Genomic DNA, 72,089 nt, shown 5'->3' on the forward strand with positions numbered 1-72,089 from the left:
TAAAATTAATTTAAAAACAATAACAATTTAAAATTAAAAAAAAAATAAAAAAAAAACCACCACCACCCTTTTCTTCTTCCCAATCAGTCAGCCACCAAATTCGCCATAGCCGCCCAAGCCACTACTGACCTTTATCCGCCCAGCCAGCCCCTCGCCGGCAAAGAGATCTCCTGCGCCAGCGCCCCACTCAGCCCCCTTTCCTCCTTTTTCCTCTTACCTCGACCTCCGATCCTCTTTTCCCCAGCCTCATCTCCTTTTTGCCGATAACCTCCAACAAATCTCCTAAAACCTCGTACCTCTTCCCCCTACCACTGAAACGATAGTGAAAGGGAGGGGGGGAGTTGTTTTGGTGGCAGGGGAAGAGGTGCGAGGGTTTAGAGTTTAGGGGATAGGTAATAGGTTAATGGTCACCGGCAAGGAAAGTGGAGGGATGGGGTGTCGGTGGAGTCGCCGATGGGAAGGGGTAGGGGAGGAGATGGCTGGCCGGCAAGGGGATATGATGGTTGGGAAAAGGATATTGGTGGTGGAGTTAAGGGGGCAGCAGATATGGTGGATTGGTGGTGGTGGTTTTCCTTTTTTTTTTTTTTTTTTTTTTTTGTTGTTGTTTAAAATTATAATTTAATTTTTTTTTAAAACAAAAAACCTAAGGTTAACCATTTTAATTATAAAAGTTAGCCGTAAAACCCAAAAAATGACATTACACTTAATTTTGCAAAACCATAGTGCCACTTGATAGAATTTTGGAATCCTAGAGGCCACCATGTAGAATTTCCCAAATTAACAAAATTTAAATTAAAATACGAAAAAGAACCCAAATTTTCTTTCTATGATATTCTCTTCTTCTGTGTTTTTCATCTTCACTGCCCATTCTTCCATATCTTCCCCATATCTTCATAATCTCTTTTTTAGAAAATCACTTAACAACACATCCCCTATTCACTTAAAAAAAGCCAAAATTTCATTGACATTCAACTATTCAAGTAATTTCATGCTTAGCAATTAAATGTTTCAAACATGAATAAAAATGTTATTGATTCCTTTAAAATTACCTCTTTAAATTTGCGTAAATGACTAACTTTTTTTTAGAGACTAATAAACTTACAATTATCAGACATTGACAACAAATTTCTTCAAAATGATGATGAATTTCGGGAAAGTAAGTACATAGAGAAGGAAACATTAGACGAAAGAGATGAGACATGAGAGAGGTAGGTAGGTGTGCTTATGATGCGAGTCGAGTTCGAGATTGGGGTATCTTAACTCGACTCGTTAACATATCGAGTCGAGCTTAATCGAGTCCAGTTTTGACCGAGCTTTGAGTCGATTTCGAGTAACTTGTTAATTGATTTGGTCTTATTAGAACCCCCTATATAATGTAACATTTGTTCCTTCTCTTTAATTTTGTAGTATAAGAAATATACATGTGACGATATGATTACGTAAATGTTATATATTTATTAAGTATTAATGCAAAATAAAGTTTTTGAATCAAAATATTTTTATTTTTATCAAATATAATAATGCATAAAAGAATTCGAGTTTCTCACGAGTTTTCGAGTTGAGTAGAGTATTGAACTACTCAACTCGACTCATTAACATTTTGAGTCAATCTCAAGCTCGAGTCAAGCTAACTCGAGTCGAGTTTTGACCGAGTCGAGCTCGAGTAGTCCGCGAGTCGTCTCGTCTCATAAGCACTCCTAGAGGCAGGAGGAGATAGGAGAATTGGGGTTTTCTAGATTTAGTTTGGGTTATTAGTTTTTTTATTATTTTAATTTATTAAACAAATTTCTTTTTTGAATTAATTTATAAATGCTGAAATTAAATTTTAATATCGTTAAAATAAAATTCTTGGTCCCTCTCTAATCATTATGTTAATTACATTCTTTTTTTAAACAAGTTGGTTTCATTTTAACAATTGATATAATAAGTTGGTGTCAATATATGCAAAACCCTCCAAAGTTGGTGTTAATGGCTATAATTTTGTCTTTAATTTAATACTATCTCCGTTCTTGAAAGTTTGACTTTCTTACTATTTATGCAGTCAAAACAAAACTTTTTTGACCACATGTTATGATTTATATAGTAGAATAAATTAGCATGAGGTATCTTATATTTCTAGATTCCCCTTATTAAAAAATTTTCAAATATTAACTTTTTATAATTTTCACTTATACACAGCTAAAGATATTCGTGGTCAAAGATATACATTGGAAACTGCGCAAATACAAATAAAGTGAGTCGAACTTTAAGAAATGGAGAGAGTAGTTAGAACTTGATATTAAAATCCTCTACAATCATTAGTGCTAGATTCTTGCCCCAAATTACAAATATCAAAAATTAAAAATCAATTAAATAACCACCACCAATACAATGTTTTTCATTTTCTCTCTTGATTCATGTCAAAACTATTACTCTAACCGTTCTTTGTGAGTGCACACAATTTGCTAATATTGTGCTAATCTGATCTTGAAGGGTGTTCGTTGAATAAAATCAACACCCGTACTCCGATGAAATCACCTTTTTAGGACAATGATGTCCAACGTCATAGCAATTCGTTCTTTTATTTTTTTTCAATTTCAAGTAAGGTTGTTCATTTTTTATTTGCGCTTGTGTGTGTCTCCTTGCATGTTTAATTTCCAATAAAAACGTAGTAGTTATTAGATTTTGACATTGCAAATATATCTATTTGTGATGAAGTCTTAGGGGGTGTTAGGTTCATCAAATTGAAATGGATTGGTATGGAATATCATACTAGAGAGTAGAGAGGTATGCATGGATTCTAAAACCCATAAGAGCAACTCCAATGGCAAGCTAGTTGTCAAATTAGCTTGCCATGCCACATAATTAAGCTTTTAAGCTAATTGTCATTTTAGTTCCAATAGTTAGCTAACAACTTACTATTTAAATAGACCACACATCCTTAATTTAGGTTGATAAATTTCATTTTATTTATTCTAATTTGTTTTAATTTGCTTGGCAAAACTAATTGCATTTTCTAGCTCCAATGGTTAAGTTAATAGCTAGGGATTATTTAATATTGCAAGCAAGTCCCTAGCTACAACCATTGGAATTGCTCTAATAGTCCAAAGTTATTTGGTTTTATTATTTGAACAGATTCTTTTACTTCATTAATAGAATGGATTGTGAATCTTATGGGCAGAGGTGGGTATGGGGAAGAGCTAAGCTAGATTCCCTTGGGTATGAGATTTCATTACTAAAAACTAGAGGGAATGGATTCTAACTCAATTTCAATCCATTCCAAATCATCCAACCAAACAACCCCTTAGTGATGAAGGAACTTTACCAAGGACAAGACTTGGCTAACTTGGTAAGAGACTTACCTTGAATTTTAGAGGTCTGTGCATGGTTTGAATGTTACGAAGTGTTTTTTAGAGAGCTACAAGGGCGGGGGTGAGAATCGAGCCCACGACGGACTTCCAATCTTTTGAATTCTATCAAGTGATAACACTTGAAACTAAAGTTAGGATCCCTTTACTTTTACACACTATTTCAAGTAATCAGATGACCTATAAAAATTGGATAAAAAACTAAGGATTGAGGTCTGATAGAATCGTTCATCCTTACTTTAAAAAACTCATGAACGATACTTAAGTTTGTTTTATTTTAGACGAGTAACCTTTAATAACTTACTTTTTTGTGAAAGTTATTTCATTACAACAAAAGTAGCTTTGTTTCAAATTAAGATTATTATATATCAATATGATATCCCATCAAAACTAACATTTTTAATGATATTCATAATGAATATTAATAAAATAATAGATAATAATGCAAAATATACATGAAAAAAAACCTAAACTTAAATCGCAATAAGTTCTTATTACAAAAATATACTACGTATTTATAAACTTCAGTTTTAATTATTTTATAATAGAATTTCATAGTAAAAGTTAATTTAATTTTATAAAATTGTATGAAAATTTCTTGTTTGAGCAAGGTATTTTTTTTTAATCTTATATATAATTTGAAAGTCATTTTAACGAGAAGCCTCCAAAATTCCAAAACAATAACTACCTATCCCACCACTTCTTTTTTTTTTATTTATTTTTTTTTTATTTTTTTTTATATTAACTAGAATGTACCCATGCTAATGCATGGGCTATGTGTAGAGAAAAAATTAGTATAAGTGAAAGTTATTGATTTTTTTTTGTAAAGGAAGTTATTTTATAATTATTTAGGGTTGTAGGAGTTATTTTGAAGTTATTTTTTTTATTTTTTTTTAAAAAAAAGGGGAGAGAGAGAGAGAGAGTGCATGAGAATTGAAAGTTGAGGGTTTGGAGTGCTGTGAGGAAGAGTTGCAAAAACGTCTCTTAAATTATATAAAAGATTTTGAAAACACTACTAACTTTTATTTTTATTTATTTTTTATTTTTATACGTAGTATAATGTATGCCATACGGGTATAAAATTCCTTTATCAACAATTCACCATATCAATCAAAATCCCCAACCTTTCAATTATATGCATTTTTTCAGGGACTACCCTCCAAAAAACTTCCACTTCCCTAATCATTAAAAAAATAAAATAAAATGTAAGCACGCTTTTTGCGCGACTAGCCTTACCGAATAAGTGCTTGCAAAAGAACAAAGTAACTCCTAAAACACTTATGAAATAACCCCTATGACACTAACTGAGTAACCCTATATAACACTGAATGGGTAATCTCTATAGCTTTAACAAAGTAAACCCCATAATAGCTGGTCATATCGCGTGCCCACCGATGTATAAGAGTAAGACTCTGTTTTTTGAGCTTGTGAGCATAGTAGAGAATATCAGATTTAGTAGAACAGAGCAGAGCAAGTGTCAGTAGGGCAAAACAAGTGCAAAACAAGTGTCATCAAATTATTAATACTCAGTAAAACAAAGTTAAGCAGAGAGCAGACCATACCACAAGTCCACAATAGAGGACAACAACTCAAAAGAACAAGGTCTAAGTTACAAAATCAAAATCAACTTTCCGTATTTTAAATATTGTTTTCTTATATTATACATTTAATTTCTTTCTAATATAATATATATCCCGTGCATAGGTACACTCTAGTTTTACTAATTTTTTAAGTAAACTTATTTGTCTGTAATTATTTTGTCTAAATCATATCATATAACTAATATATAAAGCTAAACTTTTAGCTAGGTCACGAGATTGCGACACTTAGCGTTCCAACTTTTCGCCAAGTGTCGCGCCACGTTAGATAGATTTAAATAAACTTCATAAGATAAAAAGTTAGTTTAGAATTCTATTTGGATAGAATTTTAGGATAAGATTGTTAATTTAGAGTTTTATTATCGATAAAATACCAATTTTTCAGATGTACAAATAAAATTATAATTTTATTCAAAAAAATTATTAGATTATAATTCTAAAAAATTATCATATAAATTTATTTTTTATATCTTAATATTTTTTGGAGCGAAGGAAGTAGTTCAAAGCGTAAAACTTCCATTTATAATATATATTAATCGGTTAAAACCATATACTTCACAATCTAATAGAATTGAGACCTGTTAATTAGGGTTGGGTCATGAGTCATCTCGGATTGGATCACTTCAGGTTACGAGTCAAGAAATGTTCAACCCTTGCCCAAAGTTTTGGGTTCGGGTCAATCTAACGTGCTTTGAACATTTATTTTATTAGTCATGACATGCCTACTATTCCCTCCATTTTTAAATACTTGCTCCATTTCTCCATGCACGGAGTTTTAGGAGAAATTGGAGAAAGTAATAAAATATGGAAGTAGCGGGTAGGTGGAAGAATAATAAATTGTAAAAAAGCAAAAGTAGTGGAGAGAATTGGAGGAGAGAGAATATGAAATTAATAAAATATGATTTATGTTGGGTCCACTAGGCGAGAGAAATATATTAAATATTGTAAAAGCATTCCAAATAAAGGAAATGGAGCAAGTATTTAAAAATTGCCGAAAAAAAAAAGTGGAGCAAGTATTTAAAAACGGAGGGAGTATATAGCAAATCGTCAGAAAAGCACATCAATTCCTAACTAATTTTGTATCAATGATATATTTTAAAATTTGACATATAGATTATAAATTTGTCTTAAAATTCAATAAATAACCGGACATCGCCTGTGCACAAAACTAGTTTATTTAAGCCGGGTCTAAATTTAAATAAAATAAATTAGTGAAAATTAGATAAAACAAGAACATAGCCTACCTCAGTTTTCAATTGTTTTTCTCCTTGGGAACGTTTCACTATAACGTTGCACACTCTCTCTCCTCCATTGAAGCGCTTACTCTGAATTCTTCATTGAAGTGGCTACTGAACTTTCTTTCCTTCATCGAAGCAGCTTTCTGTGGTAAAGAATTTTTCTTTTCTCTTTAGAATCATCAAACATCACTTTTTCAATTTAGGGTTTATCATTAATTTAATTCAGTATTCAATTTAGGGTTCTTCTAAGGTGGATTATTGAATTTTTGGTTTTAATTACTGAATTTGTGAATGATTATAACGATTGATTGTGTTTGCTAGAATTTTGCTATGTGCAATTCAGGTAAATTTTCTTTAGTGAGAAGAATTTTATGTGAATTTTGGAGTCGAATTTGATAATTGAGTCTTGCTAATGTGTCCAGGCCGTTGTTCATAATAATCCTGAATTGTTTAACTGTAAAAATGGACCTTTTCTCCTTGTCTCAGGGCGGTCACCCCTGCCGCCCACCTAGGATATGCCACTGCACAGAAATTGATTGTTTCTTTTAGCAATTGGCATGAATGAATGCATTGTTAGATGATGTGTTGGGTTTTTGATTTTGTGCGATCGGTTTTAATACCCATGATTTTGTTTTTTCAGAAACGGGTTGATTGAAGAGAACCATGGCATCTTCTGAGCATGCATCTCAAGGGGTTCAGGTAAAAATTTGATTTAAAGCTGTATTACAGAATGAAAAGAAAAAAAAAAAAACCAGTTATGGTAGCTGAGTTTGTGGTTCAATTTTGTTATCTGTGGGGGAAGTTGGTTTAAATTAATGCTGGGTTTTGGTGTTTTAAATTGATTAGTGAAGCTTGTATTTTTGTTTTGGATGACGGAAGGTTGGGGGATGGAGGAACATTATGTTGTGGACATTAGAGAAAAATGGTTTGAAGGGTTTTACAATGGATAAACATTTGGAAGGATTTTTAAATTTTGATAGTATAAGAATTTGAGGGTTTTGAATGTTGATAGTTTTGAAGCATGAAGTATGGTATTTAGCTTCAACGCCTTCAAGGTTGTTTGACGATTAAAGCCTGATACTCAAGCAAGCAGGCTTTGGTTTTGATTTTTCAGAGTATAACTAAAATTACTTTTGACTTCTTAGAGAATTGTCTTGTTTCTTTGTTTTTCTTTGATTGAGGCATTGCTTTGGGTGTTGTTAGGGATTGTATTTAGTTGTATATTGTATCCTGAGTATTAATGGGTTGGATGATACTGACATTATTACTGTTTTTAAGATACTAATATATTTGACGTGAATGGTACTGGCTACTTTTTTTTAATAAATTATAAATTTATTGATAAAGTATTTTGTCCCCTTGATGAGGGATCTAAGAAGTAAAAGCTTTATAATTTCAGATATTAGGAGCTAAGTAGTTTGGGCTTAGTTAGGTCAGATGGATACTTTATAAAATATTAAGGGACTAAGGGGGTTAACATTTTCTTAAACTGGATATGGCATCCCATATGATTTCTAGAGCACTCTAATCTTTTGCTTTCAATGTAGCACCAACCATATGACATGATGCATTACATTATGATCTTAATAAACATAGCATCGAAGTTCTGATTCTACGAAAGCAAGGTCATTTCCTAAATAAAATATTCCCTCCGTTTTTGAAATCTGACCCAGTTTTGTTGATAGGAAAGTTTGGAAAGAGTGAGTAGGTATTAGAAAAAAGGTTAATAATGTAAGGGAAATGGAATAAAAAGGTGGGTGGATGTAAGAAAAAAGTGGATATAGATTAAGAAAGAGTGAAGAATGTGTAAATATTGTGAGGTTAGTGGGATAAGGTGGTGATATGGGGTTGCCTAACATAAAAATAAAGTACAAGTAAGTTGAACCTTTTGAAACACATTCATGTTTGGATATCAGTCATATCACACATATTTAACAATGACCTTGTTTATATTGTTATGCTGTATGCATTGTTGAAAGAGAAAGATGACTTAATCCATGTACTAATTGTTGAGTTTGGGAGTTTTTTTTTTTTTAATTTTCATTTAGTGGAGTGATTTACGGGTTTATATTGTTCTGGATAGATTTTGGAATGAATTATCTTGTGGCTTTTTGTGAGATTTGATTTATTGCAATTTGTAATTCTGCACCTGTGTTTTTTTTTTATTTTTTTGAATGTTCCAATTGTTTATGAGGACTTGATTGAACAGGATGTCATGCTGGAGTTTCGTGCTGGTAAAATGCTATTCGAGGGAAAACGTGTAACCCCAGATTCTCGTAAAGGGCTAGTTAGGATTGCCCGGGTATGCTTCACCTAACAACTTTTTGCCCCATTCTTCTTTTATAGTATGTATTACAGCTTGACGTCTGTGGAAAATGTTTTGCATTGGAGCTTAATTTGGAATTTTTCTTCAAATGTTTAAGTGATTTTGCCACATGATGTTTTATTACTGAAATTTTCCTTAGGGTGAGGAGGGCTTGGTCCATTTTATGTGGCTTGATCGGGTGCAAAATGTGATTGAAGATGTATCCTTTAGCCGTGTTTTACATAAATTATGTTCTTAGCTGTGTTCTGATAATGCCTGTGCTGGCACTGTTGGTTGAGCAAATCAGGTATTTTATTGTCTTTGTTCTTAATTCTGACAACTATATATACCCTGTCCATCCCGTATTCCCGTTGTTAATCATTCTAGAATTGATATTTGTACTTCTTTAGGAATTGATTGGAGAACATTACTTAACTATTTATTGGTGTATTGGGAAAGATGTTTGCTGTTTGAAAATGTGAAACAGACTAGCAAAATGGAATGAGGATTGATACATCTGAATCTTTTTCATGAAATGATTGTGTTCTGGCTTGGATGATTTATGCGGTAAAAATAGCTATGTTACACCGACTCGTATTTGAGTGTCATGTCCGACATTCAGAGGGTCCGACACTTCCTTCCAAAATTTTGGCCGACACTTTGACACGGTCAAAGGAGTGTCTTGACTAATTTTTAGGGTACGGCTAATATAGAAAGTGTCCTAAAATTTTCTTCCGACACTTATAAAAAAAAGGATAATTAAAAATTATTTAGATAAGAAAATAATTAGATAAAACAGAAAAATATACTACATATGTCGATGAAATTCAATTACTTCGTATATGATAAACAATATTAAAAACTTTTTAGTTTTCCACACCTAATAGTAAATAGGGACCACTAATAGTAAAGAGGACCATGTTCCAACTTCCAATACACTTTTTAGTCTTCTTTTGTTTCTTTTCCTTTTTTTTTTTAATTAAAAAAACAAGTTGAAGCTCCACGTTCATTTGCCTTCTCTTTCTATTCTTCTCTCTCCTCCATTAAAACGGATGCATGCTTCAAAGTTCAAACTGAATATCTCTTCTTTCTCCTCTTCAAAATTCAAAGGCTGGCATAGTGGCATGTCTTTTCTTTTATTTTTTGTTTACAAACAATTCTTTCATTCTTCCAATAGTCGGCCACCACAACTCGCCGGCGATTTGTACAATGTACCGGAAAACACATCGTTGAAATCAGAATTTTTGGGCGACCAAAAGCCCTATACTTTGATTGTCTATATGAATCTCAAATAGATTATTGATTTAAACTCTAAATCTAAAATTACAAACAAAATTATTGGAAATCGACACTTTTTCCGACCTCCAAGTCGACACTTTTCCGGAGCCTTGTCAAGGGTCGTGTCACGCGTCGTGTCGTGTCATGTCAACACGCGACACCCAAGGCAAAGCGAAGTGTCGGAGAATCATAGAAAAGTAGCCTTTGCATGTTAGTGATTCGGATGAAGGGGCTATTTATACTCCCTCCGTCCCATATTGATGGTCTCTTATGGGCAATTTTCACTGGAATTAATAAACATAAATAAGAATAGTAAAAGTACATTGAAAAGGTAAATTTACATTAGATATGTAAAAGGGTAGAGAGAAAATAATAAAAGTACATGGGAAAACAAAATTTACATGGGAAAGTTACATTTGCACAAATATTGTTGCAAATTGGAGGGAATTTTGGTAAAAAATTAATATCAATGGTTGGTAAAAGTAAATGGGGTGAACATTTTGGGACTAAAATTTGGCCAAAAAGGACTATCAATAAGGGACGGAGGGAGTAGTATATATGTTTCCTTTGGTCCATATATGCATTTTGTGTCTTTTCAAAGTTGCTGATATATTAATCATATAAAGATGGCATTGTTTAGGCCTCGCATGAAAAGCATGGCCCACACCCTAATGTAATTGTCTAACACAATGGCATGACAAAATCTGCCTTAGGCATGTAGGATCGACCATATCCTCTCTGCCCCATTTGAAAAGTGTAGCATGGCACATCCCGTGAATAGTGGGTTGTGCCTAGTCAACCCCTGGCATGATCCAGTAGGAAGAGAATTCACACTATACAGAATTTGCGCCTTCTTTGTATAAGTGTGATAATTAAGATCATGAAGTTGGACAGTGAAATTGCCGGGTCCACCAAGCTAACATTTTTTGTAAGCTTTTGCTGCTTAAATATGACACTTTTGGCATTGATTGTTATTATCTTGTGGAGTTTTACACTTATTACAATGCTCAGTAGGAATCTTGTACTTGCAAGTCATGCAACCTCACTCTTCTTTTTTTAGACCAGTAGAATCACGCAATCTTGGAAACGTAGGGCCACTTACAGGTTAGTTATGTTGGTGGAAGTGATGAAGAAAAGGGTGATTGACTTCACATGTCTTGCGGAAGTGAGTAAGAGAAAAAGTTAGATTATAAGGCCTAGCACTCCGGCACTCCGGAGTCTTGACTAATTAAGACTAGAAATGGATTTGGTGTTATTATCGATGAGTGACTGTTTGAAGATATAGTTGAGGTTTAGTGAAAAGAGGATAAGATCATAAGGGCAAGTCCATTTGTGGTAGAGATTGGGATCGTAGTGCATATACTCCCCAAAGGAAGCTCTTAAGGGAGTGTTTTGTGATACAAGGTATTATACAGTGAGTGAACTAGAGATTTGAATGGTTATCTGGGGATATGTTGCTATGGCTTTTAAATTGTTCATGGAGGATTTTGTCATGGAGTAAGGAATGAAGGGGAGAAACAATCTTGGACTTTGCCCAACCATACGACTATAAGGGTAGTTATTTTGGTTATAAGGTGATATCGGTGAAAAGTGCAACATAGACTTCTAGTCCTTGATATTCACAATAAATTGTGTCTAAAAAGGATTATACTTTTTAATGGGCTAATATTAAGGTTATGAACTTATGATAGATAACTTGTTAAATCTACTAATTGTGTATTGGAGGAGGACCCTTACTCCATTTGTATTTGCATGAGTGGCAAAAGAGGTATTTGTGGAATTTAAGTGGCAAAACCATCAGTGCACAAGGATAACATGGTGGAATGAAGATATCAAAGTAGCTTTTAAGAACAGGGAATGCTACTTAGGTCTTAAGGAAGATGTAGAGATGAAAAATTTGCTAAAAAATATGTGGAAGCTAAGGTTTAATGATAAGGCAAGAGAAGTTGTTCGAGAGGCTAAGACTAAGGTATATAAGGATGTTTACGGCAAATTAGATTCAAATGATGGAGAAAAGGGGATCTATGACCTTTGTATGGTGAAGTTTGTGAAGGACATAAAAAGATAAGATTAAGGATTGATGTTGGTAATACTTTGATGAGTTGTTATATGGAAGCAAAGTGGGTACTAGATGAGATTAGGAAGTTAACCAGGATATATATAAGAGGTAATAGATATGGTATTCATTGCCCACCGGACACCACGCCAACTAGAAAGACACCACGCCAACTGGATAGAAACTACGCCAAACGGGTGGACACTACGCCAACCGGGTGGAACCTACGCCAACCGGTGGAACCTACGCCAACCGGTGGAACCTACGCCAACAAGATCGAACGTACGCTTACTGAACCTACACCAACTGCTAAGACACTACGCCAACTAGAAAGAACTACGCCAACCGCTAAGACACTACGTCAAGCGCTAAGACACTACGTCAATTGGAAAGACACTACGCCAAGAACCTACGCCACCTGGGTTGACACTACGCTAACTGTATCGAACCTTCGCCAACTGGCATCCAGACCTACGCCAACTGCATTGACCATACGCTAACTTTTGCCCTAGCGCCAACTTGTGTTTTTAAAAAGTCATCACAGATAGTAGTTCATAATTACTTACATTTAAAGGCATTAGTAGTTCATAATTACTTACATACAACTCTAAAAAGTTGTTGAAGACCCTAAAGTTCCTAAAGTTCTAGATAGTAATTCATATCTAGTAACTTATACAGAAAATTGTGGTTTAAAACACCACCATCAATCAGAAAATTGTTCCGTAAAGTAGTTAATTGTTTAGAAAATTGTGGTTTAAAACACCACCACGAACCTTGCAACTAAAGAGCAAAAGACATTGAAGCCACCACCACAACCAGCTCAACATTGAAGCCATGAACCAACCAACAAAAGACAGAGATGAACCAACCTTGCAACAACAAAAAAAAAAAAATGAGATAACCATTACGGATAGCTAAAAGAACCAACAACCTAGAAACAACATAAGACCGAAATTAGGATCACTTCCATTTAAGATTTCGCGTCACCATAGGTGGTTTAAAATTGAATACTCCATAGATGTCGCGTCACCACCCACGCCTTGCATCCTAATTTTGGATCATCAATTTCCACTCAAAATGATATCTTTATAGACCCAACGGTAACCGTAAACACCCCACGTAAGCGGGCGTCGATTATTAGTTGAATGCAGTTATCATATTCTCATACTAAGTAACATTATTATCATTAACACTTGGCTTTTTTAGTTATCATTAATATTTCATATTCTCATACTAAGTAACATTATTATCATTAACACTGGGCTTTTTTATTTATCATTAATATTATCATTCTCTTCCTTCATAGGATGCACTGCATTCAACTAATAATCGACACTCGCTTGCGTGGGGTGTTTACGGTTACCGTTGGGTCTATAAAGATATCATTTTGAGTGGAAATTGATGACCCAAAATTAGGATGCAAGGCGTGGGTGGTGACGCGACATCTATGGAGTATTCAGTTTTAAACCACCTATGGTGACGCGGAATCTTAAATGAAACTGATCCTAATTTCAGTTTTATGTTGTTTCTAGGTTGTTGGTTCTTTTGGCTATCTGTAATTGTCATCTCATTTTGTTTTTTTTTTTTTTTTTTTTTAATTTTGTTGCAAGGTTGGTTTATCTCTGTCTTTTGTTGGTTGGTTCATGGCTTCAATGTTCGGCTGGTTGTGGTGGTGGCTTCAATGTGTTTGCTCTTTTGTTGCACGGCTGATTGGTGGTGGTGTTTTAAACCACAATTTTCTGAACAATTAACTACTTTACGGAACAATTTTCTGATTGATGGTGGTGTTTTAAACCACAATTTTTTGTATATGTTACTAGATATGAATTAGTATCTTGAACTTTAGGAACTTTAGGGTCTTGAACAACTTTTTAGAGTTGTATGTAAGTAATTATGAACCACTAATGCCTTTAAAATGAGTAATTATGAACTACTATCTGTGATGACTTTTTGAAAACACGTGTTGGTGCTAGGCAGAAGTTAGCGTGTGGTCAATGCAGTTGGCGTAGGTCCGATCCGGTTGGCGTAGGTTCGACCCAGTTGGCGTAGGTTTGATACAGTTGGTGTAGTGTTTTAGCAGTTGGCGTAGTGTCTTTCCAATTAGTGTAGTGTCATAGCGGATGGCGTAGTCCTTTCCAGTTGGGGTAGTGTCTTAGCAATTTGTGTAGGTTCTACCCAGTGAGCGTAGGTTCAACCTAGTTGGCGTAGGTTCTATCTTGTTGGCGTAGGTTCGATCCAGTTGGTGTAGGTTTGATTTATGTTACTCAGACTCTTCATTTCACCTCACCTCACTTACCCGTGTTGCACCCTCGACACTCGGACATGGGTATGTATGATACCCGGACACTTCACTTTTAGTTCAAAATCAAGGAAATTTTTTCACAAAATAGCCGAGTCGGACGCTTAGTCACGTACCCGTGTCGGACATGGGTACCCGAGTCCAAGTAACATATGGTTCGATCCAGTTGGCGTAGTGTCTTTCCAATTGGCGTAGTTTCTTTCCGGTTGGCGTGGTGTTTTTTCGGTTGGCGTAGTGTCTTAGAAGGTGTATGACAATAGAGAGGTGTATTGGTGGGCAATGAATACCATATCACCCATTAAATGTTTCAACCTAATTATGGACGATGTATTGGGATGTAAAAACAAATGTTTGACAGGAGGTGTATGACAAGAGAGAGGTGTATTGGTGAGCAATGACGAATAATTAATGACAAATAAGTAAATAGGTGGGGTTTTGGAAACGTTTCAAGGTATCAGGAACGGGGAAACCTGAAAAACCAGAAGTTTCTGTACTTTTTAGGTGACAAGTTTGCAAAGTGTTAGCATTTGGAATTAACAATTGATTCTTGCTTCTTTGTCTCAGGCTCACAGCTGTGAAGAAAGCTTAACATTTCACTTCAATGCTGCTAAGTGGAAGGTTCTTATGGACAATGTATTGAGAGGAGGAAACTTATAGGCAGCTATGTGAAAATAAAGATTTGTCAATAGTTTATCTTTTTGGTCATGCTTCAGCCTTTTATATATAGTATTGCAGTTTGTCCTGTTTAGAATGAAGTAGCCGGCATTGCTAGATCTATCAATAAATCTGGTTTCTTTAGTCCTATCTGAATACATGTAAGGAAAAAAGCTGACTATTTTGTTGGGAACATCCTGGTTATTGAGGTTTTTGTATAGGTGGCTTGCAATTATAGATAGCTGTAGCAAAGTGCTTTGAGTGAACACAGTTTGTTTTTTTTCATTTATGGCAGCGTTTTATCAAATGCTTCTTAGTTTTAGGGTTATTGATGCTCCCTTGATCTAGTAAAATGCTGTATGTCATGTTGTGTATGATCCTTGTATCTCAGTATAAATACGACCTAGCATATATTGTTTGTTGCATTGGATTACTATGGATGGAGTGCTTGCAAACCTGAGTAGATCATTGAATCTTGTCAGTTTATAAATGCTTCATTTATACCAGTGTGGTCCATTCACTTGCTAACTTATTTTACATTATATTTTCTAATTATACCAAATGCTTGTACGTTACCAGTCTGTTTGGTAAAAGGCAACATTTATGAATCTATGTGTAATATTTGTAAGAAAAATCCCATGACAATGCTCTTACCACCACTAAGTAATTACTATTCTGCATATATTTCCGTTACCCCACAATACCATCTCTAGAAATGGTTATGAAAATTCATTAGGAACACACACTCAGAGAAACTTGGGGTTACAGTTGCATTACCATGGATATGTAAGAGGCTTTCCTTGTGAAATACATGCATGTTTACTACAAATACTGTTATTGTATTACTGCTACTGCCCACCAAATGAGCTTCTATGCTTTTTTTTTGGTCTTTTCTTTGTCATTGCTGGGATGCCCCTGTTGTTCCTTAATGCAACATAGGACCAGATTGTTTTTCCAGAGGAGGCAGTTTTTGAGAAGGTATGTTTCCTTTTCTTTAATATTGATTCAACTTTTTGGATTTTCTTTTTTCTTAAAAATATACTACATATGTGTAATTTGGTTCCATGGTTACAGTTTAAAGCCTTATATTCAATATGCAGGTTGAACAAGCAGCTGGAAGGGTCTACATATTGAAGTTTAACACCGATGATAGGAAATTCTTTTTCTGGATGCAAGTGAGTTGTACCATTCTTGCATTTGGTGCATTGATGACCGAGGTAGAATTTTTGGTTTAATTTTTTATTCCTTTCTAACTTTTCTTTGCTGAACTATTTCCAGGAGCCAAAAGCCGAGGATGATCAACAACTATGTCGCTCAGTAAATTATCACCTTAATCAACAATTAGGTACTAAATTACCAATTACTATCACTTCTCAGTTTATAGCTCTGTTTTTTTACTTTAAAAGCCTGGATCCCTCTTGGCCCGGAGAAGAAAAATCACATAATCCTATGATAAAAAAAATTTAAATAATCCATGATAATCACATCACCATTAAAAGAAAAAACAGAACTAAAAAAAAAAATTGTTAGATCACATAACCATTTAAAACGAAAAAAGAAAAGTTAATAAAAAAACAACTCACTGGCAAAATGCTACTGTAACGAAAGAAAAAAACTCAAATAACCCATGATAATTACATAACCTTTAAAAAGAAAAAACAATTTTTTTTTTTAAAAAATAAAATCTTAAATCACATAACGTTGGTGGGTCGCCTCCAACAAATGATGTCCATCGCTCATGGAAGGTGATGGGTCGCTATCACTGGTGGGTCACAGTGGTAGTCAATCGTGCCTTCTTCAATGTTTAGGATTTTGAAGAAATCAGAAATCCAAATCAAAGGTAAGTGAATTTGGGTTTTCTTTTTGAGATGGGCTGGGCTTCATACGGGGACGTCAAATAAACAGATTAAATGTCCCCGAAACGTTCTGAGCATCTTCCTTGCCGCCCCCAAATTCGCTTGCCTTGCCACTTTTCAAAGGGATGCCTCGGGGATGTATCTGGGCCGTACCTGTCCCTAATACGTTCCCGGTACCGGAAACGGCAGGAGCTGGCTGTATCTGTGCATCACAGACTCTATTTTTCTTAAATTATATTCCATTTGCCTCTTTTTTTATGCATGTATTTGCCGTTTTATAAATATTTGGTTGGGTGGATTTGTTGAAATAGAAAAGTGGTGAGACCATGTATTCCTTCCTTTTTCTCATGAGGAATGGGGCATACAGTTAGGAGCATTTCAATATGAAAATTGGTGCATACATTGAAGGCTGGAACAGTAAAGAAAGCATGTGAACCCATTCTGTAGACACTCTCTCTCTTGCTTTATTTGGTAGTATTAGAATTCATTTTTGTTTAGAGTGACAGTGAAAAATCTATGTTAACCATGTTGACAAATTATTGAGCTTCATTTTTTTTCATTTATTCATCACTTATTTATTTTTTTTTTTGTAGAATTTCTTGCTGAAGAGGATTCTGGAGCATCTATTCCCATTCAAACCGAGGATATGGTTGAAGATGATATATCATCTAGGTACATTTTTTCTCTGAGAATTTGATGTACTATAGGCTTAGATTCATAGGGGATTTGTACTTCATGATCAACCATTGCAATTTTGCATTGAGAATGAAATGTGCCTATACCTTGCATAAAAAGTGAGAAAAGGGAGAAGGGAAAATTAACGAAAGAAAAATGATAGTAGATGCGTGCTTTCAAGGGATGTCATCATGTATGTATTAATTTTCATACACAGTTGGAATAAGAATACTTGCAGAACTGGGAAACTTATCAATGTTCGAGATGAAAATTCTTCTTAAAAGCTACATTGTTTTGTTGAAGTTAGTATGGTTTTATTTGGTTGATGTTCTAATTCATGGGAGTCTACTTTTCGAAAATCTAGAAGCTTATATTGTTTATGTTGATGTTAATCTATTCTACCCCTTTTTAAAAAAAAAGCTCATATTGTTTGGTTGACATGAGCATAGGAATTGAAACTTAGGAAAATTCTAATTCTCACATAATGAGGGAAATTGCTTACCTAATCCCACCTATATAAATTGAACTTCCCATGGGAATTCCATCTTCCTATGCTCAACCAAACAATATTGCTCAATTTCTAGGAAGTGAAAATACAAAGAATTGCTAATGCTAGGCAAGTGCGTATTTAACCAAATGACCACAATGTTTGCTGTGTTGTGGCCTTTACTTATTAATTTGGTTGTCTAATTTTAACTTCACTCTGCTTATGTCAGTATTTGGGAGTATTACAATGAAGTGCTTCTCTTTCTATTTCAAATGCCCAAAAAGAAAATAAAAAAAAAATAATAGAAAGTGCTTGCTTTTACGAGATGAGATCATGTATATGTTGAAGTTTACAAACCCAAAAATTCAAACAGTACACATTTTTTGCATTAATTTTTCCTGTCTAGGATAACTTGCATAGTTCTGTTCTAGTAAGTTGCGTCCTGGAAAGTTGCCATTGATTTATTGAGTAATTTTTTTTCGTAAGAGCTACTCTCTTTGATATAACACTTCAAGAATTGTCACACATGGCGAATTAGTAAGAGCTACACTTTCTAAACCTTTCTCTCTGCTTCACTGTAACCAGATCTTTCGGTCGCCAGTTTGAGAACACCCAAGCCTTAATTTCTTCTCTACTAAAGTCTTTGTTTCTCCCGTCTTTAAATTTGCCAACCACCATACGGCCTACGTCCGCATGAGCTTTGAGCTTCTCGTCTGTCGTTGGTCTGGTTATTGGTCCCATTTGTCTTAAATTGGAAAAGGCAAAAGGATTATGTTGATTGGGGGAAAATCCCCAACATCTTCCATGAAGTGGTGAAACAGAGAGTGGGGGTGAAGGTAGTGAAGCAGAGAGAAAGGTTTAGAAAGTAAAGTTTAGAACGTAGGTGTTTTGACTTTTTAGAGAGAGATGCTCTGGAATTCTAAGAGAGAAAGGAGCACAATAAGTGTAATGGTTTTTAATGTTGCCTTTGTATCATAGTGCATTTATATTTTGGATGAGAGGAATTGGCTAAAATAACTTATGTTTTGGATAAGTATAATGTTACTTTGAAGTTTATATGCTTGTAGTATTATGGCCTGTAATGGTTCAACTCTAGTAGTATAGATTTGGTAATTTGGACTCTGCTCATGTCAGCATTTCGAAATATTCTGTGATGTCTACCAATGCTGCTCCCTACATAATCGTTTTCCGGTTTCCATAATGGATTTAAAGTCGAGTTTAAGACTATCATCTCTTTGTATTCTTATAAGTTCATATCTTAAGTACTTGTATTTTTTAAAAGTTGCCAAGGACAATAATTGTTAAATGGATGTAGTTTAAATCTTTATATACTTGTTTGTAAATTGCAGAGCTGGTAATTTGATTGGCTCTAGCATGGGAGGTGAAGTAGTGAGTGATGTGACCTCTGCCCCTGGACCAGTAAAAATGTCTGATTTGCAAAGGATCTTAAGTAATCTACAACCTGCAGGTGTCTTTTTCTGAAAACACTGTTGTTTCGATCATCAAATTTTGGCCTCTTCCTTTGTTCACCCCCTCCCCGTCCCCGTCCCCGTCCCCGTCCCCCTAGTTCCTATGATCTCATTTCTAAACTCTTATCTGTTACCTTGCAGGATCTGTAGATGATATGGAAGATCCTGATGGAGGTAACCACGCATTTCATTTAGATTTATATATCACTTACATATGTAGTTGTGCGAATATTTTGGAAATCAAACATTTTAGCTTGAGTCTTTGCTCCTGGTATATGAAGGACTTATCTATATATTTATAGAGTCCGTTCTCTTATTGTTACTGAGTTGTTTTAAGTGATTTATATATCTTATTTTCTCGGTTTATATCGGCTTCGTGTTAAAGAAGCATGACTTATTTTTCTTTTGGATTATCCTGCTATTTTTAGCATTTTGTAAATAAGGTATTGAAGAAAATATTTGTAACTGTAACATCACTAAGGGTAATGCTCATCTCCGATTCAATAAAATGCTTCAAGTGTTACCCAGTCTGATGCATTATCTGCTTCATGGCTGTATATTGATTGTCATTTAAATGGGAAAATCCATTGATGGTTGTTAGTCTTTACCTCATTTTTTTTTTTTTTTTTTTTTTTTTTTTTTTTTTTTTGGGGAAACAGTTGTTAGTCTTTTGTAGCTTAGGGATGCCTTGTTATGTGGGAATCAATTAGCTTTGTGGTTTTTGTTCATCTTTTGCTGCTTGTCTTGTGTACGTCTGATCTCACTGTTGGATAGTATGTGAATACAAGTGTATATCATTCATCAAATCAGATAAAAAGGAACAGTCTTATAATGGCTGTGTCTTATTGTTGCTGTCTGTCTGTTACAGGCTTTGGTTTAGGGGATCTTTTGAAGCCTGATCTGGTATTACCATTGCTTGAGACTTTACCTATTGAAGAACGCCTGGCTTCATATTTGCCAGAGGTAAATATATTTTGGTACTTTTTTAAGCTTACTATATTTCTACAGGGCAATGTTTTATATCCTTGAGATTACAGGGTCAACAGTCGTGTCATGACTTGTTAGAAGTACTACAGTGTGCTCCTTTCCGCCAACAAGTTGATGCTTTCACCTATGTAAGAACATGTCTTCCTGTTCCTTTGATTGAATTATATCATCAAAAGGGTTGCCCTGTTTTCCTTCCCCCACCCCTCTTGCATGTATTGTTATTCACATTCTTTTTTCTGTAGGTTCTGAAGACAGGCCAAATAGATTTGGCTCAATTTGGCATTGACCCGAGTAAATGTGAGCAACCTGCACCCTCCCTTCCTCTGTTGCCTTTCGTTCTTTTGTTTTTCAATCCTGAGGCTTTCTGCTCAACCACTTGTCCGTAGAAAACCAGAAATTTGTCTGAGTAATATATCAGGATATCTGTCTACTGATTAATAACAGTTTTGAATAGTTCAATGATTTTGAGTGCTGCTGTGTGACAAGCTTTAATTATTTTTTTTTTTTTTTTTGGTGATCACGAGGGGCAAGCCCCAGACAAGCTAATTATTGAAGTTGATTGTATTCTTGTTTTCTTCGTACATGCAGACAAGTTTACTGTTCTTTCTTTCCTGGAGGCATTAGAAGACTCCGTTGCAAAAGGCTTGGAACCTGATGCATTGGGGCAAGGAACTGATCAGATGGACGAAGGGCAATAGTGTATGGCATTTTGAGATTGTTTTTTCTTTACTACATTGATCCTGTGGAGCAATAGTTCCCCTTTTATTCTGCCTGGGTAAGAGAGGGGAGGGGTGTTTGGATTTAGAACCAAGTCTTACTCAAGCAATGCAGATAGTCTCTAGTTATTACTAGGATACTTGTTTACATTTAAATAGGCAAGACATCCCTTCAACTAGTAGTATTTTTTCATTTTCTTTTTGTTTAGGGTTTGGATCCGTGGTTGCAAATGAAATTCTTGGAATGGTGTGGATAATTTGTTAATATTGAATATATTCATTGATTCTTCTTGGGTTAGCTGAGCAGAAAGTTGTTGTCATGTTGGTAGCGCTGGGTAGCACGGTCTGCTGTTGTAGGCTTGTGCAGGCTAATCCAAGGGCCTCAGCCTACGGGACACTGCCAGCCCGCAGCACCGTTTTGACAGTTTTGGGTTTTGCATTAAGAGAATTGAGATTGACCATGCTGTTCTGGTGTTTGCAAAATACTGAATTGTCATGAAGGCTATTTACTTAGATTAAAGGCTACAAAAAAGTAAGATAATTACGCACAAATGTTCTTGGCAACGTTTTTTTTTTTTTTTTTTTTTTTTTTTTTTTTCTTCTTCTTTCAGAACGGTTTAAAATTTTCTTTTTGGTAGAAAAATAAATAATAACTTTTTCCCTTACTTTTTACTCACTTGTAGTTAAAGCCTTTAACTACAAGTGAGTAAAAAGTAAGGGAAAAAGTTATTATTTATTTTACAAAAAGAAAATTTTAAATCAACACTGATGAAATTGATGTGAGCATATCAAAATTTTTATAGATACATTGCTAATTTGCCACAACAAAAAGGTTAGGACTAAAAAGACAATGGAATTATCTGTTAATAAAATTGATGTACATACAAAACTCTATTCCAAAGTCGAATTGTATCCAACTCTTAACATAAATCTGAAAAATGTACTATTCTCCCACTTTTTTCATCACAACTTAGCGTATAGCGTAACACCACCTCGGACGCATCCATTTTTTGTTCATCTTTTCATTTTCTTTGGTGGCCAAGAGGCGGTCCACGGGTAGGGAGGACTAGGTGAATTCTAGCCTTCTAGGGAGTTTACATTGATCAAATGTTATAAATTTTACGATTGGAGAACGAGAGAGAGAAATAAAAAGGATTTTATAGATGCTACAATTTTTCTCCTGATGAAGATGAAACACTTGTTTGGCTTCTGTTGCTAGATGCCGTCGATTGCAATGATGGGTTTTCACTATCCTGCGAATACTGAAACCAAACATATCGTTAGTGCTTGTAGCATGTACGCGTTTAGTGACCAAAAATAAAATGTGACATATTATTAGGGGCAGTGTAAAACTTACATTGTTTATGGTCACGACTTGACTTGGCCTATATGACGAGTTTGAAGGTACTGGAGAAAACATGATGGTGGGCATATTTGCTTCACCAAACTCCCTAAATCTGTTAAGTTCAGGAAGTATTTGAATAAGATCAGGTCTATCCTTCCTTCGTAACTCTGCACATTGAAGTGAAAGTTTAGCAAATTGTAAGGCCTCTTCGTAAGGACAATCATGTATGCACGGATCCAACATATCTCGAAAAGTCCCTCTTTCGATAGCCCTTTGTACGTGATGCGTTAGACCCATAGCTGGCTTAGCCGTGATCAGTTGCAAGTACAAGATGCCTAAGGAGTAAATATCCGATTTAGTCCCTAGCATCCCGGTTTGTTGATACTCTGGATCGATGTAACAGAATGTTCCGGCTGCTTGAGTCATCCGATACTGTGTTACTGTGTCGGCTATAGATGGTGGCACCAACCTTGCCAATCCAACGTCACTGATTTTACTCACAAAATTTCGATCTAGTAAAATGTTGGCTGGTTTAAGGTCACGGTGCACTAATGGCTCGGGTTTTGACTGGTGAAGAAAGAGTAATGCTGTTCCGATTTCTGCTGCAATACGGAATCTTAGTTGCCATGGGAGTGGCGGAGTGTTATCTCTACAAAAAAGGCGGTCTTCCAAGCTTCCATTAGACATGTACTCGTAGACTAGGCAACCATACTCGGGACATGCTCCCAAGAGGAGCACCATATTGGGATGTCTTATGCAACTTAGAATTTCAACCTGCAACATCACATGAAATATTGCACATATTATAGTCTTTTGTGGCATAACTTTGAGCAGGCTGTAGTTGTATAGTATTTATGATAGACCAGTCAATATAGTTAGCATTTTTTTTTTGGGGTAAGATAGACCTTTCTAACCAACACCTCTCACAAGTCAGTCATTTTAGCTATACAAGTCAACGCTTGAGAAAAGAGGGGGGAGGTAAGGGAATATAGTTAGCATTTTGGCCCTAATATATTGGTGTATACGAACATTTATTCTATTTTAGGCCGTCCCAAAATAATAAGCTAAAGCTCAATATTTTTTAACACATCCTATAATCATTTGCACAAATTATATTATTCACCTGAGAGCACGAGACTTACCTCTTGTTGAAATTGAGCCTCTCCCTGCGCGGCATCAGGCCTAAGAACCTTAATGGCAACAAGTGTATGATCAAGAGTGCTCTTATAAACAGGACCATAACCACCTTCACCAATCTTAAGTGATTCAGAAAAGTAAGAAGTAGCAGCTTCAATCTCTTTGATGCTATATTTCCTATACCTAACATCATTGTGATTCAAAGCTTCAAGTGCTGCCTTCTTCTCTTCTGCTTCTTTGGTGGCTTTCTTTTCTGCTAACTCTCTCTTTTGTGATTCGAGATCTGCCAATCTCTGAGCGGCTTCGGCTGCTTTCATTGCCGCTCTACACTTGGCTTTCTCTTGCTCCGCGATTGCTCGTGCTGTTTCCTCTGCGTAACGTGCCTCTTCTAACCTGTGATCTTCTTCTATCCTTGATCTTTGAAGCTCACTTGCCTGAGGATAAAATTGGCAAACAAACAAATTATTAGTGTGCTTTATATTACATATTTTCGGGCTCAAATATATGTGGTTGCATGAAAACGGATAAACAAGACACAACACACAATACTTCAGGGAAATTAAACTAGGAAACGTAAGTTTTGAAGAAGAGGAAAATCAGGGTAATGAAACATTATTTAAGAGTGTTTCGGGTATGAAAGCGTGTCCAAAATGGAAATGTTGAATCCAAACAAAGTTTTCGTGTATCATATTGTGTCTACTACGTTCATCTATGTTAACGGGTTGAATCATCAATATTAGCCACATTAATTTTTGGGTAGGTTACGATCATGTCAATTTTAGATTGAGTCGAAATAAGTCATGTAATTTTAGATTCGATCCGAGTAATCGGACACGTGTTATATGACACATGCATTGTTTCCATTTTAAGTGTTCCTTTTTATTCTTTACATTTAGTATCTTTCCTTTTTTAGCCATAAATTTTGGACTAATTTACCCTTGCTTTACAATTTTAATATTCAAATGTCCTCTAATTTTCTATGTGCAATTGTACTTTTTGTACTATTTAGTTGGTTTTCCAATACTCATTATTACTTTCTCTAACCTCTCTCTTCTAATTTCTTCAACTCACATGTACAATTTCCTTTTTAGGAAGAATTGTACTTTTAATGATTCAATTATTCCAAAATACTTCTATTTTACACAATTTCTTAATAACCGCGCATAATTCCAAACGTCAAAAACAAATTGGAATGGAGGGAGTAGTAAACAAATATTTCAGTACCTTTTGTTTTGCAGTTAGTGCTTCCTTGCAAGCTGCATTATACATGTCCATAGTTTTCTTGAGCTCCATTCTCAATCTTCTCATCTCAGACTCAAAATCTTCCTGTCAAATTCATTCAAAATCAAACTTTTAATCAATTTTTACTATGGTTTACATAGACAATGAGATCTAATCCTTCAATTTTGTTAGATGTCTTACTGAAGATGATGAAAAACCACCAGCATTTGAAGAGGAATACTCAAGTAAGGCATTCTGATCGATTGATTTCCTGTCTGTCACTGAACCAATACTCATACGATCTGCATCCGATCCACTCGAAGGCCGAGGCGCGAGACCCCAGTCCATTGCATCAAAGGAAGGACGATCAATACTAACTCTAGGCTCATTGGTTGGCCAAGAAGGGTTTACAAATGATATGTCAGAATCTGGCATACCAATTTCACCATATGCCCTGCCATTTGCTGCTCTTCCTCTAGTAAATGGTGACCTATTGCCAAAAAAAATAAAGATCATGGTTAAATGGTTGTTGTTTACATATATGGTATGTTGTAGAAAATATCTGATGCAACCGTTGTAAAAATCATGCACTTGCCTTATTGAGTCCATTTCTTCAATGCTCCTATTTGGGTTAAAATGACTCTTTTCTCTATCTGTTGTACAAAAAAAAAAAAAAAAAAATAAAAAAAAAATTAATTTGATATAAGGTATGTTTATTTCAACTTAATATTAATGAAAGTCGATCTAAATAGGTGTAACAATTAAATGAAAAGAGCACGGCCTAAATGATGATTGTACCTCTTGGAACATAACCACCAGGACGGATGGGGGACTCGTATATAGGGATACCATTGGGGATGGGTTGGCGATGAGGCGGGCTTCGGCTAGAAGGCCTTGGGAGAGGACGAGTGGCAGATCGACTTTGTAACATTTTGCCCTTGGAGATCACATAAACAGAGCAAAATTCAGGGCAACCTTTGAATAGATTTGTTGCAACATCTGGGCCTTTGAACCTCCTGCTCCAAACAAAAGAAGCACATGACATAAAAAGTCTAATATGCCTAATAGATTAGGCAATTAATAGAGGGCAAAATATCGTAAATGCCCTTAGTGAACAAACTATAGTACGTGAGACTCATGTAAGACAACCATCGACATTTTGCCCCCTATTGATTGTCTAATCGTCCAAGCATTAACTACCGATATTGATCCAAAATACACGATTCTTAACACTGTTATGTCTAATCGTTAACGTATACAAATATTACCTCATCAATTGATTCCTTGATGAAGCACTTACAACCATGACCTCAATCGCGTTATGTTGACAATATTCTATCAAAGCTTTCGAAATGTCCATGTCTTCCAAAATAACCTCATTACATATAACCTAAGGATAAAAAAATCATGCATAAGATTGTAATTAAGCTTAAAGAAAGTTAATTTTGTACCTAAGAAGAGCATATCAATAGATAGCTTAAAAGACAAGGTAAAGAAAACGAACATCTTTACGACTGCAGAAACATCGAAAAGGAAGGAAGATTTCCCGAGCTTGAGTTTCAGCGTAGTACTTGGCGGATCTAACAACATCTTCATGACTATCAGAGAGGGGCGCCGGCGAATCTGTAATTGCACAAGACATTGTTAATAAGGCAAGTGAGCAACACATTGTAAATTAAACAACCACATTTATTTTTTTTTTGTTAAGAGGAAATTATATCTTTTTATGTACGATGTGATATACTTCCTCTTTTTTTTTTTTTTTTTAGTTGCAACTGTTTGACTTTTACACTATTTATGTATTTCACTTTGACTAGCTTTAACGATTTATACTTAAGTAAAAATATAATCATGTGGGATCTTGTTAGATTCGTCTCGACTTATACAATTTTAATATCTAAGGTTTATAATTTTTACATATTGGTAATTAAAGATATTAATGATTAAAAACATGCATCGGCAAGCGTGAAAAGAGAATTGTTGCAAATATAAAAAAACAGAAGAAGTATTAATTATGAATTTTTTGATATATATTTAAACAACCAACAAATAATGAAATCATTAAGCATCATTAATATACCGTTACATTATTTTGTACTACGTATCATATTATGGTATATGAAAAAAGGCTTATTAAATAGTCAAAATTGTTATGATATAATGTTGTTTTGTTTCTTTTCGTGATGGTTAAAGTAACAAGTAATAGCCATACAACGTACATTTCAAATGGTTCATAATTAACCATTTAACACCTCTTTCTATAGAAATCCAAGCAGGGTTCACCTTAAAAACACATTTTTATTCTGAGATTTCTACCCAAACATGGTAAAATAGGTCTGTTAGGCCAAAATACCCTAAGAACATAACGACCTTAAACACCCCACGCCAAAGGCCAAAAATTAAAAAGTTCGACTTTCAACCCAACCCAAACCTAGGAGAGAGCCATATATGTATATATGGAAAAAATAATGTTATGTTTGGCATGTTTATAATGCACAAAAACATAAATAAATGAATGTAGAGAAACAAATTAAACAATTACATACTTATAAAGGAATTGGTAGGGTTTCTTTGCTTAACATGGAGCAAAGTAACAGTTTGACCCTTGTTAAGAACATGGTCAACAGCCCATTTTAGGGCATATTGGCTTCCTTTATCCTTATCAATTGCAACAGCAACTTCACCATTTTTCTTAACCTCACCAACAACATTATTTTGTGGTGGTGGTAATAGTTTTTGTTGAAGGTGGTGTTGTTGTTCGCGGTTCCACATCATATATTATCAATTTAACCTTCTTTGTTCGCGGTTGCCTTAATTAATTCTTAACCCCTCTCTTCTTCCTCTTTGTGTGTATTCTTCTTATGTTGTACCTCCTCCGCGCCTCGATTCCTCGAAAGGAGAACGCAGAGGAGATGTAGGATAAGAAGAATCACTTAGAGAAATCGTATAATTATGTAAGAAATCAAATTATAAAAACCAATTCAAGCTTCCATATATTTATCTCAAAGTTTGTTTGTTTTTTTCCTCTCCCTCTTTTTCCTTTCTGTTTATTTGTTAAGGGTTGTTTTTCATTTGATCAAATGGCAATATTTCTCTCTCTTCTACTTATTTACAACCTTGAAATAATCTAATTTGAGTATATAGGTGTGCTAGTAAAATCTAGAGCCTTTCGCAATATTTGCTTGATTTCTAACCTTTCCCTTAATTAACGGATAACCCTCTTTTCTTTTGTTTATTTACCCATCTCAAGTTAATAATATACAGCATGACGTTTCAATCTCAATAACATAAAGTATATTTAATCTAATCTACAAAGAATTATAATTTATAATTTTATAAGTTGTGTAACAAATATATGCTTGATTTATACTATTCTTTGACTAATTGAACCGTAATAATGAATAAAGATATTAATACAAGGTTATAAAAGTGGGTATCAAAAAAAAAAAAAAAAAAAAAATCCTTATTGTAATTAATTGTATTAGTAATCTTAGAGTAAGTCTTGTGTGTGGTGGTCACATTGATTTATAAGAATAATCCTTATTTATATATATGAGTAATTTCATTTTTTCATAAGAGTAACCCCATGTTATCCATAAAAGTAACTCAAATTCATTATACAAGTGAAATCAAGTAATTTAGTAATAAGTAAGCCCATTTGTTCATTGAAGTAACCCCTATTCTTTTGTTTTAAAAAATGAAAGAATAATTCCACTTATTTAAAAGAGTAACCCTTTTTTCTCATTCAAGTAACCTACATACGTTCGGTAACTCCATTTGCTCATCACTGTAACCCCATATTACTTAATTAATTGTCTTATATGTAATTGTGTGAAGTGGCCACACCATGTGGCTAGCCACATATAAAACGTTGCGGTAATCTTATCTTACATGTAAAATAGATGTTTTTTAATATACAGTATAGACAAAGGTATAAATAAAGCAGGTTTACTATAATTATCGTACATTTATTTGAGTGTAAATTAAAGTTGCTAATTTAATTTACAAGAAAATTATCTTGTAAAAATCACTTAAAATGTACAAAATAAATCATCATACATGTTATAACTTATTATAAGCCCTTCAAAAGTCAGGTTAAAATTACCCTACTAAGGGCCTGTTCACATTTACTGAACTGAACTGATGGGAGCTGAATTCAACTGAATAGAGCTGAAATGAATATTTTATGAGAGAAGGAAATTAGGAGCTAAAGTGAACTGATTTGAGCTGAACTGAACTGAAGTGAAATTAAGGTGAAGTGAACAGACCCTAAATAAAGTTTTTGAACCAAAATATAGAGTTGAAGTCTAATTGTAATTGAGTCTTTAATATCTGAAAATATATAGAGACTCCATTATTTAAGGTGTTATTTGGTTGAAATACGAAATATAATAAGAAGATACAATTCCTAGGAATTAGAATTTTTTTTGTTGTATTTGGTTGACAAATATTCCATGGAAAGTAGAAATCCGTAGAAAATTTCACTTCTCACAAAATGGTTTTGGAGAACTAAATTACCCAATGAGACCTACGTAAGTGAGCATTTCCATGATTAACCAAACAATATTTAACCTTTTTTAGAAAATACTTTTATTTTGAGAAATTTTTTTTAGGATAGGTTCATGGTAGATATAGAGACTTAGTGCTTCTTTGGTTGAATGTAGGAAGTGCTAATTCCTTGAAAAGTTTTATTTTTATTTTTTTAGGAAATACAATTACATGAAAATAAAACTTTTCAAGGAATTAACCGTTCCTACGTTGAACCAAACAACTACTAAGTCTCTATATCTAACATTAACCTACTCAATTGATCAATACTACTAAATTTTTTTTATTTTAGGTCTTAAATCTTGTAAGATAAATGCCATGTCATCATTGCAAAATCCATGTCTTTAGTGCATAGTGTAATGTTTCTAGCTATCATCATTAAGTTTATCTATGTATTTTAATTTTTATGAAAATAAACACTATTTATATATAATTATATCTCTTAGACAATTACATGGCATGCTAAGGTGGCAAACTTCATGCTCTTGAAAAAGTTTTTCTATTCTTATTGAAACGAACTTTACTTTGTCCATTTCATAATAAATTAAATATCCTATTTATCAATGTTAGTGATTTATATGTAAGAAAAAAATGTAGTTATGTAAGTATTTTTTACAAATTTACAATCGTCTTTTTATAATTTATATTAATTAATATTTAAAATATATTAGTGGCCAAAACTCTCTATTTACATATTTGCTTAGTTATATTGGATATTTATTTTGAAACAAAGGGAGTATTTCATTTCAATTTCAATTATGAATTTAGGACACGACGTCCTTATGTGGCATGCATTATATATGCGAAAGATCCTCCCTTCATATTAGGCTAGTTTTTATGATGCATGAATAAAAAAACACACACACACACTGAATTTAAAAAAAAAATATATTTTTTTGGTTAGGGCTCAATCTAATGTGCCGTTAGTTTTCAATTTTCAGAATTGTATACGAATTATATACTTATATAAAAACGTGTAAAATGATGATACATACGAAGAAGGCATGGAAAATTGTCTGTTAATAATTTAATAACCATCGTAGTTTGATTAAATTGAAATTTATTGAATCCAATATGAAACGAGAATGTATTTGCTAGATTATGATTTCAATTGTAGATGTCATATGCCTTCCAATTAATAGAATGATATTATTAGATTTAAAAAGAAAATATAAATCATGTCAAACTATAAAAGAGATATCATCAAATTCAAAAGAAAAATTGCTTTGTCAAAAACAAAAAGAGGAAAAGTGTTGCTCATAAATAGCAAAAAAATGTAACTGTAAATCCTTGTCTAATTGAAAGGCTAACCGGATATATCTCAAGTAACACAACTACATACACAATATTCATGGAAAAAACAAAGAAAAACATTAATCCTCTACCATTACCATATTTCCAATTCCTTATCTTCCTCAATTTTCAATTTTATTGCTAATATCTTCTATTCTTAGCCTCTTTTTGTTTTTTCATTTTTCTCTCTCCCCTTTCATCCCTTTCTTTGTGTTCTTCCCTTATGCCATCAAAATTATTGTTTTTGCCTTTGACCTTTCTCTTTTGGAAGAGAGGTCTAGGTCATACATTCCAATCACTATCCTTCTTGTAAAGGGCGGTATCATCTGCCCTTTACACACCACAATCTACATGATCATATGGCTTCTATGCAAAACCAACCGCGCCATTCTCTTATTTTCTTGTTCATTATCTTCCTCCACATTGCCATTTCTTATAGCGCGTCTTCCTCATCAGACGATGCAAATGCCCTACTAACGTTCAAGAAAACCCTAAAGGACGAGTCTAATGCTCTTTCGAGTTGGAATCTCTCTACATCTCCATGTTTCGAGAATAGGAATAATTGGGTTGGTATCATTTGCTTGCGAGCTGGTAATATTTGGGGGTTAAGGCTCGAAAACATGGGCTTATCTGGATCCATCGACGTTGATTCCCTAGTCAAATTATCAAAATTACGGTCCATTAGCCTTATGCACAATAGTTTTAGTGGTGAATTGCCTGATTTTAGGAAGCTAAGAATGTTGAAAGCATTGTTTTTGTCATATAACAACTTTGAAGGTGTTATTCCTCCTAATGCATTTGATGGGATAAGACGTTTAAGGAAAATTCATTTATCATTTAACAACTTTAGTGGTGAAATTCCTAATTCTTTGGCAACATTACAAAAACTTGTGGAGGTAACTCTCCAGGGTAACCAATTTCAAGGGAATATTCCAGATCTTAAATCAACACAAACTCTTCAAGTTTTTAATGTTTCTAATAATCAATTACAAGGTTCTGTTCCTGCTAATCTTTCCAAATTTGATCCAAGTGCTTTTTCAGGTATATTTTGTTCTTTATTTCATTTATTAATTTATATACAAATATAAAATTGTTGTTTTTAATAAGATAATAGATCTATTATATGTACACGTGACGTGATGTGTTCATGAAATTTTATACATAAAAAATGTACAATAGTTCATACTATATTTGGGAATTTTATTTTGAAATTTATTTAGACATCAGGTCTCAAGAATTAACTTATACAATTGAGATTATATGTTTCTTATGCATACTAATTAATACGTTTACATGTACATATTATTTATAATCACAAGAAATACAATTAATTTTCTATCTAAAAAATTAGTGTCTATCCTAATCGAATTTTGTTTATCTATTGTTATGTTTTAAATCATAATTACCCGCAATAAGGTTGAGTCCCTATTAATTAATAGTGTCTCAATGTAAATTCATGAAGGAATATTGGGTACAAATTAAACACGTGTAACATAATGATTTTTTTCCCTTGTCTCTATACTTGAATGCAAGGTATCAACAGAGTTGAGTTGATTATTTTACCGTGGACATAAATAATTTTACATAATTTATATACAAATTCAATAATATGTATGAAATATATTTTTCCATCATCTATCAAATGATAAATATATTGACATAAACTTAAATTTTGTATTTTTGAATAGGTAACAAAGATTTATGTGGACCGCCTCTAAATGCATGCCCACCGTCGTCGTCGTCCTCTGACCGGAAGATAAACACAGCACAACCATCACCGGCGAAATCATCAGATAAACCAGTTCCAATTGCAATCATAGCAGTTGGAGTAGGAATGGCAATTATTTTGGCAATTTTAATCATTTTAATTGTCGTTGGCATTAATCGATCAAGGAAGAACAACAACAACAACAATAACAACAACAACGATAACAACAACATGCCTTCTTTAACATCGAATTTACCAAAGAAAAGCATGGTGGAACACGGCGAAGAAGAAGGCCCTAATAAAAGCACAAACATTGTAGGTGGTGGTGTAGGCCGAAACAATAAAAGCGGCGAAAATGTTGGGAAATTAACATTTGTAAGGGATGATAGGGAGAAATTTGACTTATCAGATTTACTAAAAGCTTCAGCTGAAATATTAGGAAGTGGGAGCTTTGGATCTTCGTATAAGGCGACGTTGAATAATGGAAATTCGGTTGTTGTGAAGAGGTTTAAGCAAATGAATAATGTTGGAAGAGAAGAATTTCAAGAACATATGAGAAGATTAGGGAGGTTATCACACCCTAATTTACTTCCTCTTGTGGCTTATTATTATAGAAAAGAAGAGAAACTCTTTGTTAGTGATCCTGTTCAAAAGGGTAGCCTTGCTCTCCTCCTTCATGGTACGTCTTTCTTTTGTCTATCCGATCCATGCACTACCCTAACAACATATTGGTGTAGCAGATATTATAAATTGTGGGAATGGTAATGAATTTGTGTGTAATAAATTTGTGAAAAAATGTTGTTCGTCATTACCAAGGGTGATGTGAGCCTATTTTGAGGTCATCTATATACAATATACCATATTTTCTTCATAAACTTTCATTACCATTAGTAAGGTGGTATTGAATGGTAATGAAAATTAACGAAGAAATTCACCTGCATGGGGATGAATTGAAGTTATTGTTTTTAAATTGACCTAGAAATTCGTTACCATTCCCATTATTTATAACCACTAACCAAACAGGTCATAAGTATCTAACCAGTTGCTAATTAGAGTAACTAAGCACGTACATACACTTAGCTTATTAAGCAAAGGTAATCTCGATGATTCAATATTCACAAGGTAATCATGAATTAATATTATTTCCCCATAGATATGATGTGATTTAATGAGCTCTTTTCTATTAAAAATGTACTTAATTACGTACATTTACTATACTTTTCATTATAGTCTAAGGTAGCTTAAAAATTTAAATAGAGAAATGGAATGTGTGGGATTAAAAAAGAGGAACTTAGCTTGTAAAACAAAGAAGTATGGTTCAAAGAAGTAATAAGAATATGTATAAATCTTGTGAGTCATGTGTTTTAAATTGAAATTTTGTTAAAAGGTCAAAAGTCAATTTTTTAATAGGAGGTACTATATACCTTTAGATAACTTCTTTACTTTCGTGCAACTTTTAAACAATCTCAAAAATATGTAAATTTTGAACCTTTAAATATTTTCTTACTTATTTGCTATGTAAATTATAGGTCAAACTCGAGGAACACCAACCTTAGATTGGCCAACACGATTGAAGGTAATCAAGGGAGTAGCAAGGGGTCTTTCCTACCTATACAAAGAGCTAGCTTGCTTAGTTGCACCTCATGGCCACCTTAAGTCATCAAATGTACTCCTAAACGCCTCCTATGAGCCTCTACTTGGAGATTATGCACTAATCCCTCTCATTAACCAAGAAACCGTGCAAGAAATGATGATAGCCTACAAATCACTCGAGTATTTCAACAACGGCCGCATCACCAAGAAAACCGACGTGTGGTCACTAGGGATCTTAATCATAGAAGTGTTGACGGGTAAATTTCCGGCGTCATACTTGCAACAAGGGAGTGAAGTTGATATGACAATTTGGGTAAGGTCAGTGATAAATGATGGATATGACAAAAATATGGGACTGACAAAAAATAGTGAGGGTGAAATGCAAAAATTACTAAACATTGGAATGGCTTGTTGTGAAAGAAATGTTGATAAGAGGTTGGATATTAAGGAAGCTTGTGTAAGGCTAGAGGAGGTACGAGAACGAGACCGCGACGACGACGATTTTCACTCGACGTGTGCTAGTACGGAAGCTGATCATCGTTCTTCTAGAGGGACGTCCGAAGACTTTGCTGTGATTATCAATTAGATGTTTTCCTAACATGCATACTCCTCGTATATCAAAAGGGCTAGACGTTAGATGTTACACTTATCGCGAAATCCAAATCTTATGTCCCACTTTTTATGTTCCACAATTGTGTTCTTACTTGTTGGTACACACAACTATTCAAGCCCTAACCCTTATTTGATTAATTTTATGAAAATATTAAAATGAACCAATTTGAATGAACGGCGGCATACAGGTAATACTACATCAAAAGTGGGACAAAGATTTTGTTAAGTAGTTATTGTAAATATTAATTCTTTGTCTTTTTTTCATTGTATGTATTTAAATCAGTTCGTTTCGATAATTTTTAGCGAATTATGTTAGTTTTAGTGCTACGAATTATCTTAATTTTAAAAGCAAGTTGATATATTTGCCTATAAATTTGACTACCTTTGCCCCTTCTTTGAGTTCATAAGGGTTTTATCGAATATTTGAAGGGATTTAGATTTTGTCATTGGAAGTGAGCAATAGGCATCTTGGGTATCATCTGGCCCAAATCCTTGAGAAACCCAAAAGCATTCTTCATGCTTCTAATTTTCAAAAGAGTATGTCGGTGCACACACTCAACAATTCTCTTGATTTTTCTAGAAGATGGTCAACTTACAATATTATAAGCAAATCTAGAGAATCCTGCCTGAAATATCATCGACATCCCACCGACCTCAACAAGTATAAATAGTTGAGGTTTGGCTCATATATAACCCATTCACATAATGGTCATTCCCAAATATATTGTCATACCACAAACTACTTAAAAGCCTCCCTACAAACCACCTCCTTATTCATATTTCCTTCTTGGTAAAAGTTAGCTAAATTGGGATAGCGATTATATATCACGTACTATAATCATCCGTTCTTAAAATTTAGTTGATGTGTTTTAATTTCAGCTTTATTATATACTTGCATATATACACTAGTAACACTATTTTGATTATAATTTATGATTTCAAGACATAAACAATAATTCGTTCGATTCGTGATAGTTTTTCAAAACATAAAGCTTTTTATCTGTTAATAATAAGAAGGATTTACAGTTAATTAACAAATTTTGTATTAATAAAGGTAATTAATAATTAACAAGTTTTAGAGAAAGATTTGATGCATCCAACTCAGCCTCACAAGTCACAAGCAGCCTTTACCTTGGCATATAAGGATAAATGTATGTTAATTGAAAAAACTACATACGATTTATTACAAAATCAATAAAATTGAACAATTTCAAACGATATTCCAAGAGGGCATTATTTATATTGTTTCCGTACAAATAATGGTATTAAACCCTAATTAAATGTTACCTGGTTAACTAAACCATTATAAAGTTTAACGTATTCGGAGGACTTGAACGTAAAGTTTAACGTATTCGGAGGACTTGAACGATGGACAATTGATTCAGCATTGGTCGAGTCTGACATTGTTACTACCTTTGGGTTTAGTTGTTAGTGTACGATGGAAAGTTTTTGTGAGATCAAGACAATATTATTGGTTGGTTTACATAAGAGGAGTTGAGGTAGCTTGATCAACAAGATAAGGTTAAAGATTGATTGTGTTTTGGTTGCAATGTCAATTTATTAATCCTACAAAGATTGTATTTACTTATTCTAGGTTGCAATGTCAATTTATTAATCCTACAAAGATTGTATTTACTTATTCTAAATGTTTTACTTTTGATTTTTTATCAATTGATTATAGAATTTTCGTAAACCAAATTGAATTACATAAGATCATAGTTATCTATTCAATAAGATAGATAGCTTGTCAATAAAAGAATACTAACTTCTAATCTAATTTAGGTATTATTATTAATCAATTTTTTTTATTTATACTTAAAATTACAAAGTGAATATTTAGAAATAAAATAATAAAAAAAAGTAATATGATTATCTTATGCATTATGATTGATTTTTACCAAGTCAACTAGCTTAAATCCTATGCCATGTATGGTTTTACTAAATTTTATTGTAAATCAATAATATCAATAATATAATACTAAAACAGACACCGGGATGACACATGTCACTTCCTGGTTTCGTTTTTTCCCTCCCAAAATCGTTTTTTTAAAATTTCTAACTTTATTTTTCTTTTTATATCTTATTGATTGACAACTTATTTAAGTCAATAAAATTATACTATATATATATTTTATTTATATATTATAATCAAAATTAAATATTCTAATTATAATATTAATATTATATGTAATTTTTTTTCCCTTATACATTACAATCACATGGATTTTATTTATAGTATGAAAAAAAAACTTTATATTGCATCAAATTGACTTTAGCACATAATTCTATAACTATAACTATGTATTATAATAAAGGTGAAATCAGGAATGACATGTGTTAACTCTTTTATAAATAATTCCGCGCCTTTTTTTTTTTTTTTTTTTTTCTGCCAAAGCTTCTTCTTAGAGAATATTTTATACTATGCATGGAAAAATATCATTACTATTTGGTAATTATATTTCATTTATAACAACAAAATATTATTTGTTTATTTATCAATATGGAGTAATATTTTCCTACATATAACTTTGTGGCATAATCCATAATTATTATATTAGTCGTGCATGTAATACTCACACTATTTTTGGTAGTATGATATAATTAATTGTTTATTTGTAATAACGAAATTTTATCTTATTTTGCAATTTGATAATTATTATAATAAATATAGTATTAAACTAATTAAGTAGTGAAAATTACCATGCATGGAACGGGACCTAATCTAGTTGTATTATAGTAATTATGTACCAAAAAAAGTTACGAAGTATACTTTAAAGGAAACAAAATAGCAAGAATTTTAATCAATAACATAATACTAAAACAGACGTGTCATTCTTGGTGCTGTCATTTTTCCTCCAAAACCATCCTCCATCTTTTCTTGTCAAAAACGTTTTAGAGAATATTTATATAACATGATTTGTTTTTATTGGTTTTCTTATATTATATTCTATATATACACATTTAACTAAAATTTTATTTTAAATATTATAATTCGTATCTTTTCTTGACAAAATCTTTTAAAAGAATATTTGTATAATATGATCGATTTCCTATTTGGTCGTCATTTTTTTGGATAATTATGTTTTTTTATATGATGAGATGCATTTAATATTTAATGAGATGCATTTTCCATTGTATTGGGAAAAATAAATAAATGTAACTATTTTCTTTTCTCCAAAAAATTGCAAGATCACTTTGACTATCAACTAAATACCATTTCCTCTATTTAATCTCATTTTACCATATCACATCCCTATTTTGTTTGTTTTTCTTTTTCACTTCGAATGTACCATTGAATTAAGGACTAGATTATCAAACATTATCATTATTATAATTATTGTTGTAGTAAGTTACGTATTGATTTTAAAACTATTTCAATAATATACAACTTTTATTCAAGCAAAATTAATCTTTTTTGTTAATTCCGTACATCGCACGGGCGCTAATCTAGTGTATACTCATATCAAAGATGTCAAGATTATTGATGCAAAAGACTTAACAAATAAAATAAAATGAAAGACATTTATGGACTATGAGGTTTTATTTCCTTTACAAAAAATGAAAATTTTAGCTTAGTACCATACGATACACACATACATGAATATACCCTTTGTTCCTAATTTGTTAACATACTATGTTTGATAGTAATTGACACAATGTTTTATGCAAATTAATTTGATTTTATTTACTTTGTGATAATTAATAACCATTTTTTATTTAGAGTTATTGAGTTTTTAGGGCTTTTTACTTAGCATATGAGTAGTATATATAAATTTTTATTAATATAATAATATTTGTTTAATCAATTTTTTATGGGTTATTGCAAACAATATTATGTTGAAGTAGGGAGGGAAAAATTGTATTACCCTTCGTTCCTAATTTGTTAACGTACTTTGTTCGACACAGTGTTTTATGCAAATTTATTTGATTTTATTTTACTTTGTGATAATTAATAACCATTTTTTTTATTTAGAGTTATTGAGTTTTCAAGGCTTTTTACATATCATATGAGTAGTATATATAAATTTTTATTAATATACTACGTAATAACATTATTTGTTTAAACCTGTCAAAAAGAACATCATTTGTTTAATCAATTTTTTATGGGTTATTGCAAACAGTATTATGTTGAAGTAGGGAGGGAAAAATTGTATTCCCGACAAATTATATGGTGTTGTAATACGCATCGTATTGCGTAATATGAACGGATTAAGGATACCGCCAAACATTATCGTTTAGCTTCCTATGCAAAAGTAATTATTGCCGCTCAAAACCTCATGCTCGATTAGACATTTCATTGAATGTTTAATATATCGAGTAAACACTGTTCATGCAAGGGTACTATAAATCCCCGCATAATCCCGCATAATCTGAACGAAATATACACAACAATTATCGGAGTATCTAAAAGCTTTCTTTTGATCTCTTTGAAATCCTTTGTTGCAAATCACGTTATCAGCACCAATTTGCTCAAATTACTCAAAAGGTAGTTTTGCTTTTTCAAATTTTAAATTTAACTACCAAAATTATTCATTACTCAAAAATGGAACACTAATATAATGGCGTTAATACATTTTTGAATAATATATCACTTTTACATATATATTTCGTAGTAGAGCGTAATGACATACCTTGTGGTACAATACAACCAGCCCGAGGAAGTACAAATCAAGCCCGAAACACTAACACCGCTGAAGCCGTCAAAATTCCACAAGTTGTCCCTAACCTCAATGAAAATCCCCCAGTACCACCAACCGAAACCGAACCCCCTCCCCCAAATACTAATAAAAGAGGAAGAGATGAAACAGATACCGCCACCACTGCTACTACTCGTAGTAAACGTCGGCAAGGCGACTAATTGACCACTTTAAGCAAATTAGCCACCTTTATGGAGGGCAAGATTTGCATTTTAAGTCGCCTATATGGACGGGCCAAACTCTCAAAATGTCGACTTGATGGTCGGCTTACGTTTTATTTTGAGAATAAGGCCATCTAAAATGGTAGGCAATTTATGGTCGGAAGTACGAAGACAAATTTCTGTTTATTACATGAATTTAATTTTGCCTATTATTTCATGAAGCAAATTTATTTTTGACTATAAGCAATTTTCTTCTCCTAATTATTTTGTATGAATATTTTTTTTTTTAAGGAGGAAGAAAGAGAATTAAGATATTAGTAAGAAGGAAGAAAAAGAATAGGATGACTATAGACGCATGAATGACTGATACCTACCTTTAGAGTTCACAGTTAAGAGATAAGGATGAAATTACATGCATACTCATCTACATGTGGCAAATATATTAGAAGACATGAAATAAATAGCTGATACATGTTACAAGCCTTTCGGATTTTGCATGTACATGCAAATCTGACCAAAAAAAAAAAAAAAAAAAAACCAATAAAGAACTATTGAAATGCATGTAAATAGGATTATCAAGTTTTTGATGTTGGAGAATTTGGTTGGCTGCATGCCAACGGTTATCTTAGTTATTGGGGTTTTTTTTGTTTTTAACAAAAGTAGTAATCAGGTTTATGGGGAATGATTTGATAAGTATAATATTAATTAAACTTTAGTTACTGGGTTTTTTGAAATTTATTTTAGTCATTTTATGTTTCGAGTATTATTCTTGTTCATTGCTCGGATAACTGATATTGTATAAAAATAATAAGTACCATATTAATTAAAGTTAATAAAAAAAATATATGCAGCCTTTATTTGTAACACCCTAGAAATTCCTTTCTTTTAAAATACCTGTTTTGCTCTGTTTAAAAACTTTAATTAGGAATATCTAAGATATTACCGCCACTGTGATTACAGCTAAGGCAACTATCAAAGATACACAGCGGAAGACTAATTTCAAACCCTTTCAAAACAAGTCAACTTAAAAAGTAAATCAACAAAAGTAAAGTCAAACCAAAGTCAAACGAAATAAAATAAAATCAACCTACAACTTGGAACCATTATAGGCCCTTATTAAAACCAAACCAAATTCAAAACCTTTTCGTTAGTCACGCATAATAATATTATCATAAATAATTAAAGCGATAAGCACATCATAAACTTATGGAAACTAGCATGATACGCTCTTCACTCATGCCCATTCATGAATATGCTTCAACACCAAAAAAGCTTATCTCTACCTATTTCCACTACTCTCCATTATAAATGGGTCATCATATGGCCAAGATAAAGACAAGGCCAACAAACACACAATCAGCAAAGTTGAGTACATAAGCGTAATTAACACACTAACATACAATTTCCTATCACACACTACTTACCTTGTTGCACCTGTTTTTCAAGCATACCACAATCAATAAAAATTCTCACTAGACACTAAATAATTTATTTAGCATTGATTACGCATCGAACGGGTTTCCCCCTAGCCTCCCCCAATAAATTGAGGTTACTGACACGGGAGCTAACCGTGCCAGCATAAAAAACCACACATAGGTAGCGGAATTCATGCGCATAATAATAATAATAAAAAGGAATATACAGCGTCCTGTACTCCATTAGAAGTTATGGTTAAATATAAAACTCCATAACTCCCCCCATATGTTCATACTCAAGGTATATACGTTCCAAGAGTTTTGGTGCGTAATCTCTTTCACTTTACGTTATTTACCGATTATTAAACTTGGTGATGACTCTCAAACCATAATCATTCAACCAACAATAATTATTCAAACAATCAAATATATCAATTTAATTCTTGAATAATTAGTGACCACATAATATTTAATGTTGAACCCTTTTTAATTCTACCTCGGTGCCAATGACACCTTAAACGCATAAAGCGCCACAAATCCTATCCCTCGATGTTAAAAACATCTTAAGTGCACTAAGGCACCAACATACAATTTATTCCTCGTGTACATAGACACTTATATAGCTCATTTCTCATGCTTAAAGCATCAATAAAAATTATATGAACCATAATAAAATTCCTTTTCATTATTCCAAACCAAATTAAACATTTAGTTTAATCAAACATGCTCTCTATCGTGCCATAAATAAATATGTGGTTCATAAATAATATTCCAAACTATTATTTCCATCCAATATTCCATTAGAAATAAATCATGCTTCATAATCCAATCACCAATAACATCCAAATCATAATTCCAATCCAAACCTAGCATGATACTACTTGTAATCAATCAAACACATTTAGCATGCTATTACATCGACATAATTATGCTAAGTACGCGAACGTACCTTGAATACGATCTTAATATCGCCACAATTAATAGAAATCACTCACTTCAAAGTCTCCTATAATTTAAAATCATAAAAGAATATTAAAACCCACTCTACACAAATTTCTAGCAATATATACTATTATAAAACCCCTCATAATTTATTTAAAATAAGCTGAAATTATATTTAAAACATCATAATTAAATCTCAATTAATGGGTAATTAAAATTTCTTAAAGAAACTTGATTTCTAATGCTTTACCAAAAATTCCAGCACTTTATTTTAATTAAATCTTGCTGTAATTTGGTCTTAAAACACTTTAATCAAAGGTTTACACCATTATATATATCATAATCCTTCAATAATTTATAAATCAAGAACCTAGGGTTTCAAAAATTGGGGCTTTTTAATTAAAAACATAATCTGAAAATTAATTAATATAATACTTTTAATCAAACATCAAAATCAAATCACAAAACCCATAATTAATATTTAGATCTAGGATTAAATTGATTTTTAAAACAAAATTAATAATTAAATTTTTTTTTATTCGAAAAAAAGAGAGAGAAGAAGAAGGTAGCAGCCACCATGCCGGCTGCCGACGCCGGTGGCCGCCTGCTGCCGGTGGCTAGCAGTGGTGGTGGGGGTGGCCGAAAAAAAGAAGGGGAAGGAGAAAAAGGAAAAAGAAAAAAAAAAGGAAAAGGAGAGAGAAGTTTACCTTGGGTTTTCTCCACTCTGGGCAAAGTTTGATTTGCCTCATATGTGGGATATTTATACCCCTTCTCTAAAACCCTTCTCCCTAAACTTTCCCTTTTTTTTTTCCTAATCCCATCCCTAATAAAACTTTACTAAAATAAACTTTCCTAAATTAAACCCCTACTTAATTAAAATAATTAATTAAATAAACTTTCCTTTTATAAAATATTTCCAACTTATTAAAATAAATAAATAAAATACTTTAAATAAAACATTTAAATTCAATTAAATACTTCTCAAAATACTTATTTTAAATAAAATACGTATAAAAATACGAGGTATTACATTATTAATTTTGCGGGGTTTATGCTTTTACCAAGTTTCGAACCCCTAACCTCTTATTTGTAAGTTGGGTACTCGGATCACCACGACTTGCATTCCATAGTGATATTTTCTAATCTTTAAAACCTTATATATGAAATACAAAAATATTTGACTTCCCTTTTACTAATCTCTAAAAATTTTCGTGTAATCAGAAATGGCTCGAATTGCAAACCGGGACTTTGAAATTTTAGACATTTTCGGAGGAAGATACCTGGAATGGCAGGTGGACACAAAAGCCTACCTAAGGGCACAAAGCCTAAAACACGCTATCGTCGAAGAGGGAAACCCTACTCCTCTAGAACAAGCTAAAGCTTTGGTGTATATCAAACACCACATTCATGACGAATTAAAAACTGAGTATATTCTCATTGAGGATCCCAGAGAACTTTGGGTTTGCCTCCAAGACAGATTCGAACACTTACAGAGAATAATTGGGCCAAAGGCCCAGCATGAATGGTCTACCTTGAGACTTTAAGATTTCAGCTCAGTAAGTGAATATAACTCTGCTATACTCCGCATAACTTCACAATTGAGATTATGTGGAGAACCAATCTTTGAAAGAGCCATGATCGAGAAAACTCTCACTACAATGCACGCAAATAATATAGTACAACAAGAACAGTACCGAGAAAGGCGTTGTGAAAGGTTTTGTAACTTAATTTCCATACTGTTAGTTGCAGAACAAAACAGTCAAATCCTGCTGTCTAATCATAATCAGAGACCAGCAGGTACCAGTGCAATACCAGAAACAAATGCCACAAAAACAGGCAGGCGCTGGAACAACAATATTGTACGAGGAGGTTTTCAGGGCAGAGGTCAGTACCACAATAGGGGTAGAGGAAGGGGCAGAGGACGTCAAAACTGGCGTCAAAATACTTCCAATACTCCCACCCTGAGAGGTAAAGGTAGAGGAAGAGGCGGTAGAGGAAGGGGAAATTTTCAAAACCAAGGAAGGCCACAAGAAAAGTGTTTTAAATGCGGAATACAAGGCCATTAGGCTAAGGATTGATGTACGACAAAACACCTTGTGTACCTTTATGTTGCCTCAAGAGGAGGACAAGGAAAACAAGCAGAAACTAATTTTGTCACACAAAGTTCCCCTAACCCAGAACTCGATGTAGTTGATTATCTTGTTGATGACATAGAAAATGTCTAGACTACATTGATCATGTGCTTGTCCTGTGGTGTTTGCTTCATCGACATTGTCATATATTTTTCGAGTTGTTTGTCCGTTGTATTTGTTTTTCCTTTTCATCCAGAATCCTAAGTTTTCTTTAAGCATGTTTTTCCTAGTATCAAGTGTGTTTTAATATTGTAAAATATGCTATAATAAAGATGTGTTTTCTCATACGTGTTTTTATAGATGATAGTTTTACTAATTCTTTCTTTATTCATGTGAAGACAATGGAAAATAACAACACAAATGCTGAAAAATGCCTGATTGATAGCGCAACCACACACATCATTTTGAGCAACAAGTCATACTTTACTCATATCAAGCCAATAAATACCAATCTCAACATAATTGCCGGCACCGTCAATATGGTTAAGGGCTCAGGAAAAGCTTGCGTAATATTACCAAAAGGTACAAAGTAACAATAAAAAACGCATTATACTCTAGCAAAACACGACGTAATCTATTGAGCTTCAAAGATTTACGTCTGAATGGTTATCACATGGAAACCGTTAATGAAAATAAAAGGGAATATTTGTACCTCATCAAAAGAAAATCTGGCAATAACGAGACTCTTGAAAAATTAGAAGCATACTCCTCAGGATTGTACTTTACTTATATCAGCCCAATTGAAACATATTTGGTGTCTAACCACAAGGTAGACAACCAGGAAATGTTTAATATATGGCATGACCGCTTAGGTCATCCTGGAACAAGCATGATGATAAAAATCATTAAAAGTTTAAATGGACATCCGTTAAATAATATACGGATCCCACAATCAAATGAACTTCATTGTAAAGCTTGTTCACTTGGCAAACTGATCATTAGACCTTCAAAAAGTAAACTTGAAGGTGAAAATCTTGCATTCCTAGAAAGAATACAAGGAGACATTTGCGGGCCAATACACCCGACATGTGGACCATTCAGATATTTCCTCGTGTTAATTGATGCCTCAACACGTTGGTCACATGTTAGTTTTCTCTCCACCAGGAATGTTGCATTTGCAAAACTTCTTGCGCAAATCACACGTCTAAGGGCTCAATTCCCAGATTATCCGATCAAAAGGATTAGGCTAGATAATGCCGGAGAATTTACATCCCGAACATTTAATGACTATTGTATGTCAATTGGGATAGACGTGGAACACCCAGTAGCCCATGTTCATACACAAAATGGCCTTGCAGAATCATTAATAAAGCGATTACAATTAGTCGCTAGGCCATTACTCATGAAATCAAGACTCCCATCTTCTGCATGGGGACATGCAATAATACATGCCGCTACTCTGCTACGACTAAGACCGAGCGCGACACATAAGTTATCTCCAATGCAACTAGTAGTTGGAAAGGAACCTAGCTTGACACATCTAAAAACATTCGGATGTGCAGTCTATGTTCCCATAGCACCACCCCAACGTACTAAAATGGGCCCACAAAGAAGGTTGGGAATCTATGTTGGCTATGAATCACCTTCCATCACACGATATCTCGAACCATTGACTGGTGATCTTTTCACAGCTCGGTTCGCAGATTGTCACTTTAATGAGACATTCTTCCCAACCTTAGGGGGAGATAAAGAGGGCTCATGCTGGAAAGAAATGTCATGGAATGCCCAAGATCTATCATACCTTGATCCAAGGACAAATGCGTGCGAATAAGAAGTGCAAAAGATAATACATTTGCAAAACATCGCAAATCAATTGCCAGACGCATTCACTGATACAAAAGGAGTGACAAAGTCACATATACCTTCAGTGAATGCCCCTGCTAGGGTTGAAATCCCAACAAAGAAAATGGATAATCCACTTTTAGATAAAATTACAGCACGCAAAAGACGTGGCAGACCCCTCGGAGCTAAAGATCTAAAGCCGAGAAAATCCAAAAGAGTGGAAATGAGGAATAAAAAGAGTGAAAACTCCTCAAATAGAGTGGATCAAATCCAAAATGATGAAAATATAATCAACCCCCAAGATGAATCTAAAGAGTCAGATGGTACATCTGAGGGGTAGCGCGAAAACGAAATCGTCGACAATCATGAAATTTTAATAAATTACGTCCACACTAGAAAACAGTGGGATAGAGTAAAAACCTATGTCAATGATGTATTCGCATACTCAATTGCCACAGAAATCATCACTGATGTTGAGGACACCGAGCCATCATCTGTTGATGAATGTCGACGAAGGTGTGATTGGCCAAAATGGAAAGAAGCCATTCAAATTGAATTAAAATCTCTCGCAAAATGCGAAGTTTTCAGTCCTGCAGTCCAGATTCCAAAAGGAGTAAAACCCGTCGGGTATAGATGGGTGTTCATACGAAAAAGAAATGAAAAGGACGAAATTGTAAGGTACAAGGATAGACTTGTAGCCCAAGGTTTCTCTCAAAGACAGCATATCGACTATGAGGAAACATATTCACCTGTGGTAGATGCCACGACACTAAGGTTCCTCATAAGTGTATCAGCATGCAAAGGACTACAAATGCGTTTGATGGATGTTGTGACTGCATACCTTTATGGGTCACTTGATACCGACATCTATATGAGAGTCCCCGAAGGACTTAAACTACCTGAACCTTTGAGGTCACAAACTCGAAAGCTACATTCCATAAAATTGAAAAAATCACTCTACGGTTTAAAGCAATCTGGGAGGATGTGGTTTAACCGTTTAAGTGAGTACCTACTCAAAGGAGGGTATAAGAACGACCAAATTTGTCCATGTATATTCATCAAAAGGTCCGAAAATGGTTTTGTCATAATAGCGGTGTATGTTGATGATTTAAACATCATCGGAACACATAACGAAATCGAAGAAACCGCTAAATGTGTGATGAAAGAATTTGAAATGAAAGACCTTGGAAGAACAAAATTTTGTCTCGGGTTACAAATTGAACTTCTAAGAGATGGTATCTTAATTCAACAATCCAATTATGCCGAGAAAGTATTAAAAAGATTCTATATGGACAAAGCACACCCATTGAATTCACCAATGATTGTTCGTGCTCTAAACATCAAAGATGATCCTTTTCGACCCTGAGAAGAAGGTGAAGCTGTACTTGGTCCAGAGGTGCCATACCTAAGTGCAATAGGAGCTTTGATGTACCTGACCATCAACACTGGGCCAGACATTGCATTTTTGGTGAACTTATTAGCAAGGTATAGCTTTGTACCTACAAGCAGACACTGGAATGGAGTGAAGCACCTACTTCACTATATACGTGGAACAATCGATTTAGGGCTCTTCTATCCGAGAAATGGAAATCCTACTCTCATGGGATATGCTGATGCAGGTTACCTATCAGATCCAGTAAAATAAAAATCACAAACTGGTTATCTTTTTAGCTATGGCAATACAACGATCTCTTGGAAGTCAACCAAGCAGACACTAACAACAACTTCATCAAACCAAGCAGAATTGATTGCCCTTTATGAAGCTGGTAGGGAATGTATATGGTTGCGATCTGTGACCCAACATATACTAAAAGAAAGCGGCATCAAAACAGTCGAAGAAGACCCAACTACAATTTTTAAAGACAACACTGCTTGCATCTCACAAATTAAAGGAGGCTACATCAAGGGTGATAGAACAAAACACATCGACCCCAAGTTCTTTTCTACTCATGATTTGGAAAAAGAAGGCAAGATCGATGTCAAGTAGATCCAGTCATGCAACAACTTAGTCGATCTATTCACAAAGGCATTACCACCTAGCAAATTTCTAGAACTCGTGCATATGACCGACATGCGTCGTCTTTGTGATATGTGCTAACTTAGGAGGAGCCCTATATGTGCTGTACTCTTTTCCCTTCGTCCAAGTTTTTATCCCACAGGGTTTTTCTTGGCAAGGTTTTAATGAGGCAGATAAACATATAGGTACAATAGCAGTAATATTTATTGTTTTTTTGTTTTTTTATTTTTTTTTATCATAAATGTAAATTTTAGATAGGAGTCATCCTATAGAAATCCGTTCAAGGAGGAGTGTTGTAATACGCATCGTATTGCGTAATATGAACGGATTAAGGATACCGCCAAACATCACCGTTTAGCTTCCCATGAAAAAGTAAATATTGCCGCTCAAAACCTCATGCTCAATTAGACATTTCACTGAATGTTTAATATATCGAGTAAACACTGTTCATTCAAGGGTACAATAAATCCCCGCATAATCTGAAGGAAATATACACAACACTTATCGGAGTATCTAAAAGCTATATTTTGATCTCTTTGAAATCCTTTGTTGCAAAACATATGGAGTATTTTTTATTGATTAGTTAAGATTGTACTGTTGTACGTATTATAATATTATAATTTTCTTAGTTGAAAATATCTTTGCACAAAATTTTGACACATGATATTATTAATATGAAGAGTAGAAAATTATAGAATATATATTTATATATGTTATAAAAATATTTTCTTCTCTAATTGAAATAGACTTTATTGCCAAAATTAATAAAGTTGGAGAAAAAGAAAAGAATAATTATACACCGTCGTCCTTGGCTAAATATACTATTCTAATTATATAGTTCTTTAAAGGAAAATTTGGAATTTAGTACCTCAAAAATGGGGGGTGTTGAATTTTGGTCCCATTTAATTTTATTTATTTATTTATTTATTTTTTTTATATTGATACCCATCAAACTTAATATAGGTTTTGATACTTCTGTTAGTCTTCTATTAAATTTGCTGTTAGTGGGCTCCTCATATTTAACTAACCTCCTTTTACCCTTCTCTCTCCTCGATTTTAACTATGTACTCTCTCTCTCTCTCTCTCTCTCTCTCTCTCTCTCTCTCTCTCTCTCTCTCTCTCTCTCTCTCTCTCCTTCTTCCTCCATCATCAATTACTCCAACTAATTCATTAACTCCATTGTTCAATCTCAACCACATTTTCTTTCTCGCTCCCCTGGCAACGTAAAGCCCTAGTTGAAGTAAGTTTATTTCTCCATTTGACTAGTGCGTGGATCTTGTGGACTGAAAAAATAGTCGTTGGTAATGGGGCCCACTAACGACAAATCTAACAGAAGAATAATAGAAGTATCAAAACCTATACTTTTAAATTTGATGGGTATCAACATAAAAAAAATTTAAGAAAATTTTGACATTTACTACCAATAAAAACACCATGTTTCATATTTGCCACCTGTTTAATATTTTGTTTTTACTTTACTACCACCTAAATCAGAGTTTGTTAAAAATAACTACCACTTAATAGAATCTGTTAGGGTTCCGTTATGTTTATTCAAAAAAAAAAATAAATGAAAAAAAAAACCCAGCCACCCTCAATAGCTAGCCTCCTCCCGTTAGCCACCCCTCCCCTCTGCCGGCGGCCGGAGGCCGGCGGCCAAAGCTTCGGCCGGCGCCGGCGACCCTACCATCCTCCCTTTTCCCCAACCTATGCAACCCACCCCCCTTCTCTTTTCCCCTTCTTACTGCCTCATCCCTTCTTGCTAACATTCCAATCAAGAGATCAATCAAAGCTTTTTTCGCCCTGCGAATTTGACCTTCACCTAAACTCTTATGATTATCAAGAGCACAAATCACAATTTCCAACAATTTCTCCCATTGTCTAACCTGTTCAATTCCATCTCTAATTACATTACAAACATCAAGAGCTTTAACACTTCTTTCATAAAATTGCTCTGCTACTTGTTTTTGAAACGTTTCGAGCTCGAATTCTTGATTTGTTGGGTCATGTGAACCCTCCATTGTTGAATGAACTTGACCTTGATCACGTCTTTTACTCAAAATCGAACGGCCGAAATTCGTCAACGGACTTCCTGAACCTTGGTAATCTGTTGCGGGAATTTCTCAGAGAAAATACGCACTAATTTTTTTTGATTTGGGTATCAATTAAATTCAATCAATAACGATTTTTTTTTTTGATTTGGGTGTTAGAAAAATTCATCAAAATCTAATCTTTTGCCGACATTTCACAAATTTTTTGATTTGGGTGTTGGAAAAATTGCTAAAAGATGTCTAAAAATGGTGAAATTTGTGAAAATTGGAGAAATTAAGAAATACCCAGAAAAGAAAAAATGAAGAAAAATGAAAAGAGAGGTTCAAAAATGAAGAAAAGATTGAAGATTGTAGAAAATTTAGTTTAGAGAAAATGGGGGTGGGGTGGAAGGTGGCTGGATGGTGGAGTTGACCCCACTGACGGAAACAATATCAGAATAAGGTACGTGGTAGTTATTTTTAACAAACTCTGATTTATGAGGTATTAAAGTAAAAAAAAATTTAAACAGGTAATAAATATGAAATATAGTGTTTTTAATGGTAGCAAATGTCAAAATTTCCTAAATTTAAATATAAAATATAGGTGATTTTTACTCCATTATATAGCAAAATAAATCTATCTAATTTATACTTATGCAATGTGTGGTTCAATATGGACATTTTTCAAACGCAAACTCACCTGCACCCAGGTGTTTGTGTGTTCGATCTTCGAAGACGACGATGATGACAATGGTGGATGACGACAATGAAGGCGATTTAAACCCTAGAGAAAGTGGCGTGAGGATTGGTGAGTGGGGTTTTGGTGAACCCTTCATTAAACGGGAGGAGAGAGAAAGTGGTGAAATGAATGGCTGATATGTTTTTGTAATGGCTTATACTTCGTTCTTTATTTTTTGTTGTTGTTAAAGAGCATATCAGCCAAGAGGAGAGAGAAGGAAATGAAAATATATTGTATGTTATTAATTATATTAGCCAATAAATGACGTATATCAGCCATTAAAATGAATATATCAGCCAATTGATGTTTGATATTAGTCAACATTGGGGACATATCATACATTAATAAATACGTATCAACCAACATAAGAAATATATCAGCCAACAAAAGATGCATACCATACCAGCCAACAAGAGGAGTATATCAGTCAACAAAAGGTACTTATCAGCCAATAAAAGGAACATATCAGCCAACAAAGGATGCATATAAGTCAATAAAAGGATGATCAGCAAACAAAAGTAACAGATAAGCCAACAAAATAAACATATCAACAAACAAAATGAAACATATAAGCCAACAATTAAAATATACATATCAACCAACAAAATAAATATATCAGCCAACTAAAGAAATATATAAGCCAATTGATGTCTGATATCAGACAACAAAAGGGAAAAAAAAAAAAAAACATATGAGCCAACAAAAGAAATATATTAGCCAATCCAAAAACCATATAAGCTAACAAATGAAACATATCAGCCAACAAGTGAAATATATCAGTCAAGCCTCCCGCACCAAACAGTTCGTGTGTCCGTCCGCACGCAATAACTTCTGAAAAATGACCCCATACTAATAACAAAAACTAAATGTTTAAATCGTAATTACATGTTATAATGCCTTAAGGACATGTAATTGTATATTTGTATTCGTATGTACTAGCTATTTTATCTAGGGTGTGCATGGCATGCACACGCCTTCACATGTATGTCTCAAGTGCGACAACACAAAACACACTCTTGCACCACCTTGTTTTTTACAATTTTAAGGAGTTTGACAAACATGACATGTACTTTAACTTAAGAAAATTGATTACAATATAAAAGGACTAGAAAAACTATAAATGAGTTAGCTATTAAGCAATTTCACCACATACAAAACGAACAACTATATTTCTTTTCCATCAACTCATAACTAACTAATCACTACATTAAAATATAATTTAGCATTACAAATGAATGATACATGAATTTGATCTCTGAGGTATAAATTGTTATATCCATTCTCGAAGATCGATTAAGTCGGGGAGCTTTGAGCTTAAGATCTAATTGATTTTCTTGCTTGTAAATGACGATATTCTCCAAGAGCCCATATGGGGAAGATATTTCCATATGAAGAATAATTTAGGGTGCAAGTCTTCATGAATACTCCAGTGATTTCCTATTACAAATTGGCATTGTTATAGTTTCACATGCATAAAAAACACATGAATCTAATTTGTAAACATAAAATTAAAACCCAACATAAGAATTTTATTTAAATTAGGGAATTCATATTGGAGAATAAATTTTTTACTTAGTTTACATATCTTTTAATATACAAATTATCTTAGCATTTAGAAAAAAAAAATGATATTACGTAGTTTAGTTTTGCAAAATTACCTGTTGTGGAAAGTCTCCATCATCCATCTGTGAGTTTATTAAAACTCTTATTCCTCGTTCTATGGGAGTTGGATCTATATCACTCTGTTGTATTGGCAAATAATATAAGTAAAAGGTTATGTTAAAATAATAACTCAATTTTTATTGATAAAACAATTAATATTAAAAGTTTATATTAGAATGAGCATTATGCTTTTTCTTTAGGAATTGTGATATAAGAATGGACATAGTGATTTTATTTTACATTAGGTATACATTAGGAGATGCATGTAACATTAAGTTTACTAGTCTAATAAGCCCAATATATGAGTAGGCAAAGCAAGACTAGTTGTGTGTTATGAGTGTGATTATTAGTGGATGTCACAAAAATGACCAAAGTATAAGAAAGAAAAATACTCACAAATCCTGCTTTAATAAGGGACAACAATGCCCACGAAGTTTGCACCAAATTCGACTTGTTCCCTTCTAAATTCGTGTAAACCTGTTCCATATACACCCAAATACGTCAATTGTTCATTAAAAAGATGATATTGTAAAACTAATTATACATAATAATCCTCAAAATTTTAAAGTAACTTATTTTTATTTTATCAACAATAATTAAGAAAATTACTAGTACCTTGTTTGGACTAGAGAGGTAATTCTCCCCCCAACCACCATCAGGTAATTGCTTTGATAGCAAAAAATGACAAGCCTTGCGCAATGCAAGGCTATTGTTGTAGTTCTTCCCAGAACACACTAATGCCTCAACTCCAAACCATGTTCCATATGTATAACAGATTCCCCAACAACCATACCTACACTCATTGATGAATAATTTTTGAAAATTTCGTTATTTTCTCGGGATTATTAATGTTTTATATTTTGAACCAAAAATAATAATCGATTGAGTAATAAATGGGAAATAACTTACCAAGAACCATCAGAGTTTTGTGTCTCTTCAACGTAGCGTATCCCTTTAGCAATGCTCTTTTCTATTTCTTTCTTTCTATGTCCAGGGTATAGCTTCTTGAAGAGTGTTAAACCTTGGATTGCTGAAGAAGTGCACTCAACATACCTACATTAAAATTATGGAATGATTATTAGTTGAATTTAAAAGTAAAGACTAAAATGTGTTGCATGTTTTATGTAGTGCATTAGGATTTACCCTCTAGTTTCTATATCGTCAGATTTTTTTTTTTTTTTTTTTGAAAGATTCTATATCGTCCAATTACTAGAATGAGAGCTAGGGAAAGGAGATATTGAATCCAAAAAAAAAAAAAGATTTTTTCTTTCTCTAAATTTTCGTATTTTAGTTGTATACTATAACTGAGTAAAAAATAAAATTTAGTACATACGTACTCTCACTGTATTTTTACCAATCTAAACTTGTATGAGTTAATTTTCCCTTGAACATATAGATTATTCATAATTCATAAACTCTCATTTGAACTTATCAAAATTTACTATATATATCAAATTACCTATCCATATAATTATTCCATAATGGATTACATAATTTTGCAAAATTTAAGTGTTATTCCATAAATTTAATTTTCATGAAGAAGATGGAATGTGGAACCATTAACTTACTCTCTTTCGATAAGAACATCTTCAAAGAACTCCGTAGGATTGAATTTCTTAAAAAAAAAAAAAAAATGTTCTTATAAGAAATAAATCTTCCCAATATTGCTGCAAATGCCAAAATACCATTACATACATTGAAAATTATTATACTATACTTATTTTATATATACGTACCTCAAGCCAACGAAAAGCTCTCTTGGGCTCCCAAGCAGGAAAACCACCATTTTCACTCTTAAAAAAATGTACCAAAATATATCATTTTAATTATTTACATGCAGTGGTAAAAATAGATGATGAAAAGTAGATAAAAGTCATTAATTACATGCGGTGGTAAAAGTAGATAAAAGTCATTAATTAAACAAATAATTAAACACTTACTTGAAGGGAAAGAATGACATTAAGAGCATCATACAAGCGTTCTGCTTCAATTTTTTCACCCACAACTTCGGAGGGATATCTTGAGAATAGAAGTGCAACCTATGAAATATTCAAACACGTGACGAAGATGTCTAAGACCTTGTTTTGCTAACAATATTTTACTTGTAAAAGTTCAGATATGATAAGTTTAGAAAAAAATGCATTTAATTTTTGTAAGTAAATAGGAAAAGTAAGTTAAGATACATTTTAATTTACCACGAACATAAATTTTAATTTATTTCAAATAAGTTTGAGGGATGTTTATATAAATTAAAGACTATTACAAATTAACAAGTACCTTGAACCCTTCAGCAGTGCAATCAGAGACCTGCCAACCATGATCTTGTATTGAAAAAGTCCATGCACCTTTTGAAATATGTCTATACATCTCCCTGAAGTTTCCAGAAGGATTTTCTTTGACCTAATACAAATAGGTGGATTGAGTTTGTTTAATCGACTTTGTACCAAAATGGTCATGGTGAGGGTCGGGGGAAGTTTATAACAGGCGTGTGCACACACACAAACATTAAAGATAATATACCTGGGAGGCTTTTAAAAAATAGTGTGCTTTCTTCAATGTAGGTGCATAATCTTGTGTAAGACCACTTGCAAATATTGCTTGGATTGCAAAGGCTGCATCCCACATTTGGGAACCAAAACTCTGTTTTTTTTTTAACATAAACTTAGATATTAGAAATCAATAGCTACTATTTGTTACTTGAGATTTTCTTGAAATTTTATTTTGCCTATAATTACCTGCATTTTCATCCCATCTTCTGCAAGCCAGAAGTAATCTGGAATTCGCGCTAGATGTTTCTTGTATGCATCAGAATTTGAATCTTCTACCCAACAAGCTAGCATACAAAGAACCTGTTACAAGTTTTATTTGGTAATATAAGTTATTATGTAACAACATTTTCTTTATTAGTAAATGTAATAATGCAATGGTATAAAACCTTTTCCACACAACCAATGCAGAGGTATCTACTATTAATGTCCTCATAGTGTACATGTTCCATAGCGATCTTCATCGACTTCTCTCTCAATTTCGAGAAGGGCCAACGGTTGAGTACTGGCTCGACAAAGTTGTGAAGGAATCCCCATACCATGTCTTGTACTAGGGGATGTGGGTAGTAAAGGTCCTCCTACAAAACATTGGTTTTTTTTAGTATGTTCACTTTCATATAGTAATCATATTGTTGTAGGATGTATATATTTACCTTAGCACAAGTGTTTCTAGCCTTGTTCCAATTTATTTCATTGTAAGGTTCATTGTAAAGCTCCCTTCTTAGTGACTGAATGAGTGGAGTAATTGGACCAACAAATCTCTTACCATAAAGAAAAGACATTGGCATATACACCAACCTACAATAGCACAACATTTTCCCTGCAATTTTGACCATAATTTCCCATAAATTAACTTTATTGAATTTAATTTAGTTCAAAAAAAGATGTTGCACTAGAAAAGATTAAGTTTAGCCAATTTGGAACCTGGATGCATAGGTGAAATCTCAGGGAGTAGCCAAAATTCTGGTGGCATTGGGTTGCACCCATCCCACTCGTACGCTCCAAGCACCTACATATAAAACGAGCTCATTGTATAAACAACCACTCTATATATATATCCTATTGATTATTCCCTTCGTTTTAATTTGATAGTCTCATTTTAACTTTTTATAGTCAAACTTTAAAAAATTTGACTAAACTCACATTAATATTAATATAAATATAAAAAATATAATCATGTAAGATGAGTATTACATTTGGCTCAATGTGAAGATTTATAATATCAGATTTTATAAAATTTACTCTTGAAAATTGTATAAAATTAGGAATTCATGACAAAAACACGCGTAAATCAGTGTAATTAGTGTTTATATTTTTATGATTTTTTAACTTTTTACGATTTTCAAGTGTAAATTTAATACTTATATGTAGCCCTAAGGGCTTTGTATAACATTTTCTATTTTTTAATAGATAATTAAAAATAATGATGGTCAAAAATACATATTAAATACCGAGCAAAGTCAAATTTTGACTATCAAATTGAAATAGAGATAGTATTAATTATGTGCCTTATACATTATGAATCTTATTCGTAAGTCTAATAATGACAAATGACTAACCGTGAGCCAAAATTTTCCCCAAGATGGGATGGCAGTGGCACCACCATGGTCAAGGATCCATTGACGAGCCCTTGCAACCGCGTTATCTTCACCATCATCGGGGCCTTCTCCGAGCAGCCTAAGGGCAATGTAGCTAATTACAGAACCAAACATTGTGCTATTGCCTTCTATGTGAAGTCCCCATCCTCCATCTTCATTCTGCCAATATTTTCCACATTTTGTAATGTAAGACTTAAGTTTATTTCACCAAATAAATGAGAGTTAAATTAGTTATGGTTGAACCTGGTGATTGTAGATGTAACGCTTGATTTCCTTTTGGTGCTCAGAAGATAATATTATATTTGTTGCTCCTGTAATGTGCAGGGCTATTACCTGAAATTTTGAAATATTACATTTTTGAGATGAAGTTGGTAATGAATCATATTAATACCGGCCATATTAGTGTAACGGATGTAGATTAGTTAGTTAAACTTTTGAGGGTGACACGCAAGTCTTAGGATCCAATCTTATCTGCATTATTGCCTTTACGACTGTCTCTACACCCAAAGAAACATGACAGCCCTTTAAAATGTGCAAGAAATGATCTTTGAAAGTTTAACTTAATCTTTTAAGAAAGTAAATTTCCATGAATATCATATAACAAAATTGTCATTCATTGATTATCCAAAAAAAATAACAATGTATTTTTTCAATGTGTTCCAACTAGTTCATTCTTCCATTATTATGTAACATAATGAGCTATTCCTTTATTTTTTAGCGAAAACAATTGCACTTCAAAGCTTGACAATGCACAATTTGAACAAGTAATATATTTAACTATTTAAGAAAAAAATAAGCCTTAACAACACCAACTATAACTTGAGTACCATGAATAGCACCACCTATACGTAATAGCCAGAACAACACCAACTTTTGTAATAGGCCAGGTGTAACATGTGTAATAATAATAAATTAATGAATAAAACTTACAAGTGGAGGGAGGAAGAATAATGGGCCGGCAGATTCAGCGGGCCAGTGACCATCATGGGCCTGTATACTGGAGAAGAAATTGATGGATCTTTTGAGTGTTGTATCCATTGCTTCCTCTGTTATCTCCTCTGTTTCCTTCAATTTGATTCTTTGAGGTATTGGCAAACTTGTGTTTTCTTTTCTCAACTGTTCCAAGTATTTGTTCCCCATACTTTAGTTTGTACTAGGAATATATTAAACCATTTACTTGTACATATTTTTTATTACAACAATATTACTTGTCATTTGTTTACCTTGCCAATTCCTCTAGATACAATAATAATTATAACGAAAAAGTTGTGTGTAAAATCGTGACTTTCAGGTGTGAGTTCCAACAAAATTATACATATTATTTGATCCCGTTTAATTTCTTTATGTATATTAAAAACGCCGGTCAGAGCTTTTTAATATTTATTTGATGAAGGTTCCTATAATTTAAATACAATATGGTAATTTGGCCAAATGAATACTTAGATTTAGTAGGTCATATTTTATATATAGTGCAATAAATGTATTGGCTATAAGCCTATGACTTGAAACTTTGTAGTAAGTGGTATATATGTACAAACTATAACAAAGGAAATGTATTAACCTGCATTCTCATTAAGAGATCAGAACTTTGCCTATTCTTGAACCGATTCCTCTTGAATTCCTCCCTAACCATCTCGACCTCAGCTCGTTCCTCCGGTGTTCCAGCCTCATGATCAAACTCCCAATGTTGTCGACCAACGTGATCGTTTATGCTCACTAGCCATGGATCCTTTCCTTCTGCTATCTTTAGCTTCCACATTATTATCAGCTCTTATAAAAATATACTACTATATTCTTGTTTCTTTTGGCAAGAAGTGTAATTCTCTAGTTTTTTTTTTTTTTAAATAAACTTTTTCAAGAGTAAAAAGGGAGCAAATTAAGAAAATGGTGTATTTGAAGAAGAGTTTGCATGAGCCTCCTCTATCCTATTTATAATACTGCATTCAATTCAGATTTCAGAACAAAAATAATTAACTAATTACTGTGTATGATCTTTAATTAATCTTTGATGATTTTGGGCATGGAAATATATAATCAAGTGACGTTGACTTATAGATCATGTAAATATACATAATATAGTTGTTCATTAAAAATTTAAAATAGTTTTAGTATCCCCTATACATCAGAAAATATTGCACTTAGCTAATTATAGTGTATAATGACATTTTTTCCATTAGATTATAAGTTCAAACTATAATCTAATATATAATCTATTAATTTAAGATGTCAAAAGACTTGGATCATCGTTTTTTCTAGTTTGACCAAATCAACATATTACGATATAATCTTATACGTGGGTATAATTGTGAAAAGAACCTAAGTTTGACCTGTTTTAAAGTTCTTTACATTATTTTGAACCTTCACAGTATCAGCTATAAGATTCTTTGTTAAATTGTGCATGTTTCAACAGTTTAACAAAGAATCTTATAGCTGATATATACAGACTTACAAAAGATAAGGTTAAGGAGATTCGAACACCCAACCTTTTACTTAACCGTCTAAGCCAATTAACAACCACGTTATCAATATGTAAAAAAAAAAAAAAAAAAAAAAAAAAAAAAAAAAAAAAAAAAAAGTATATAACTGAAAAGCACAAATTTCAATTTTTTTTTTTTTTAAATAAGATACTCAAAAAATAAAAATTCAATAAATATTCAATATGACTATTATCTCATACCACCTAGGGACGGAAAGGCAACAAATTCATCTCTATAAGTATAATACATGAAAACTATAATATAATAATATATAACGTATGTTGCGGGGCATCTCCTGGCTAAACACTTGTGAAATATAGTAAAGAAGGTATGAATAGTACAGTATTGGGTAGAGGGGTAAGTGAGTCAATCTTTTTGAATAAACTCAAAATTTTTAACAAAAGTTATAGATGTTGTTCCATTTAATGCTCCATGCGTGATAAGCACATGTATGTTCAATCTAGTCGAATTCTAAGAGAGTAACTCATAATTTTAGGTTATTCGATCTCAATTTTCAAACTATATATGTTTATAATTTGTACTTGTAATTGTAATTGATGATTAATTACACTTTTTCTTTTTTTCGCTTATGCACTTATAACTACCTGTATTTAACATGTTTAAAGCTTGTAGAAGTTAATTTGCACGAGAATGAAAAAAATAGGAACGCTTATAGGAGAGAATTCAAGTTTATCTCCTGGATAAACTTGAAGTGTTTATTCAGACCTAGTTTTGGAATTTCGCATTGCAAAAGCGGGGGTAAATTTGGAAAGTAAACTTTAGCCCACCAATTGGAATAAACAAACGTTTATTGACGCCTGGTAACAGGTAACCCTGGGTTAACACATATCCATTCTTAAACCCCTCTAATCGGCTTCAACCTTCTTCAACCTCTCAGAACGTGAAGCGTAGAATCCGGGAATTGTTTTTAGGACTCCCACATTCAACCTTTCAGGACGCTAGGCGAAGTGCCGAGGGAAGCGTTTTCAGAAGACTCAAGTCTCTAAGATGGTATCTAAAATTTACTGTTAATTTTGCAGCGTCGTTATCACCGAGAAGTGCTAGGGTATTTGAGTGGTTTGTTAATTATTTTGGAATTGATTTATTTGAATGATTAATATTGATGTTAAGAAATTGTGTAATAGGAAAATTGTTATATATGTACAGTGCTGAATTGAAATTGAAGAAATTTAAATTTGAGTGATTATTGCAGTTGCTTTGAATGATTATTATTTCCATCATATTAAAGAGTTAGTGAATTGGTGATGAATAGTGTTTACAAATTACAACAAATTAATTTTCTGAAGTTAAATTGATAAGAATGATAATTTTCAAAAAAAGAAAAAAAAAGAATGATATATGGACATATGGTGCTTCGAATTACTTGAGGGCGGTGGCCGGTGGAGATGGCCATGAATTGAAATTGAAGAAATAATTAATTGCATTCTGTTATATTTCAGGTGACTAGTTGATTATGTTGCCAATTTCTAATATTGGGTATATGATCTGTATGTAAATATGTCACACCGCCATTGTAGAGTTTCTTGTGTTTTTACAAGAATCGAGAAAAAGTGAAAGTATATCTTCTAACCCTGGGTTAAATTAACCCAACGTCGTCAAATCCTATACAATACACGTTACTTTTATCAAAACTCACGTGACAGACTTTTGCAGTTTGCTTTAACAACATTTATTATTTTTTAATTTAGATTTTATGACTTATTTACAACAATGCCATGGGATATCTTTGTTTTGTTAATCTAGGAGATAAATGGGGGTGCTCTCACGCTTATAGCCACTTTGGCCATACTTGGTTGTTATTGGTTTAAAATGGTCCTTAAAACAAGTAACTTGCTTTGTTACTGTAATTTCTTTGCTTAAGCCCTTATATTTACCATATATTTGACATGTTTAAAGATTGTAGAAGTTGACTTGAAAGAGAATGTAAAAAATGGGAATACATATGGCCATATTAAGTTGATTTTGGTTTCAAATGGTCATTATAACAAGTAACTTGCTTTGTTTAATGTTTGTAATTTCTTTGCCTAGACACTTAAAATTACCTATATTTGACATGTTTAAAGCTTGTAGAAGTTCATTTGAAAGAGAATGTAAAAACTGGGAATGCGTATAGCCCTTTAGACCATATTTAGTTGATCGATTTTGGTTCAAAATGGTTCTAAAAATAGATAACATGCTTTATGTTTGTAATTTCTTTGCTTAGGCACTTCTAACTACCTATATTTGACATGTTTAAAGATTGTAGAAGTTCAATCATTTGAAAGAAAATGTAAAAAATAGGAATGCTTATAGTCATTTAGGCCTTAATTATTGTTTAATTTTCATTCCAAATTGCCCTTAAAATTAAACAAGTAACTTGCTTTGTTTTTGTAATTTCTTTGCTTAGACGCTTCTAACTACCTATTTTTGACATGTTTAAAGCTTTTAGAGGTTCATTTGAGGGAGAATGTGAAAAATAGGAACTGTTACAGCCATTTAGGCCAAATTTGGTTGATTTTAGTTCAAAGTGGTCTATAAAACAAGTAACTTATTTTCTTTTTGTAATTTCTGTACCTGGGCACTTATAATTTCTTGTATTTGACATGTTTAAATTTTTCCAAGTTCATTTGAAAGAGAATGAGAAAAATAAGGGATTGCATATAGCCATTTAGTAGGTCATAGTTGAGTTTTTTTTTTTTTTTTTTTTTCGTATGCAACCATAGTTTGTTGCTAGATTTTAATCTAAGTGATTTCACTTTGAGTGCTTTTATAGGATGCCTTCCAAAAGAAGGTAGATGAGTGTAGAGAAAAAGAAATTGAGAAAATTCCAAATGTAATCTATTGGGAAACGGTCGGTGCTAGGAAGATTGGGGTATAGTAGTTAGAGGTGTCAATTCCAATAACTGGAGGTCGGGTCTATTCGGGTCAAAATTATTGTTTTTACTCGGATCGGGTCAGGTTGGGTCAAATTCGGGTCGGATTAAATTCGGTTCATGGTCTATCGATTTCGGATCGGATATGGGTCGGGTCAACTCCAGATCGGTTCACTTTCGGTTCGGATAAATTCGGATCGGGTTCAAAACGGGTTTAACCGGGTTAATTTCGGGTCGGATGAATTTGGGTCGGGTTGATTTCGGTTGGGATGATTTCTATTCGATCAAGTTTGGTTTGATAAAGATAAGGTTGATCTGCTGATTCACTAATTGGTCAATTTCGATTCAATTCCTTTCTGTGTTTGGCTGGATTTTGGTCGAGTTGACCAAATTCATATCCAAATAAGGTTATTTTTAAACTAGAGTTATTATTGAGTTTTTACCTTATTATTGGGTTAATATCAAGTCGTATAATATATTTTTATCGTTTGATTATTAATTTACGAAGTACAAAATTTTAGTTTTCTCATATGATCAAGTTATGTGTAATTTGTATATTTGAGGCAAATTGAGATTGAATAATTATCGATGACTTATCATACCTATATAAGTGAAACGATAAATATGAGCTAGTGATATATTGACAAATGATAGTTACATATGGTGATATATACAAATAAGAATGTCATCCTTTTAAGGTTATTACAAATCTTCAATTGTACAATCTTCAATGTCATCTTTTAGATGAGACGAATATAAAGCTTAGAAATTAATTTTATATAATTGTATGTGCATGATGTAAACTTGTTACTTCGGATTATTTCTTTATAGTAAAATAAGTTAACTTATTAATAATTAGTAAATATATTAGTATAAGGACTGGAATAAAAAGGTCGATAATTAATTATGGTCAGGTTATATACGGATTGGGTAATAATCAAATCGAGTTAAAATCGGGTCGGGTTGATATCAGTTTGGATCAAAACAGATCAGATTAGATCGGTTATTTTTCGGGTCAATTTCGGATCGGGTTGAGCTCGAGTCGGGTCAAATCGGTTCGATTTGAGTTCAGGTCGGGTCAAATCGGATTCGGGTTGTGTTCAGTTCGAATCAAACCGGTGCCGGGTCAAGTTCAGATCGGATCAAGTTCGGATTCGGGTTGAGTTCAGTTCGGTTACAGATCGGGTTTGGGTCCTGATTTTCTCGGATCAAATCGGATCGGTTACAATTCGAAACGGATAATTTTTTTCAGGTCGGTTCGGTTTTGACACCTCTAATAGTAGTACCATGCCTCGGACGACTTCAATAAAAACCAACCTCTTATATTTCACAGTCACGATGATATGCCACACTTTAGCGACCGTTTGTCCGTCATTAAATACCAACCGATACATATTCAACTAGTAAATATCGACTGAATTTGTAGATTGAAAATAACAACTGTAACACCTTCAGTCTGTAATTACCAGCTGTTTAAATTTCGGTCGATAAATGCCTAAAATCAAACGGTAAGTATGCAATTACCAACCAAGGCTTTACTAGCTGATCTTTACATACCGAAATCAGTCGGTAAATATTTTAGATGAACGCTTTTTTTTGTTTTACGGAATGATTTATTGGTGGTCGAAAAAATGGTGTTCATTGTTGTATCTCTTTTATATATATTGCATCACTTTGACTAAAAAGTGCTCACATTTTTAGTCAAAGCGCGTGTTCGACAATAATTTTTGAGTAGCTTTTAGTGGTTTGACTAATTCTAACAATTACTTTAGTTAAAAACATGAGTGTTTGGTAATTTAGTCGTGAGATCGTGAGAGTATAGTTTAGTTAAAAACATGGTGAAGCAACTAATGAAAACCTCTCTCCTCCTTCCTTTCTTCTAATCCCTAGCCTCCATTGTTGATTTTTAAAGGGGTTTCTATCGGTTTTAACCGGTAAAAAGCCCGAATCTTTATTTCTCTATAAAGTTTTTTTTAGGCTTTTAATAATGCCGCCTTCTTTTGGGAGTAACTTTTCTCCCTCAAAAGAAGGAAAATTTGTCAAAAATAATCTCAACTTTCACATATTCGCTTTAAATAATCCCAACTTTGGATTATTATTAAATAATCTCAACTTTGGGGTGTATTCGCTCAAAACAGGATACCGGTCACATGGGCCTATTTTGAGTGAATACACCCCAAAATTGGGATTATTTAATAATAATCCAAAGTTGGGATTATTTAAAGCGAATATGCGAAAGTTGGGATTATTTTTAACAAATTTTCCTCAAAAGAAAGGGTTTCCGACCTCCTTCGAAAGACAAGGGTTTATCTCCTCATTTCGAAGGAGTAATTTCTTAGTTCTAAATCCATGATATAAGATCTAATAGATAGTCGTGAAATAATTTCGTTGGTGAAAAATTATGAGAGATTGCAAAGGTTATCAAGTTTTCGAATACAGTCAGATGAATCAGAAGGAAAACATCCTCACGGCTACAAAAGATCGTCAAACCTCTTTCCAACAAGGCTATATTTTCCAGCAGTATAAGCGGAAGATATTCCTTAGTGCAAGATTTACTCAACTATTATTGTAGTTGTTATGAAAGGAAATTTATATTTGCTTTATGTATTTGTTAGAGTCAAATCTTCTTTGTAGATGTTGTATGATATTTTATTAACAAATTATTTTACTATTCAAAAAAAAAAAAAAAAAAAAAAGAAGTTAATATTACTAGTGAGTGAAGATTGAAGGTAATTGTTGGAATTTTCCTTTAATATTTTTAGAGTTTTACAGTTATATAGGTAGTTGTAGACACCTGATTGTGTCTCCCCAAAAACCAAACCCAGTGATGAATATCTTTCACGTCATTGATTGTCGAAAAGGTGAAATGTGAAAAGTCTTGTGATACGGTCGTTTTAATAAAAATACTTCTTTCTGTTTTCGAAAATATTTCTTTTCGTACTCTATTTATGGAAAATTTCCAGTCCAGTTTAGTTTGGTCCATGATAAGGGTTCAATAATTGTGTAGTTAGATGGGGCTTGAATACGATATATTATAAGCCCAATTCCGATGAATAATGAGGAAGTTATGACCAAAATACTAAATTGGGCCCGAAATGAATTTTATATATGGTCCAATGATCAAGTGGAGGGCCCATTAATTATTATTCTTTAAATCATTAGGATTAATTTTAATCTTATAAAATAATCTAGAAGGTTCTTTTAAATTCTAGTGGAATTAGAATTAATAATATCTTTTAGAAAATAAAGAATTTTATTTGGAATAAAACAAGTGTTATAAAAGATTAAATCTGGTTTTAGTTATGATAAATACGGAATCTAATTATTTAATTATATTAGGAAAAGGACTCCGTACAACGTTTTTATCTTTTTAGTACCATCGCCAAACGACAGCTTCATCGCGTCGCGATGGAAGTAGTTTTACTCCGAATCGAATTCGATATTTTCTGATCGTTTCGGGACTATTTTCTCTATAAATAGGGTCGATATTCCCCGTTTTCAAATAACCAACAATCACCAACAATCATCAACAATCATCTAATTCTATTCTCTTCTCTCTTCAAGCTAGAAGCTTGTTCTTTTTCCTTCTTTCTAAGACTTCCCTTTTCGAATACAATACAACATTCACGAATCTTAGACGCCCCTAACCAAGCTCGAAGTTGTCTTCACCCTAGACGTGAAAGGTTGATAATTTCTAAGGGTTTTGTCCCAAATCTCTATTTCAATTATTTAAATTAATTGTTTGATTTAATATTTTTATTGAAGTTACTAACGTGTGTATTGTTTTGATAGAAAGAGATACGAGGCAACAAAGTAAGTTGTTTTATTGCTATATTTTTATAGAAAGCATGTTTAGATTATTTTAATTCCTAGTATCATGTTAGGATGTCTTTATGATTCCTGGTATCATGTTAGGATGTCTTTATGATTCCTAGTATCATGTTTAGGGTATTAACTAATATTTCTAATTGTAATCCCCCGTATTTTTAAATATTTTATAAGTGAAAATTTATTTTATTTATAATATTTATTTGTTTTTTTTCATAATTTAATTTCAAAAGTTTCAAATTATTAATCTGGGTCGAAAATTATTTGAACAAATTATTTTATGCACCTTTATTCTACAATTTATGTCCAATCACACAAGCCTAACCCATTTGTTTACTTAATCGACCCATTATTTTTATGAGGCCTAATCTTTCTTTTTACCCTAGAATAATTCTCTCCTATAAATACCCCATGAATCTCCAAAAATTTCACACATAAAAAGGTTAGTCTTATTTTCATCCTCCTTTGTTTCATTATTTTGCTTAATGTTAATTTAATTGTTTTGGATTTTGATTTTAGTATAACGATTATATTTTTAGTATCAAATAATATTTTAATGGTATAAATATTATAAATTTCAGATTATATTTATGTTATAAATTTCATATTTTATGAATTATAAACCTAGGGTTTCAATTTATTGAAAATCATGATTTTAGGGTTTTTATGAACAATTGATTTAGGGCTTTTATAGTAATGATGTTTTGAAATTTTGGTGATTATAACTACTGATTAGTTTAACTTAATTCCAGATTATTTTGAACACATAGATTCGTGTTTTAATTTTTAGATTTCCGTTCGTTAATATTAATCCCGTTTTAATCCCGATCAGGTTTTAAACTCATCCGATTTTGACAAAAAAAGTAGTGTTTTCCATGTGGAAACAACGTTTTAAAAAAGACTCACTACCTTTGGTAGTGAGCACCACCCTCTCGTGGCCAAATTCAGCCTCTAAATATGATTTTCGGGCAGTTTTTGGTTTTTAACAAAGTTTTTTTAAAATTTTATCCTTGAGTTTAAAGGGTAAGAGATAATTTAATTTTTCTATGGATAACTTTAGTATAAAGATGTATTTTGATGAAGTTTTGAAGTGGTTTTCGATTAGTTTAAAATGCTGGAATTTTATTTAAAGTAGTATAATTGTGATTTTAATAAAAGGGTGTGATTACCTATTAAAAGGGAGATTTTTAGGGGTTTTTATATAATTTTTAGATTTTTATTAGACTTTGAACTTGCTGTAATTTCATGTATAAGAGTGTATTTTAAGGTTTTTACGAAGAAAATTTAAAGAACTATATATAAGCCTTTAAGTTTAACAAAAGGGAAGGTTTTAAAGTGTTGTTTGATTTGGATTTTGAAGGTTTTAAAGTAAGTTAGTATTGCTGTAAATTTGATTGATTGGGTATTGATTGAGATGTTATTATTTGGCTTAGGAGAGGAGTTTATTGAAGGTGATTTCTAGTTAGTAAAGTGGCATACCAATTCGTTTGCTCAAGGTACGTACAAGTTACGAAACCTTTCTTTTAGGTGCATGTTTAAGGACGACGGATCGAGAACTTAGTATCATGTATAGGGATGACTGAGTTAAATTGTTTGGTTATACATTGTGAATTTCATATGACGTGCACGCACTTTTTTATATTGCAAGTATTATTTGTGCTCTAATTATGCAAGGTGCGCTTAGAGGCAAAGGTATATGATTGGTGTAATGATTAATTTATTACTCATTCATGATTATGCAAGCAGGATGAGTAAAGGAAGAATTTAAGTCTTGTAAGACGAGGTTGAGGTTTTGGGGTGCCTTATGCACTCAAGGTGTTTATACACCGAGGTAGTAAAGGAATAAATAATAAATGTTGCTTGCCACTAATAAATCAAGAATTGAAATTGAAAAGTTGTTTTACTTGATTGAATTGATATTGGATTGATTGTATTGTTATGCATATGAGTCATCACCAAGTCTAAACCTGTAAATCACGTAAAGTGCAAGATGGATGAGCAATAAAACTCTGGATTGGTGCACTTCTGGAGTAATGACAATCAGGGGTTGGGGTACATGGGGTATTAGCCGTGTACTTTTCTCGAGGCCGTCTGATCTACGAGTCTCTTATTTCAAATATTTTTCAAAACTAGGAGTTAGGTGAGATCTCATACTAACTACGGTCACGGAGTCGCGCCCGTGGTCGTTGGATGTTTATTGATGTTTCCGAAAGGAGGCATGGGGTTTTTCTTTTATTGATGTTCCAAATGGAGCATGGGTTGGACAACCTTGTCTATTGCGTAATCCAATGAATAAAAATAATGATTTACCTATTATTAATTAATGGAGTCTTAGTAATATAAATAGTTGAGTCGTGTGTTGAGTCTATAATTTAATAACGCATGATGATTGATTATTAGTAGCAGGTTATGGATTTCTTAATTTATTTTGCAGCTTGTATGTACTCAGCTTTGCTGATTGCGTGCTTTGTGTGCCTTTCTTTGGTCATGGCCTTCGCCTTTCAATGACCCTGTGACGATCCAATTTTTACACTTGTAATATTGGGGAGCAGAATTATCACAGGTTCTTACACATGCAGCATTCATCAGGGTTGTGGGATCTTGAGTAGAGAGTTGGTTGTTTGCATTTTATTTCTTTTGCAAGTTTGAATTTATTTTAATTCGATTTTATTCGACACTATTTCTTTTGGGTTTGAATTTATTTGAACACTGAATTTAATCACTTACTACTTTTATTGGGTTTTGAATAAGGGCCTTAATGGTTCCAAGTTGTATGACTTAATTTGGTTTCATTCGTTGATTTTGAAACTTATTTATAACTGATTTAGTTTTTCCGCTGCTATTTTCTGATAAAGTCTTAACGTTTGAACACGTGGCGGTAGCACGCCAGTAATTCTCTTGAATATTGTTCAGGGTCCTCAGAGGTTTAAAGAGAGAATTATTGGGGTGTTACACTAATATCATGTATGCTTCTAGTATCATGTTTAGGTTGTTTCCTATTTCTTCTATCATGTTAATATCATGTTAGGGGTAAATGTTTGATCTTTATTGTTTAGTGACATGCTAGAATTTGTTACTAATCTTGTTAGTATCATGCCTAGGATCTTGCTAATATTATTATGCTTTGTTGAGATTGTTATTATGATGATTGTTGTTATTATTATGTTGCTTGATATATTATTGTTATTGCTTGATCACGCCCTCTCTTATAGGATTAAAGGGAATTTGTACTTGAAATCACGCTTAATAAGACAATTAATTATTTAAGCTAATGTGATTTTAATTCAAGTGATCTCTAATAATAGATTTGTTTGTGCATTAATATTCAACCAACATAGATTAAACAGGTTTAGGATTAATATAATGATTCTATGTTAGTCAGAAAGCACACATGAATATGAGAAAACAAAGTAGAGGCCTATTTTTAGGATAGGTTCAATCTCTTTTAGGTTGGATTTGTACCTTCATCCCCAAATATCCAATCATGGTTCCAGACCACTAGGAGTTAGTGATCTCATGAATTGTGAAGGGGTGTAACCTTTACCTTGTGAACGGTTTACAAGTTCCTAAAACTTGTTGGCGACTCTTTTGCTCTAGCTTCCTTCCCTTTGGACGCCACCATGCTTAAGTGTATGATTATAGTGGGGCTCAAGTGTGAGATGCTTGAAATATTCCCTACAGTTGTCAACTGTTATTTTATCAATAATCACACTAAAGTATTTATCTTCACAACTAACAACTTTTGACAGCTAATCGTTACTCCCACAACTAATAACTACTCAGTACTATCGGTCTATCACGGCTAACAGCTACATCGATCTACAACTACATTTTGCTGAACATGGCTAGTGTTGCAAATTTTTTATAATTGTGCATGGACAAATAAATCAATTAAATTGTTGCATTTAATTTGAAATGGAGATAGTAAATCGTATAAGGAGTAATTGTGTAAGATATAGATAGTACTAATGTTCAATTTCCGGGATTGTTCTAAGGTTAGGTAAATTACGCTGCAAGAATCTCAATCCTTACAGTTCTTCTGGTCTATTATTCATAGGAAAAACAATTTGATTTAACAGCTCATCTTGTGTGCGGCCGGCCATACCGTGTGGTCACTTAAAGTAACCCCTATACCATTGATTAAGTAACCCCTTCAATACCGACCGAATAACCTCTATAACACCGACCGAGTAACTATATAACAATGATGAAATAACCTCTTTAACACTGACCAAGTAACCCCCATTATACTAGCGAAATAATCCTATAGTGGCTGGCCACACGATGTGGCCAACCACATATAAGACTTTGTGTTGATCTAATGGGAAAGGGTAAGAGATATTCACCCTCAAATACCGTAGTTGAGACTCTTGGAAGGATTCGACTTTATAACCTGCCTCAAAATTAAAAGGTAAATCCCAAACTAATTAAGTACGATGATAAATATGATCCTTGGAGGAATCCAACAAAATAGGGAGATTTGCTTGCAATTCCCCTAATTCAAAGACCGATAACGAAAACTAGCTTAACAAAAGCTAAGGTAAGATTTAGCTGATGTTCATTTTTGTGATTGAGATTAAGAAGCACGATTATTGCATATAAAGGATTTCACAAAATTTAGTCAATCAATATGATTTCATGACGATGACATATGATTTAAAAATAACAAGTTACGTACATCTTGTATTTGATTTTTAGTTGACTTTTGACTGATAATAATACAATATGTGAAATAACTAGCAATGGTTTTAAATAAAGAATGCAAATGGTTACAATTTCCATCATTGGAGCCTCAAGATATGTAGCAATCATGTTGAGAGATTCATCCATCATAAGTCAGGTGTGTGCTACTGGTCGGATTCGAATGTAGTCGGAGCTAAGCTTTCGATAAAACGGATGGCCTTCCTAAAAGCAAATAATAAAAGTCTTCTTCTTTTCCTATATAATTATTTTTCTATTAAGAAATTGAAAGATCAAAAAAAGGTGGGAAGCTTTTATTAATAAATTAAATCAAGACTCACCAAGGTAATAGCTCCTCTGAGAAAGAATTTAATTATGCATATACTCTCTTCATTTCACAATAATTACGATACTTAGCTTGACTCTATTTGAAATTTGAATCATGCATGCTAAATTACCGTGTCCATACAAGTCGAAATTTAATTTAAGAATTCAAGTCGGTTTCGGATCGGGTCTATCCGATCAAGTTTTGACACCTCTAGATCCACCTCGGCCCATTAGAGACAATTAATCTCGATTGTAAGTGAGCAACATCATTCCCGGGTCTACTAACAAAAATTATATTAGATGGAGTTAAATTTTAGCATTAATGAACAAAAATCTTGAGTTTTATAAAGATGAGAGGGGAATATAGCATATACGCTACAAATGTACAAGGGAAAGAGTAAAGTAAGAGAAAGAAGCTCCACCTTCCTCAGTAAAAAAAAAAAAAAAAAAAAACTGTTAAACGATAAAGGGCATGTTCTGATTTCCTGAATAGAGCTGAAATGAATTGTTTATGAGAGAAGAAAATTAGGAACTGAACTGAATTGATTGGAGTTGAACTGAACTGAAATTAAGTTGAAGAGAACAGACCCTAACCCTATCCAAAATTTAATCCATTATTAGTTTTGTAATTTATTGCTTTCATTGATTAGATGATATCAATAAAAGCAATTTTGTTGTTTCATTCTCTTTTGTGTATACGTATTTCATGTTTACTTCTAATATGGTAAAGAGCTACAAGTTTGATCATGAGAAAAGTAATAAAGAGTTATGAAGAAAAAAAAAAAAAAAAAAAAGGAGAGAAAGAAGTTATTCACTGAAATTCTGTATGTATTTGATTGAGTAAACTTTGATTTCAGATAGTTTTTGTTTTGTATTTTTCATTCTTAGAGCCTATTTGTCCTATATGCGTTTACTAGATAAAGCTCGTGCGATGTACGTTTTGTTTAAATTTTTTAAAATAATTTTTTTTATATATATATATGTGCTAAAATTTGTTACATATTTAGATAAAATTCCTGATATCAAAAGATAATATTTTATATTTAATTAATTTAAACTGGGAAATCTCATTTGCCAATTTTGCTTACATGTCATATAAATTATTTAATTGTAAAAGAAATTAATAATCTCGTATTTAATTGGCTACCACTAAAATGTATTATCCTACATGGCGCGCTGAAAAAATTAAATCCTACGTGGCTCTTTAAAAACTCGGGAAAAAACCCCTCTTTATATATATACTAGTTTTGTGCCTGTGCGATGCCCGGGTTGTTTATTGAATTTTAAGATAAATTTTTAATTTATATGTCAAATTTTAAAATATATCATTGATACAAAATTAGTTAGGAATTGAAGTGTTGTGACGATTTGCTATCTAGTAGGAATTGGTGGAAATGTTCGATTTAATACATCAAAAAATAAAAAATAAAAAATTAGCAAAAAATAAATAAAATAAAATAAATGTTCAAAGCCAGTTGGGTTGACCCGGCCCGAACCCAAAACTTTGGGTAAGGGTTAAACATTTCGTGACTTGTAACCTGAAATGACCCAATCCGAGATGACTTATGACTCGACCCTAATTGACAGATCTACATACTAATAAAATTCTATTAGATTGTGAAGTATATTATTTTAGCCGGTATATATATATTATAAATGGATGTTTTACGCTTTGAACTACTTCCTTCGCTCCAAAAAATATTATGATATAAAAAATAAGTTTATATGATAATTTTTGTGAATTATAATTTAATAATTTTTTTG

The 72,089-nt window shown here is 33.0% G+C and overlaps 4 protein-coding genes across 4 annotated transcripts; 2 read left to right on the forward strand and 2 right to left on the reverse strand.

The window, feature by feature from the left end:
- Window positions 1-6,179: 6,179 nt before the first annotated feature.
- On the forward strand, window positions 6,180-21,426 carry LOC145591538 (26S proteasome regulatory subunit RPN13-like). The gene is made up of 14 exons (XM_081648029.1): window positions 6,180-6,331; window positions 6,824-6,882; window positions 8,393-8,485; window positions 8,649-8,708; window positions 15,715-15,753; window positions 15,876-15,950; window positions 16,054-16,120; window positions 17,225-17,303; window positions 19,143-19,261; window positions 19,404-19,436; window positions 20,131-20,225; window positions 20,300-20,377; window positions 20,492-20,546; window positions 20,838-21,426. Exons 2-14 carry the CDS (start codon window positions 6,847-6,849, stop codon window positions 20,945-20,947), a joined length of 939 nt encoding a protein of 312 aa, XP_081504155.1. The 5' UTR covers window positions 6,180-6,331; window positions 6,824-6,846; the 3' UTR covers window positions 20,948-21,426.
- Window positions 21,427-22,131: 705 nt separating this feature from the next.
- LOC145591879 (U-box domain-containing protein 52-like) lies at window positions 22,132-27,443 on the reverse strand. The gene is made up of 10 exons (XM_081648365.1): window positions 27,215-27,443; window positions 26,173-26,291; window positions 25,937-26,058; window positions 25,467-25,684; window positions 25,264-25,321; window positions 24,870-25,158; window positions 24,672-24,773; window positions 23,453-23,881; window positions 22,323-23,084; window positions 22,132-22,227 (listed from the first exon to the last, which is right to left on the reverse strand). The coding sequence occupies exons 1-10, from the start codon at window positions 27,441-27,443 to the stop codon at window positions 22,132-22,134; spliced, it is 2,424 nt and encodes an 807-aa protein (XP_081504491.1).
- Window positions 27,444-30,868: 3,425 nt separating this feature from the next.
- LOC145591880 (pollen receptor-like kinase 1) lies at window positions 30,869-34,396 on the forward strand. The gene is made up of 3 exons (XM_081648366.1): window positions 30,869-31,550; window positions 32,198-32,896; window positions 33,747-34,396. Exons 1-3 carry the CDS (start codon window positions 30,869-30,871, stop codon window positions 34,394-34,396), a joined length of 2,031 nt encoding a protein of 676 aa, XP_081504492.1.
- Window positions 34,397-51,648: 17,252 nt separating this feature from the next.
- On the reverse strand, window positions 51,649-57,899 carry LOC145591881 (lupeol synthase-like). The gene is made up of 18 exons (XM_081648367.1): window positions 57,702-57,899; window positions 57,071-57,256; window positions 56,384-56,473; window positions 56,102-56,299; window positions 55,467-55,551; window positions 55,196-55,362; window positions 54,932-55,120; window positions 54,732-54,845; window positions 54,517-54,636; window positions 54,274-54,396; window positions 53,937-54,035; window positions 53,733-53,789; window positions 53,565-53,611; window positions 52,906-53,049; window positions 52,612-52,789; window positions 52,393-52,473; window positions 51,993-52,076; window positions 51,649-51,771 (listed from the first exon to the last, which is right to left on the reverse strand). The coding sequence occupies exons 1-18, from the start codon at window positions 57,897-57,899 to the stop codon at window positions 51,649-51,651; spliced, it is 2,283 nt and encodes a 760-aa protein (XP_081504493.1).
- Window positions 57,900-72,089: the final 14,190 nt, after the last annotated feature.

The sequence above is a fragment of the Chenopodium album genome, chromosome 18 (genome assembly GCF_948465745.1).
Source record: "Chenopodium album chromosome 18, dcCheAlbu1.1, whole genome shotgun sequence".
In the NCBI taxonomy this organism is placed as follows: Eukaryota; Viridiplantae; Streptophyta; class Magnoliopsida; order Caryophyllales; family Amaranthaceae; genus Chenopodium; species Chenopodium album.

Bases quoted from the DNA above. Each gene is read 5' to 3' on its own strand.
- LOC145591538 (XM_081648029.1), top strand. From the start codon at position 6,847: ATGGCATCTTCTGAGCATGCATCTCAAGGGGTTCAG. The intron at 8,486-8,648 runs GTATGCTTCACC...AATTTTCCTTAG, and splicing joins GGCTAGTTAGGATTGCCCGG to GGTGAGGAGGGCTTGGTCCA. The intron at 20,378-20,491 runs GTAAGAACATGT...TTTTTTCTGTAG, and splicing joins AAGTTGATGCTTTCACCTAT to GTTCTGAAGACAGGCCAAAT.
- LOC145591879 (XM_081648365.1), bottom strand. From the start codon at position 27,443: ATGATGTGGAACCGCGAACAACAACACCACCTTCAACAAAAACTATTA. The intron at 26,292-27,214 runs GTATGTAATTGT...GTGCAATTACAG, and splicing joins CCCTACCAATTCCTTTATAA to ATTCGCCGGCGCCCCTCTCT. The intron at 23,085-23,452 runs GTAAGTCTCGTG...GTGATGTTGCAG, and splicing joins AGGCTCAATTTCAACAAGAG to GTTGAAATTCTAAGTTGCAT.
- LOC145591880 (XM_081648366.1), top strand. From the start codon at position 30,869: ATGGCTTCTATGCAAAACCAACCGCGCCATTCTCTTATTTTCTTGTTC. The intron at 31,551-32,197 runs GTATATTTTGTT...ATTTTTGAATAG, and splicing joins TGATCCAAGTGCTTTTTCAG to GTAACAAAGATTTATGTGGA. The intron at 32,897-33,746 runs GTACGTCTTTCT...TGTAAATTATAG, and splicing joins CCTTGCTCTCCTCCTTCATG to GTCAAACTCGAGGAACACCA.
- LOC145591881 (XM_081648367.1), bottom strand. From the start codon at position 57,899: ATGTGGAAGCTAAAGATAGCAGAAGGAAAGGATCCATGGCTAGTGAGC. The intron at 56,300-56,383 runs GTTCAACCATAA...AAATATTGGCAG, and splicing joins GTTACATCTACAATCACCAG to AATGAAGATGGAGGATGGGG. The intron at 53,050-53,564 runs GTAAGTTAATGG...ATTTTAATGTAG, and splicing joins GATGTTCTTATCGAAAGAGA to GTATGTTGAGTGCACTTCTT.